Source organism: Pristiophorus japonicus, chromosome 19 (genome assembly GCF_044704955.1).
Source record: "Pristiophorus japonicus isolate sPriJap1 chromosome 19, sPriJap1.hap1, whole genome shotgun sequence".
Classification (NCBI taxonomy): Eukaryota; Metazoa; Chordata; class Chondrichthyes; family Pristiophoridae; genus Pristiophorus; species Pristiophorus japonicus.
Window position 1 is genome coordinate 32,106,182 of NC_091995.1, and position 72,089 is coordinate 32,178,270.

Here is a 72,089-nt window from a genome sequence, read left to right on the forward strand (position 1 = left end):
GTACTTCTGAAGTTGTAATGTAAGAAAAGTAGCAGCCAATTTTCCACATAAGTAAGCTCCCCCAGACTTCAATGTGATAATGACCAGATAATCTGTTTCAGTGATGTTGATTGAGGGATAAATATTGGCCAGAAAACTGAAGATAATGCCCCTTCTCTTCTTCGAAATAGTGTCATGGGATCTTTCACGTCCACCTGAGAGAGCAGACACAGCCTCGGTTTAACGTCTCATCTGAAAGACAGCACCTCCGACAATGCAGCGCCCCCTCAGCACTGCACTGGAGAGTCAGCCTAGATTTTTGTGCTCAAGTTTCTGGAGTGGGACTTGAACCCCACAACCGTCTGACTCAGAAGCGAGTGCGCTGCCCATTGGGCCCCGGCTGACACTGAAAAATAAATTTAAATGTTTTAAAGGGCCAAAAATTAATTTTCCTCATTGCACAGGTTTTGTGGGCTATAAATTGCGTAGCGTCCTATTTGGGACGATAACGTTGGCGGTTGTGCAAAAGTGTCGCCGGGCGCTAGGCGAGGGACTCCGTCGAGAATTTCTGGTTTAGCGCTCCGGGAAGGAAGTGGAGCACTAAATCAAGCTCTGCCACTTCCCTTGGAGCACAAAACCCGGCAGGACAATGTCCCGTGCAGCGCTGCCGGGATTGGAGGCTCCTTCCCTCCCTTAAAGGGAAGGCCCTTTGCCGTAGGCTCTGCATGGAAACCATTTTCCTCCTCGCCGACGGCAAGCAAGCGTGGCAGAACAAAATGGTACCAAAAATTACCTAAGGGCTCAAAATAAACTTTTAACTTATCCAAGCAGCTTTATCTTTAAATATCGCTCCACAAGTGGCCTCCCTCCCTTACAACGCCTCCTGCAGCTGCCGATGTTGACCCTCGTGGGGGTTTGAAATGACCCCATAAGAGGAAAGAGATTAGCGCTAATTATAACCTATCAACGGGAAGGTGACTTGCTTGGATTGGCTGACTGTTTTATACCAGGACCCCATTAAGCTTCCCATTGATTTCAATGGAGAATAAATTTGGGCCGGGTGTAAAGCAAGCAGACGGCACAAACCCACCACGTCCTTGCCTGGTGGGTTAGGTTAAAATTAGCCCTCAGTCCCATAGGAACACAGGAACAATAGTAGGCCATTGAGCCCCCCGAGCCTGTTCCGCCATTCAGTGAGTTCATGCCTGATCTGCGATCTAATTCCATATACCCGCAATTGCCCCATATCCCTTTGGTTAACAGAAAGCTATCATTCCCCGATTTAAAATTAACATTTGGCCGAGCATCAATTGCTGTTTGCAGAAGAGAGTTCCAAACTTCTACACCCTTTGTGTGTAGAAGTGTTTCCTAATTTCACTCCTGAAAGGTCTGTTTCTAATTTTTAGACTCTGCCCCCTAGTCCTAGAATCCCCAAACAGTGCAAATAGTTTCTCTCTGTCTACCCTATCTGTTTCCCTGAACATCCTGAAAACTTCGATAGGATCAACCCTCAACCTTCTAAATTGTCGAGTATACGATACTAATTTGTGTAATCTCTCCTGGTAATGTAACCTTTGAAGTCTAGGTATCATTCTGGTCTTGTTTTGATTGGAGAAACATCCGAGAAAACCCCTGGTGACCTAAGCTGATCATTTCCCGTCATGACAATATCTTAAAAGTAATCTAAAAATCAGTGGAACAGAATCTGAGAGACAAAGGTTCACAAAATGTTCCACACCCTAGCCAAGAATGCTGGGGCGAACTACAATTCCAGCACTTTCCCTTCCGTCTGAAGTTATCTATCTGATTCAGGAAGCTGTGGTAACATTTTCGGGTGCAGGGGAATGGTCTTCACGACGCGAAGACTTTATCGCGGACACATTGCTGACGAATTTTGCCACTGCATTACTGTCAGTGGATGGACAGAGAATCACAGTCAGTACACTGGTGATTTACTGACAAGCTACCCACTGCTGGCCAAGTTCCAGCCCTTGGCACAGAGCCCGGTAACAGCCCGTCCGTGCTCTACAATTCAGCATTGGTTTTACAGCTCAGCGCCGCGCTAGGCGGGGACTGTTTGCTCAGCCACCGGGAATTTCCCTAATCAGATCGGGGGTCATGTTAACCTGACAGGGGGGAAGGGAAGCCTGTGGGATCGGGAGCTGGGACACAACGCTGGCCCTGAGTTTAAAGCGGGTACGGTGCAGGGAGACCCAAAGCCGACACACAGCGGTTATGAAGGAAGCGAGGTCCTGGTGATTTTAACTTCAGGACCACATTTGAATAATAAGACATTGGTGTCCCCGTTGGATGCTGCTGGGAATGCTGTCAAGGCTAGTGGGTGGGAACTGGAATTGAAGTGGGTACCGACCTCGGCACAAAGGAGGTGCTGGACGGTGGGGGGGGGGGGGGGGCGGGGAAGAGGGGTGGTATCCCAAACCGATGCCAGTTTGGGAAAAGACAGGGAGAGCCTGGATAACAAAGGCCCAAGGATTTCTTCCTGCTTCCTGAACAATAAGAAATCATGCTTATGGGAGTCAAGGGTTATGGGGAGCGGGCAGGAAAGTGTTGAGGCCAGGATTAGATCAGCCAGGATCTTATTGAATGGCAGAACAGGCTCGAGGGGCCGTATGGCCTACTCCTGCTCCTAATTCTTATGTTCTTATCTTGGCCTTTTCTGGCCACTCTGCTGAACGATGCCAGGGGTTTCTCTGGTGGCTTTGAAACTGCATGAGCTGAGCTGGTTTGAAAATCACGGTGGCACCATGAACAAATATTTTGTATATGTCTTCATGATAGAAGACACTAAAAGCATCCCAATAATAAGAGATAGTCAAGGGGCTATAGGGAGAGAGGAAATTAAAACAATCTTATCACTAGAGAAAAAGTACCAGGCAAACCAATGGGACTAAAGGTAGACAAGTCCCCTGGACTTGATGGCCTACACCTTAGGGTCTTAAAAGATGCGGCTGCAGAGATAGTGGATGCATTGGTTTTAATCTACCAAAATTTCCTGGATTGTGGAGAGGTCCCAGTGGAGGGAGACAGAAAGCAGGAAACTATAGGCAAGTTAGCCTAACATCTGTCATTGGGAAAATCTGGAATCCATTATTAAGGAAGTAGTAGCAAGACATTTAGAAAATCATAATACAATCAAGCAGGCCCGAGGGGCCATATGGTCTACTCCTGCTCCTATTTCTTTGGTTCTTTTGAGTATGTGACTTCTATGTTTAAAGCAGGCCCTTGCTTGCCTGCAGCGGGAGCCTCAGTCAATGTCAAGGTTGGTGACGGTAAGATGGCACTGGGTGGGATCGGTGGGGCCGCAGGTCAATAAGTGGACTTGGCCTGATTATAATCTCCTCATAAGAACATAAGAATTAGGAACAGGAGTAGGCTATCTAGCCCTTCGAGCCTGCTCCGCCATTCAACAAGATCATGGCTGATCTGGCCGTGGACTCAGCTCCACTTACCCGCCCGCTCCACGTAACCCTTAATTCCCTTATTGGTTAAAAATCTATCTATCCGTGACTTGAATACATTCAATGAGCTAGCCTCAACTGCTTCCTTGGGCAGAGAATTCCACAGATTCACAACCCTCTGGGAGAAGAAATTCCTTCTCAACTCGGTTTTAAATTGTCTCCCCTGTATTTTGAGGCTGTGCCCCCGAGTTCTAGTCTCCCCGACCAGTGGAAACAACCTCTCTGCCTCTATCTTGTCTATCCCTTTCATTATTTTAAATGTTTCTATAAGATCACCCCTCATCCTTCTGAACTCCAACGAGTAAAGACCCAGTCTACTCAATCTATCATCATAAGGTAAACCCCTCATCTCCGGAATCAGCCTAGTGAATCGTCTCTGTACCCTCTCCAAAGCTAGTACATCCTTCCTTAAGTAAGGTGACAAAAACTGCACGCAGTACTCCAGGTGCGGCCTCACCAATACCCTATACAGTTGCAGCAGGACCTCCCTGCTTTTGTACTCCATCCCTCTCGCAATGAAGGCCAACATTCCATTCGCCTTCCTGATTACCTGTTGCACCTGCAAACTAACTTTTTGGGATTCATGCACAAGGACCCCCAGATCCCTCTGCACCGCAGCATGTTGCAATTTCTCCCCATTCAAATAATATTCCCTGTTGCTGTTTTTTTTCCCAAAGTGGATGACCTCACACTTTCCGACATTGTATTCCATCTGCCATACCTTAGCCCATTCGCTTAACCTATCTAAATCTCTTTGCAGCCTCTCTGTGTCCTCTACACAACCCGCTTTCCCACTAATCTTTGTGTCATCTGCAAATTTTGTTGCACTATCCTCGTTATATCCTCGTGTGCACCACTCTCACTGAGCAAGAGGCGGGGGTGGGGGTTAAAATCGATGCTACTGGTTTGCTACCCTGACCCAATCTCATTCTCCATTGAAGTCGGTGGACAGTAATATTGGACCCGCCCCCTCCCCCCTCCCCGTCTTCTCACCCAGTGGGTTAAGTTAAAATTACCCACTCCGGTTTTACACCCCACCCATTGTGACCATCCACTGAATTCAATGGAAAGTAAAATGGAGAGTAAACATTCACTCCCTCCACCACCAGCGTATCGTGGCTACAGTGTGTATGATTGAATGGGGAATAAAGCCAGCTTTGTGCCTGATTCCATCAGTTTCCTGATGAATGTATCGTCCCCAATTTTACACACAACCTGATTTTTTAAAAATTTGTTCCTGGGATGTGGACATCGCAAGCGTCCAACATTTATTGCCCATCCCTAATTGCCCTTGAGAAGGTGGTGGTGAGCCGTCTTCTTGAACCGCTGCAGTCCGTGTGGTGAAGGTACTCCCACAGTGCAGTTAGGGAGGGAGTTCCAGGATTTTGGCCCAGCGACGATGAAGGAACGGCGCTATAGTTACAAGTCAGGATAGTGTGTAACTTGGAGGTGATGGTGTTCTCATGTGCCTGCTGCCTTTGTCCTTCTAGTTGGTAGAGGTCGTGGGTTTGGGAGGTGCTGCCGAAGAAGCCTTGGCGAGTTGCTGCAGTGCATCTTGTAGATGGTACACACTGCAGCCACAGTGTGTTGGTGATGGAGGGAGTGAATGTTTAAGTGATGGATTGAAACATAGAAACATAGAAAAAAGGAGCAGTAGTAGGCCATTCAGCCCTTTGAGCCTGCACCGCCATTCAATTATAATCATGGCTGATCCTCTATCTCAATACCATATTCCCGCTTTTTCCCCATACCCCTTGATGCCTTTTGTGTCCAGAAATCTATCTATCTCCTTCTTAAATATATTCAGTGACTTGGCCTCTACAGCCTTCTGTGGCAGAGAATTCCACAGGTTCACCACCCTCTGAGTGAAAAAATGTCTCCTCGTCTCGGTCCTAAATTTCCTAACCCGTATCCTGAGACTGTGACCCCTTGTTCTAGACTTCCCAGCCAGGGGAAATATCCTTCCCGCATCCAGTCTGTCCAACCCTGTCAGAATGTTATACGTTTCAATGAGATCCCCTCTCATTCTTCTAAACTCTCGTGAATACAGGCCTAGTTGACCCAATCTCTCCTCATACGACAGTCCTGCCATCCCAGGAATCAGTCTGGTGAACCTTTGCTGCACTCCCTCTATGGCTAGTATATCCTTTCTTAGGTAAGGAGACCAAAACTGCACACAATACTCCAGGTGTGGTCTCACCAAGGCCCTGTATAACTGTAGCAAGACATCCTTGCTCCTGTACTCAAACTCTCTTGCAATGAAGGCCAACATACCATTTGCCTTCCTAACTGCTTGCTGCACCTGCATGTTTGCTGTCAATGACTGGTGTACAAGAACTTCCAGGTTCCTATGTACATCAACATTTCCCAAGCTATCACCATTTAAATAATACTTTGTCTTTATGTTTTTCCTACCAAAGTGATTAACTTCACATTTATCCATGTTATACTGCATCTGCCCACTCACTCAACCTATCTAAGTCACCTTGCAACATCTTTGCATCCTGCTCACAACTCACAATCCCACCTAGGTTTGTGTCATCAGCAAACTAGGAAATATTACATTTGGTTCCCTCATCCAAATCATTTCTATATGGAGTGCCGATCAAGCTGGCTGCTTTGTCCTGGATGGTGTCGAGCCTCTTGCATGTTGTTGGAGCTGCACTCATCCAGGCAAGTGGAGAGTATTCCATCACACTCCTGACTTGTGTCTTGGAAATGGTGGAAAGGCTTTGGGGAGTCAGGAGGTGAGTCACTTGCTTCAGAATACCCAGATTCTGACCTGCTCTTGCAGCCACAGTATTTATGTGGCTGGTCCAGTTAAGTTTCTGGTCAATGGTGACCCCCAAGGATGTTGATAGTGGGGGTTTGGCAATGGTAATACCATTGAATGTCAAGGGACGGTGGTTAGGCTCTCACTGGTTGGAGATAGTCATTGCCTGGTGTGAATGTTACTTGCCACTTATCAGCCCAAGCCTGAATGTTGTCCTGGTCTTGCTGCATGCAGGCATGGATTGCTTCATTATCTGAGGAATTATGAATGGCACTGAACACTGTGCAATCATCAGCAAACATACCCATGTCTGAACTTATGATGGTGGGAAGGTCATTGATGAAGCAGCTGAAGATGGTTGGGCCTTAAACACTGCTCTGGCGAACTCCTGCAGGGATGCCCTGGGGCTGAGATGATTGACCTCCAACAACCACAACCTGTAGAAATCCAAGACTTTATTTTTTTCTTTAGATAGCACTTTTTAAAATGATGAGATTATGTTAATGCTGTTGAATTTCTCATCCTTCGAAATTGCTTTCTAATTTAGCAAGTTTGCAAATATTGCAGTCAATTTCCATTGACTTAAAATACTTGTATTAGTATTTACTGTAATGGTAAGTGTGCCAATTTCCCAGCATTATATCTGATGGTTGTAAAAATGTAAGTTTACGCAGAATGTGCTGGGCAGTTGCAGGGTCACTTAAAGGGCATTGATTGCCTCAAACGTTCGAAGAGTTTGTGGCAGTGACACAGTGATGTGATTGCCGTTAATCTCATCACTTTGCTCATTTGGGAGGGCTGACAAGGAAAGGGAATACACATTAAATGGTAGGATACTGAGAAGTGTAGAGGAACAGAGGGACCTGGCAGTGCAGGTCCACAGATCCCTGAAAGTAGCAGACCAGATGGATAAGGTGGTTAAGAAGGCATACTGAATGCTTGCCTTTATTAGCCGAGGCATAGAATACAAGAGCAGTGGGGGTTATGCTTGAAATGTATAAAACACTGGTTAGGCCACAGCTGGAGTACTGCATGCAGTTCTGGTCACCACATTACAGGAAGGATGTGATCGCACTGGAGCGGGTACAGAGGAAATTCAAGAGGATGTTGCCGGGAGTGAAGAATCTAAGCTATGAGGACAGATTAGATAGGCTGGATTTGTTTTCATTGGAACAGAGGAGGCTGAGGGGAAACCTCATTGAGGTGTATAAAATTATGAGGGGTCTAGATATAGTGGATAGAAAGGGCCTATTTCCCTTAGCAGAGGGGTCAACAACCAGGGGGCATAAATTTAAAGTAATTGGTAGAAGGTTTAGAGGGGATTTGAGGGGAAATTTCTTCACCTAGAGGGTTGTGCGGGTCTGGAACTCACTGCCTGAAAGGGTGGTAGAGGCAGAAACCCTCACTACATTTAAAAAGTACTTGGATGTGTACCTGAAGTGCCATAACCTACAGGGCTATGGACCTAGAGCTAGAAAGTGGGATTATGCTAGATAGCCTCTTGTTGGCCGGCATGGACATGATGGGCTGAAATGGCCTCCTTCCGTGCTGTAAACTTCTATGATTCTATAATTCTATGATTAGGTCATCAAATTGCATTTTTAAAATCTTTGGACAGACAGCCAAGTCTGCGGCTAGCATCTTGTTGTTTGCACCAGCTTATCTGTAAATGAAGCCAACTGATCATTTGCACTACATGATAATGGCAGTTTGATGACCAATAACATTCATATAATGTTCAAAGTCCATTAGTCTTCAGTTGGCAAAACCTCACAACTGATCTTCATAGCTGTCTCAGCTGAAATTTCTACAGCGTAATCTGATCCTTGTCACTAACCAATTTCTATTGCCCTCAAGCTGTAATGTGTGTGTGGAAGCTCTTGAAAGCTAATGACATGATATTCAATGGAACTGAAACATGGTACAATAAGCAGCCGATAAAATATGCTTAGAGCTATCCCCCAAGATTAATTTCTACAGAAAAAGGTGATGTATGCCAATAACTCTCATTTCTATTATTTATTTTGGTAGTAAATGTGGAATAATTCAATAAACAGGAACTGACGTTTCGAAATTAGTTGATCTAAGTTCGCTCGCCACCACTGGCACATCCACCGTAGCAACTTAATTAATGTAGACAAAGATCGCAAGGCACCTGGAAGAATGGGGATTGGGAATGAATGCAAAAGTAGAAAGAACACCCCTTAAAATAGTCAGATAACCTATCAATAGTTACTAATACAAAAGCAAAATACTGCGGATGCTGGAGTTTCTCTACTTCCCATGGCAGCTGGCAATTATTCCGCCATTCACACCCTATCTAGGCTCTTCTTTTTCTAACTTCTGCCATTACCATCTCAAGTCGGCCCATGATCCCCCTTTTGCCTCTCAAATCTCTCCTGCCTTCCACCTTATCGCAGACCTTCCCTTTTGTTCTTTCCTCCCCTCCCCCCTTTCAGTGCTCCTCAAGAATCTTTTCATTTCGAACATTCAGAAGGGTCATCGACCTGAAACGTTAACCCTGTTTCTCTTTCTACAGATGCTGCCTAACCAGCTGAGATTTCCAGCATTTTTTGTTTTTATATCAATAATTACTATCTAGACTTGTACATGAGACTTAAAAGATAATGAGGGGGCTCGACAAGGTGGATGCAGAGGGGATATTTCCACTCATCGGGGAAACTAAAACTAGGGGACATAGTCTTAGAATAAGGGGCCGCCCATTTAAAACTGAGATGAGAAGAAATGTCTTCTCTCAGAGGGTTTTACATCTATGGAATTTGCTGCCCCAGAGAGCTGTGGAGTCTGGGTCTTTGAATATATTTAAGGCAGAGATAGACAGATTCTTGAATGATGAGGGAGTCAAGGGTTATGGGGAGCGGGCAGGGAAGTGGAGCTGAGCCCATGATCAGATCAGACATGGAGCACTGTGTGCAGTTCTGGTCATCGCATTACCGGAAGGACGTGATTGCACTGGAGAGGGTACAGAGGAGATTCATGAAGATGTTGCCGGGACTGGAGAATCTAAGCTATGAGGACAGATTAGATAGGCTGCATTTGTTTTCATTGGAACAGAGGAGGCTTCGGAGAGACCTCATTGAGGTGTACAAAATTACGAGGGGCTTAAATATAGTTGTTAGCCATGATCTCATTGAATGGTGGCGTAGGCTCGAGGGGCCAAATGGCCTACTCCTGCTCCTATTTCTTATGTTCTTAGAGCGAATGGCCAGGAGAGGAAAGAAACGATTTGCATTTTATAGCGCCTTTGACAACCCCTGGGCGTGTCACTAGACGTTATCTCCAGGGCACAATCCTTCTCCAATGATTCCAGCAACTCCCACGTAGCCGCTTACTTGACTTCTTCCTGGGGCTGAGCTGGAGTTGAAAGCAGCAACTCCAGCCGCTGCTGACATGGCGTCTGCAAAGCAAATAGGCAAGATGGAAATGGAAGCGACCTGTCCAATCTGTGGGGATTTATACAGGGATCCGGTGACGGTCGACTGCGGCCATAATTTCTGCCGAGCCTGCATTAGCCAGCATTGGGAGGCGATGGGCGGAGTGGCCAGCTGCCCGCAGTGCAGGGAGCAGTTCCCTCAGAGGACGGTCAGGGGCAACCCCTTGGTGTCCAGTCTGGTGCACACCATTCGGGAAATGACGCTCAATCTCAGCAAGGAGAAGGCGACCGACTACTGCGAGAAGCACGACGAGAAAATCAAAATGTTTTGCGAAGATGATCAAAGTGCGATCTGCCTGATTTGCACGACATCCCGCGATCACGCCAATCACACAGTCAGGCCCTTGCAAGAAGCGGCTGAGGTCTGTCAGGTAATTGGCCATTTCTCCAAGCCGATCATTTCGATCTCACCAAAGCTCCGGCCCATTGTAAACCGATAACTGATCAACAAAGTTGATCCATCGCACGACCTGGAACATGCACCATGCTGTGTAACTCTCTTTCCCCTAGCGAATGTTAAAAGGATTCGATAGTGTAAGAAAGACTTGGATTTATATAGCGCCTATTCACGACCACCGGATGTTTCAAAGCTCTTTACAGCCAATGAAGTACATTTGGAGTGTAGTCACTGTTGTAATGTGGGAAACGCAGCAGCCAATGTGCGCACAGCAAGCTCCCACATACAGCAATGTGATAATGACCAGATAATCTGTTTTTGTTATGTTGATTGAGGGATAAATATTTTCCAGGACACTGGGGATAACTCCCCTGCTCGTTTTCGGAATAGTGCCATGGGATCTTTTACATCCACCTGAGAGGGTAGATGGGGTCTCGGTTTAACGTCCCATCCGAAAGACAGTGCAGCACTCCCTGGAGTGGGACTGTGAACCCACAACCTGCTGACTCAAGAGGCGAGAGTGCTACCCACTGAGCCACAGCTGGCACTCTCGTGATACAGCGAAACTATTTATGTTGTTTGAGAATTCGAGGACTCGCAATAAAATTAGGAAACACTTCGACACGTAAAGGGTGGTAGAAGTTTGGAACTCTTTTAGGCAAACGGCAATTGGTGCTAGGCCAATTGTTAATTTTAACTCTGAGATTGATAGCTTTCTGTTAACCAAAGATGTTAAGGGATAAGGGCCAAAGGCTGGTGTAAGGAGTTAGGACGCAGATCAGCCGTGATCTCATTGAATGGGGCAACAGGCCTGAGGGGCTGAATGGCCTACTCCTGTTCCTATGATACAGAGAAACTATTTCCTCAGGTGGGAGAAGCAAGAACGTGGAATGTGGGCGTCGCCGGCACTTATTGCCCATCCCTAATTTCCCTCGAGAAGATGGTGGTAAGTCGCCAACTTGAACCGCTGCAGTCCGTGTGGTGAAGGTGGTCCCACAGTGCTGTTAGGGAGGGAGTTCCAGGATTTTGACCCAGCGACGATGAAGATATATTTCCAAGTCAGGATGGTGTGTGACTTGGGGGGGGTGCGGAGGGGGGGCATTTGCATGTGGTGGTGATGCTCCCATGTGCCTGCTGCCCTTGTCCTTCTAGGTGGTGGAGGTTGAGGGTTTAGGAGGTGCTGCCGAGTTACTGCAGTGCATCTTGTAGATCGTACACCTTAAAATTAGATCCAGGCCATTCAGGAGGGGAATCGGGAAGAAAGTTTTTACGCAAAGGTTGGTGGAAATCTGGAACTCTCTCCACAAAAAGTTGTGGATGCTGGGGGTCGGTTGAAGCTTTCGAGACTGAGATCGATAGATTTTTGTTGGGTATCGAGGGATATGGAGCAGAGGCGGGTAAATGGGTACGAGGTACAGATCAGTCATGATCGAACTGAACTGCGGGGCAGACTCGAGGGGCTGAATGGGCTCCTCCTGTTCCAAATGGCTATGAAAGATGAAACTAACACGATCAATATCGATCAACCATATCGGTACCGTGCTATTGTTTAAATAACCGAAGGTTGCACTGCACCTCCAGTGTATCAGCGCAGCCTTCGGTCACCCGAGGAAGAGAGTGTTTGACGACCAGGACCTCAAATCTGGTACCAAGATTATGGTCTACAGGGCTGTAGTGATACCCGCCCTCCTGTATGGCTCAGAGACGTGGACCGTAAACAGCAGACACCTCAAAGTGCAGGAGAAATGCCACCAGCGCTGCCTCCACAAGATCCTGCAAATCCACTGGGAGGACAGACGCACCAACGTCACTGTTCTCGATCAGGCCAACATCCCCAGCATCGAAGTACTGACCACACTCGACCAGCTCCGTTGGGCGGGCCACATTGTCTGCATGCCCGACACAAGACTCCCAAAGCAAGCGCTCTACTTGGAACTCCTACACAACAAGCGAGCCCCAGGTGGACAGTGGAAACATTTCAAGGGCACCCTCAAAGCTTCCTTCATAAAGTGCAACATCCCCATTGGCAACTAGGAATCACTGGCCTAAGACCGCCCTAAGTGGAGGAAGAGTACTCGGGAAGGTGCTGAGCACCTCGAGTCTCGTCGCCAAGAGCATGCAGAAACCAAGCGCAGACAGCGGAAGGAGCGTGCAGCAAACCAGACTCCCCACCCACCCTTTCCTTCAACCACTGTCTGCCCTACGTATGACAGAGACTGTAATTCCCGTATTGGACTGTTCAGTCACCTGAGAACTCACTTTTAGAGTGGAAGCAAGTCTTCCTCGATTTCGAGGGACTGCCTATGATGATGATTGTTTCCGCGTTTTCTGTGTTTTTTTATATGGGCTACTGGGTTCTGATTGGGTAGGAGAGCACTGGTTGATTTATTCCCCTTCTTAGCACAGGATTGGGTGGTCACAACCGTGGCGTTGAGTGAGTTATCAAGGAGTTGCTCACCATGGGGCAGGGGTTGACCTGGACCGTTGCGGGATTAACTCCTCTCCCGGCCGGATCTCCCAAACAGTGGGACAGCAGTCAGTGCACGCGCTCGATTGATTCAATTCATTTTGTTTCAGGAAAAGCTGAAAGGAGTGAGGGAATCTCTCCAAATACAGCTGGAAGCTCATTCCAAAAGTCAGGGTGAAGACAAAGCAGATCAGGCGAAAGTAAAGGTGAGCTATGTCAATATTCCACATTATCCTGTGTCGCAGCGGCAAGCGCAAGTCAAGCAATCGGCTGTATGGTGTATGAACATTTCAGACTGAGGTCGCAGTTCCAATCCTGTATGGATATGCCTGGGCTCGAGGGGCTGAGTGGCCTACTCCTGTCCTTGTGTCCCCATTGGCTCTCGTATTGGACTGTTCAGCCAGCAAAGAACTCACTTTAGGAGTGGAAGCAAGTCTTCCTCGATTCCAAGAGACTGCCTATGATAATGATGATGTCGTACACACAGATGTATTGCAGAGCAGTTTAGGGGTGTGGCATGCTTGAAAAATAACTTTTCAAACATCACAAGCAACATCAACTAACGTCATCTGCATCCAAATTCGGGCAAGACAGCAGTTATTGCTTGCAGTCTGCTCACTCCCGGAACAGTTGTGAAACTGCAATTGGGTTTTCTGTATTGTTGCTTATCACCAGTTCCATATGATATAATGGCGATATACTGCCTCAGACTGGGACTGCTGTATTGGATTCAGCCAGGTAGAACCTTATGTCTGTTTGTCTAGCTGAATGGAACTCTCCTACCCAGGAGATAGTCCCGCTCATGCTGGCCACACAACAAATACCAGCTTGTATTTGTATAGTGCCATTAACATAGTAATAAGGCCCAAGGCGCTCCACAGGAGCAATTATCAAACACAATTTGACACCCAGTCACATTAGGAGATATGAGGACAGGTGAACAAAATTTTGGTCAACGTGGTAGGTTTTAAGGAGTGCCTTAAAGGAGAAAGAGAGAGGTTGAGAGGCGGAGAGGTTTAGGGAGGGAATTCCTGAGCTTGAGGCCTCAGCAGCTGCCACCAATTGTGGTGCGATGTCAATTGGGGATGCAGGGGTTGTGAGGCTGGAGGAGGTAACCGATATAGGGAGAGGTGAGGCCATGAAGGGGTTTAAACACAAGGATAAGAATTTTAAAATCGAGGCCTTGTTGGACTGGGGGCCAATGTAGGTTAGCGAGCACAGTGGTGCCATGTGTGAACAAAGCTTACCTCCCCTCCTATTTAAAATGTAACATTTTAGAAAGCATGGGCCCCAGATTGATTATGGTTCTAAACCATTGCATCAACAGGGCTCCAAATGCCTTGTGGGGACGTTGTAAACCCTGTTGTGATATATTCACAGAACACAGCACACACAGCTCCTAACATGGCAGGCAGCTCTCTCGGAAGCCTCCGGAATCTGCCTGGTTCTGTTTAATTATTAACTTTGCAGTTGCAGTACACAATACGTCCATATCCACAGTGTGGAGCTACATACATTACAAGCTTACAGACATTACACATCTCCCTCCTTAATGAAGAAGTTATTATAACAAATATCATACATAACTTTCATGTTTATACATAACACAGGATATAAACTTTTTTTTTTCCATATTTACAAATTTAACTTTACCACTTGTTTTCTGTTTCGAAGAGGATACCTTCGCTCTCGAACAGAACCTTCCAAACATGGTGTCGAATCTAAACTCATTCGAGGTTCATCCTGAGGAAAGTTTTCCTCCATGGAATTTCTTGATTTTCATTTGAACTCACTCTAACTTCAGGCTCTTTGTTTTCCTGACTCGGACTTAGACTTTCATTCTGATTCTCTCCTGGATTTATTTCCAGTACATTAGATTTAGGATTTGCTACTGGTGTATCAAAACTATCTGATGAGTCATAAATAACTGAATCATTCCCATCTTCAACTCCTTCCATGTCTGTAGGTAAAATATGATCAATATGAACAAACCTAACATGTCCATTATCAAACATCTTTACCAAATATGTGCGAGGACCACATATCTTCACCACACTTCCTGGTAACCACTTTAACCATTTATGGTGATTGATATGTCCTTACTCTACAGTATAAATGCACACGAGGCCCATACTTGAGAGAAGGTCACTCTGTGACCAATTACCTTTATTACCAAGACCTCAAGTGATGAAGGTGGGTGGAGCTTCCCCTTTTATACCTGAAAGTCCAGGTTAGGAGTGTCTCCCACAAGTTCACCCCCTTGTGGTCAATGTTCTCAAGGTGTACAACTTAGGTCAGCTTATACACGGGTTACAATGATAGTTGAATACATGACATCACCTCCCCCCCAAAGTCTTATTGGGATCACAAGTTAAGCCTCTCTGGTGGTTTACGCTCCCTTGCAGAGTGCCTGAGTTGGGGCTCCTGTTGTTGGGCGCTGGCCTGAGTGTCTGCTGTTTGCGGTGCCTCAGGCCTGTCCGGACTGCCCACAGTGACTGGGCTCTCCTCCATTTGGTTCCGGTGTTCGGTCACCTGTGGTGGAGTAAACTCTACATCGTATTCTTCCTCTTCTTCTTCCAAGGGATTGCTGATCCTCCTTTTAGTTTGATCCACGTGTTTGCGGCAGATTTGGCCACTGGTAAGTTTAACTACCAAAACCCTATTCCCCTCTTTGGCAATCACAGTGCCTGCAAGCCATTTGGGCCTGCAGCATAATTAAGGCAAAAACAGGGTCATTGACATCAATACATCACGCCCTCGCATTCCTGTCATGGTAGTCACATTGTGACTGACGCCTGCTCTCAACAATTTCTTTCATAGTAGGGTGTATAAGGGATAACCTGGTTTTGAGCGTCCTTTTCATTAGCAGCTCTGAGGGTGGAACCCCTGTGAGCAAGTGTGGTCGGGATCTATTGGCCAACAGGAGGCGTGAGAAGCGGCTTTGAAGGGAACCCCCTTGGATTCTGAGCATCCCCTGTTTGATTATCTGCACTGCTCGTTCCGCCTGGCCGTTTGAGGCCGGCTTGAACGGTGCCGTTCTGACATGGTTGATTCCATTGCCTGCCATGAAGTCCTGGAATTCAGTGCTTGTGAAGCATGGGCCATTGTCGCTGATCAAGACATCCGGTAGGCCAAGGGCGGCGAACATTGCCTGTAAACTTTCTACCGTGGCAGAGGATGTGCTTGAATTTAAAATGGCACACTCAATCCATTTGGAGTAGGCGTCTACGACAACCAAACACATTTTTTCCATGAAAGGACCTGTGTAGTCCACATGGATGCGTGATCATGGCTTGGCGGGACAGGACCAGGGGCTAAGGGGGGCTTCACTAGGTGCGTTGCCCAGCTGAGCACACATGTTGCACCTGCGAACACAAAGTTCCAGATCTGCATCTATCGCTAGCCACCAAACATGTGACCTGGCAATTGCCTTCATCATTGCAATGCCCGGGTGCTCATTGTGAAGTTTTCTGATAAACACCTCTCTGCCCCTCTGGGGCATGACTACTCGGTTTCTCCACAGTAGGCAAGCGGCCTGAATCGAGAGTTCATCCTTGCGCCTATGAAACGGTTTAAATTCCTCAGGGCATGCCCCGTACGTGGCTGCCCAGTCCCCATTCAGGACACATTTCTTATCTAAAGACAGTAGCAGGTCTTTATTTGTCCAGACTTTAATCTGACGGGCTGTCACAGGTGAGCCTTCGCTTTCGAAAACTTCAACAGCCATGACCATCTCAGCAGGTTGCTCAGTTGCCCCCTCAGTGGTGGCTAGTGGGAGCCTGCTGAGAGCATCGGCACAGTTTTCAGTGCCTGGTCTGTGCCGAATTGTGTAGTCATCGGCGGCTAACGTGAGTGCCCACCTCTGTATGCGGGCCGATGCATTCGCATTTATGGCCTTGCTGTCGGCCAAAAGGAACGTTAGGGGTTTGTGATCTGTCTCCAGCTCAAATTTCCTGCTAAACAGGTACTGGTGCATTTTTTTTTTATTGCACATACACATGCTACCGTTTCCTTTTCTACCATCCCGTAGCCCCTTTCTCTGGCGCTAGAAGGTCCTTCATCAGGGAGTACGCCCTGGATCCACAAACAGTCAGGAGATGAGCCCTGCATTTGTCGGCCGAATCCTGTCCCAACCATTCCTTAGTGACAAAACTTTGCTGTTGTCTCTCAATAAAGTCGTCCCAATCATCACCAACACAGTACCTCTCTTCTGTGCTGCTAGTGGCCATGCTCGCGTGGTTTAAATCCCAGTTTCTCATTGCCAATGATATGTCCTTATTATACAGTATAAATGCACACGAGGCCGATACTTGAGAGAAGGTCACTCTATGACCAGTTACCTTTATTACCAAGACCTCAAGTGATGAAGGTGGGTGGAGCTTCCCCTTTTATACCTGAAAGTCCAGGTTAGGAGTGTCTCCCACAAGTTCACCCCCTTGTGGTCAATGTTCTCAAGATGTACAACTTAGGTCAGCTTATACATGGGTTACAATGATAGTTGAATACATGACATGATGGTTCTTCACTTTCACCTTCTGGTTTAATTTTACACTTCTCTCTTTTACTCTACCTCTATCATGATTCTCTTTCTGTCTTAATTGTGTCTCTTCTACGGACTGTGCCAAATTTGGTTTTAACAACGAGAATCTGGTTCGTGGCTGTCATTTGAGAAAAAACTTTGCTGGTGTTCTACCAGTAGTTGTATGAGGAGTATTTCGATATGTAATCAAAAAATTAGCCAATTTGTGATCCAATGACAACTGTTGTTTCCTTGGATTTGGATCTAACATTTGTTTTATGAGGGCACGTTTTACAATTTGTACAGTGCGCTCTGCTGCACCATTCGAAGCAGGATGGTATGGTGGAACCTTGGTATGTTTCACACCATTTTTGCTCGTGAATTGTGCAAATTCTTCTGAACAAAATTGTGATCCATTATCCAAAACAATCTCTTCAGGGAGGCCAAATGAAGAAAATCATTTTTGTAAAATGTCCAATGTTTTACTTGTTGTTATTTTCCACATTAAAAACACCTCAACCCACTTCAAATGGCAATCAATCACAATGAACAATTGTCCTTCTAACTCAGCAAAATCAATATGTAGCCTTTGCCACACCCTGGGAGGCCATTTCCATGGCTGTAATGGTACTGTTGGTGGTTGCTTGCTTACCGATTGACATGTCGTACACTGACTCACGATGTATTCTATATCTTTATCAAGACCTGGCCACCATAAATAACTGCGTGCAAAACTCTTGGTCAAGCACATTCCCAGGTGCTGGTCATGGAGGTCTCCTAATAATTTGGACCTGAATTTATTTGGTATAACCACTCTTGCACCCCACATGATACAATCTTTATCGACTGATAATTCATTCCTATGAATGAAGAATGGATGTGTATCTTTGTCTATTACCTGGTTTGGCTATCCATGTGCAATATACTCATACACCTTTGACATCACTGGGTCACGTTTGGTTGCTCTACCAATCTCTTCAGCTGTGACTGGCAGTTCATCAATGTATGAAAAATAAAACACTTCTTCCCTATCGGGTGTAACTTGTGATGGGGAAGGAAATCTAGACATTGCATCAGCATTACTGTGATCAGCTGATCATCTGTATTCAATATCGTATATATATGCTGACAAAATCAAAGCCCACCTCTGCATTCGGGCTGCAGTTAATGTTGGAACTGGGGACTTTGGATGGAGGATTGCTGCTAGGGGCTTATAGTCCGTAATGATGGTAAACTTACGACCATACAAGTATTTGTGAAACTTCTTGACCCCAAAAATTAATGCCAAAGCTTCCCTTTCAATTTGCGCATAATTACTCTCACTGGCACTGAGAGTGCGTGAAGCAAAAGCAATTGGTCTCTTCTCCCCACTACGTGATACATGAGAGATTACTGCCCCAACTCCATATGGAGAGGCATCACATGCTAGCTTAATCTCCTTAGATATGTCACAGTGAACTAACATGGTGCTCTCTACTAATTTGCTTTTACACTCCTTGAAAGCTGTATCGTATTCTTTTGACCACTTCCAATGGACCTGTTTTTTCAAAAGTTCATTCAGTGGATGTAATACTGTAGCCAAATTTGATCGGAACTTCCCATAATAGTTCAAAAGACCCAAGAATGAATGAAGTTCAGTGACATTCCTGGGAGTGGGTGCATTTCTAATTGCATCCAATTTTTCCATGGTCGGATGTAAATCACCTTTGTCTACTTTGTACCCTAAGTACTCCACTGAGTTTTTAAATAACTCACACTTACAAGCAGACACTCGTACTCTGTGTTTCTTGAGCTGTTTGAGACTTCATTCAATATGTTATGAATTTGCCTATTTGGTGCTGAAATTAGTATGTCATCCAAATAACATACTACCCCTTCAAGACCTTGCAAAATCTGGTTCATCACCCCTTGGAATATGGCAGGGGCGGAAGACACTCCAAACGATAGCCTATTAAACTGATATAGGCCTAGATGAGTATTTATAGTTAAACACGACTTGGACTCCTCATCTAGTTCAAGCTGTAAGTAGGCATTCGTAAGATCCAGTTTTGAGAAGATCTGACCACCTGTCAGTGTTGTGAACAAATCTTCTATATTCGGCAATGTATTGGGGACATTACCCTCTAGAACCTGGTTTATAGTTACCTTATAATCACCACACAATCTTACCTTACCATCGGACTTAGGTACAACAATAATGGGTGTAGCCCAATTACATCGATCTATCTTACAAATAATGTTCTCAGTCTCTAGTCTTTTCAGTTTTTGCTCAACTTTCTCCTTAAGTGCATATGGTATGGAAAGTAGCTTGTAGTCAACCGATCTAGCGTCCTTCTGTACCCTGACACTCGCCTTGAAGCCTTGGATCGGACTGCCCATTTCGCAGAACACCTTCGGATAGTTCTTGATAACCGCATCCGTTGATGAAAATCTTGCTTCCACACAGAAAATCTTACTCCAATCCAGCTTCAGTGAGCTGAACCAATTTCTTCCTAGTAAGACAGACTTGTCTCCTTTCACTACTATTAGAGGCAAGTTCTGAAATTGATCTTTAAATTTCACCGGTACGGTGATACGACCTACCACAGGAATTTTCTCTCCCGAGTAGCCTCGCAGCTCTATCTTGGATTTTCTCCAGTTGGAAATCACGTAATTTGTCGTGGTACAGTGACTCCAGTACTACACTGACGGATGCACCTGTGTCAATTTCCATTGGTATCTTGAATCATGCAACATCTGTGTGGATTTTGATGCTTTCCGAATCGCTGTCCGTTAACCTCATGCTCCTGATGACGTGTAACTCTAACATCTCCTTGTCCTGTTGTTGTTCTTACATGCTACATAGTCTCTTGGCATTTCTACTTTTTGAACACTGGACTCATAGCTTTAAAAGCTGGTTTATCCTTCAGTCGGCATGCCTTCGCAAGATGCCCAGTCTTTCTGCAGAAGAAACACTCTGCCTTCTCGTATGGACAACCTTGAGCAATGTGTTGTCCCAGGCACCTATAGCACGACTTCGATGCTCTGTTAGAATTTCCAATTTCTGAGACTTTGGGCCCCCACCATCTTTTACTTTGAATCTGCAGGTGATTTACCTCGGTTGATTGACGACCGTAATTATTATTTAATTCTCGGGAATATTGTTCGGCCATGCCCATAGACCTCGCTGTCTGACAAGCAATCTCAAAAGTCAAGTTATCCGTCGTCAATATCTTCCTTCTGCTCACATCATTTTTCACCCCACAAACAAAACGATCCTATAATGCTCAGTTTTGAAAGTTTCCAAAATTACAGTGCATCGATAGCTTTTTTATGCTTTGATGTAATCACTGAAACTTTCATCAGCCTTTTGATTCCGAATCCCAAAACAATAGTTTTCAGCAATTTCTAACGGTTTGGGGTTATAGTGCTGCTCCAGCTTCGTTAAAATCTCTTGAAGTGTTGTGTCCTTTGGCTCGTCGGGCACAAGCAGATTTACAAGGGTTTCGTACAATGCCGGACCCACCTCTGATAAGAAGATCGCTTTCTTACGTTCCAACACAGCCCGGTTCTGGACTGCATTGTCTCGAACTTCGATTATGTTATTTGCAGTGAAATACATTTCTAGCCAATCCACATTCGCTTAAAAATGTTCCCGGTCGTGTCTATATTCCCCCAAATGTCCGATTACACCTGCCATTTTAATCTCTAGCTGTTCACACGGTGTGCTGTATTTTACCTCGGATTTTGTAGCTTTTTCCAAAGACAGAAACTTCCAAAGTCTCTCTGTCGGCTGGCTGAATCCTTCACCAACAAAATTTAAGCTTTAACTCATCTGAAAAATCCCATCTCATCGCCAAATGTGATATATTCACAGAACACAGCACACACAGCTCCTAATATGGCAGGCAGCTCTCTCGGAAGCCTGGTTCTGTTTAATTATTAACTCTGCAGTTGCAGTACACAATACGTCCACATCCACAGTGTGGAGCTACAAACATTACAAGCTTACAGACATTACACCTGTCTGTTCTGGGACAACTTCTCCGGGGAATTGAGCCAGTTTCTCTCCCTGGAACCCTCAGTAATAATCTCAATTTGGGGAATCCGCAAAGGGAAAACGGACGAACGGATTGTACCTGATGGAGCAGCAAGAGGAATATGTGGGGATACTAAATTTTTCAAAAGCATTGTTTATGTTCAACTAATGGAACACATGGCTGATTTTACAACGCTGAAATGTATTCGGGTTTCTGCCGATCTTCCGGCGAAGTCACGGCGGAAGATCGGGGGAAACATGCAGGCGAATGTCTTTACTGTACTTGGCTTTGATTGCAGGTTATTCTGTTGCAATTGTATATATTTTCTGAATCACTTGGTTGGAGGGATTGCATTTCTGTTGATTCCCATGTGAGATTTCTGCTTATTTACCAGAAACAAATTGAGAATCTGCAGAAGGAGATCGAGACTGAATTTACTAAATTGCACGACTTTCTGAGAGGGGAGGAACGGATTCTCATGATGAAGCTTAAAGAGAAGGAAGAGATCCTTTTACGATTGGAAGAAAATTGGATGAAAAGCTCTGAGGAAAGTGCTTCAATTTGTCGATTAATAGCAAATATCCAGCAGACACTAAAGCTGCAAGCGATCGAATTACTCAAGGTATACTGGCAAACCCGCCATCAAGTAAGAAGCAATACGAAATGGATATGTTAGTTTGCAACACCTAAAGCTCTGATTGGGTCCCCTTGATCAATGCAAAAGTGAACGGGGAAACAATAGGAGCACGTCATTGTGTACCAACTCAGTTGGGGGCAGTAACAGCAGCGAGGTGGGACTTCCTGTGTCAGGTGCAGAACTCTCACCCTGCCAGCTAAAGTGTGTAAAATCTCACGGCCCACCTCCTATCGGGGGCGGGACTGGGGCGCTAACCATGGCGAATTTTCCATGCAACACGGTGCGGAGCGCCGGCGGGAACACAGGGCTCCCCCCCTTCCATTAAAGGGGAGGACCACGCTGCCGACTCTGCAGGAGGGAGAATGGGTCACCAATAGACTACCAGGGAGTCGGGTACCATGACAGCAGCCCTGCACAGAGGCAGAGTGCTGGGCTGCAACGTCGCGGCATGGGCCCCGCGGTATGAAGGTGAGAAGGCCGCCACTAGTAAGTGGTCCGTTTAAAATATTTTCAGCGTCGCACCTCCCCTTAAACTTTCACCCCGCGAGCGGCCTAAAGCCTCACGGGGCCCACCGTATTTTCGTTCTGGGGTGAAAACGGGTCACTGTGCACGGTGATGATGCCACCGGCAGAAGTGGGGCGCTACCAGTTAGTGCCGCTGCTGAGCTCCCACGGAATTTCGCGGGAGTCGGTTGTGGCGCCGGGTCCGGGCGATAATTCGAATATTTCCCCCTCGAGTGCGACCAGCTGAAGTGCTCTTCCAGAGAGCCGGCTCGGATCCATTGAGCCGAAAGGCCTCCTTCTGTGCTGTAACCATTCTGTGATTGTAGTATTCTGTAATATTCCTAGGTCTCCCTAAAGCTTCACAACTAGGGAAGTAATTCGGAAGTGTAGTTACTGCTGCAATAGATAGAAATGGATGGTAGGGATGATAAGTAGGGTAAAGAGGGTAGGTAGGGAGGGTAGAGAGAGTAGGGAGTGTAGGTAGGGTGGAGAGGGTAAGTAGGGAGGGTAGAGAGTGTAGGGAGGGGGGTAGAGAGGGTAGGGAGGGTAGGTAGGGAGGGTAGAGAGGGTAGGGAGGGAGGGTAGAGAGGGTAGGGAGGGTAGGTAGGGAGAGTAGGTAGGGAGGATAGGGAGAGTAGGTAGGGAGGGTAGGTAGGGAGGATAGGGAGAGTAGGTAGGGAGGGTAGGGCGGGTAGGTAGGGAGGATAAGGAGGGTGGCAGGGTAGAGAGGGTAGGTAGGGAGGGTAGGGTGGAGAGGATAAGTAGGAAGGGTAGAGAGTGTAGGGAGGGTAGGGAGGAGGCTAGAGAGGGTAGCGAGGGTCGGAAGGGAGGGTAGGGAGAGTAGAGAGGGAGGGTAGGGAGGGTAGAGAGGGTAGGGATGAAAGGGAGGGTAGGGAGGGTAGGGAGGTTGAGAGGGTAGAGAGGATAGGGAGGGTAGAGAGGGTTGGGAGAGTATGGAGAGTCAAGAGGGTAGATAGGGTAGGGAGGGGGGGTAGACATGAAAGGGAGCGCAGAGAGGGTAGGGAGGGAGGGTGGAGTGGGTAGTGAGGGTAGAGAGTGTAGGGAGGGTAGGGGCGGGTAGGGAGGGTAGAGAGGGAAGGGAGTGTAGGGAGGGAAGGTAGGAAGGGTAGGGAGGGTATGGAGGATAGGGATGGAGGGTATGGAGGGAAGAGAGGATAGGGAGGGTGGGGAGGGTAGAGAGTGTAGGGAGGGTAGAGAGGGTAGTGAGTGTAGAAGGGTAGAAAGGGTAGGGAAAGTAGAGAGGATAGAGAGGGTAGGGAAGATAGAGAGGGTAGGGACAATATAGAGTGCAGGGAGGGTAGGGAAAGTAGAGAGGTTAGGGAGGGTAGGATGAAAGGGAGGGTAGCGAGGGTAGGGAGGGTAGGGATGATAGGGAGAGTAGAGAGGGTGGGGAGGGTAGAGAGAGTAGAGAAAGTAGGGAGGGTAGGGAGGGTAGAGAGGGTAGGGAGGGTAGAGAGGGTAGGGAGGGTAGAGAGGGTGGGGAGGGTAGAGAGGGTAGGGAGGGTAGAGAGGGTAGGGAGGGTAGAGAGGGTAGAGAGGGTGGGGAGGGTAGAGAGGTGGGGAGGGTAGAGAGGGTGGGGAGGGGTAGAGAGGGTAGAGAGGGTAGAGAGGGTAGGGAGGGTAGGGAGGGTAGAGAGGGTAGAGAGAGTAGAGAGGGTGGGGAGGGTAGGGAGGGAAGAGAGGGTAGAGAGAGTAGGGAGGGTAGAGAGGGTGGGGAGGGTAGAGAGGAAGGTTATGGAGGGTAGAGAGGATAGAGAGGGTAGGGAGGGTAGAGAGAGTAGGGAGAATAGAGAGAGTAGGGAGTGTAGAGAGAGTAGGGAGGATAGAGAGGGTAGAGAGGGTACAGAGGGTAGGGAGGGAGGATAGGGAGGGTAGAGATAGTAGGGAGGGTAGAGAGAGTAGGGAGTGTATGGAGGGTAGAGAGGGTGGGGAGGGTAGAGAGAGTAGAGAGGGTAGAGAGAGTAGGGAGGGTATGGAGGGTAGAGAGGGTGGGGAGGGTAGAGAGAGTAGGGAGAGTAGAGAGAGTAGGGAGTGTAGAGAGAGTAGGGAGGATAGAGAGGGTAGAGAGGGTACAGAGGGTAGGGAGGGAGGATAGGGAGGGTAGAGATAGTAGGGAGGGTTGAGAGGGGAGGGAGTGTTGAGAGGGTAGGGAGGGTAGAGAGGGTAGGGATGGATAAATGGATGAATGGATGGATGGATAGAGTTGACTTCACCACAGAGCCACCTAGTGGCCAGATCTTCACATTAAAACACTTCAATAGGAAATGTTAACATAGCAAATGTTCACAGAAAAACTTGATCAAAAGTCCTGAGAAAAGGAAGTAAGTTAAAGGCAGGAAGAGCGCAGCTTACAGAAGATTTTTAGTTATATATACAACGATTCACAAGTTATGTTGATTACATTTCACTTCTTTTAAAGGTTGCCAGATCCGTCATCAACAGGTATGACATTTATTAATATCTTTGTAAATTTATACGCGGAAATTTAAGTAATAAATAATTACAGTTAAATGTAATTTTGTTGAAAATATTTTACTTTACAAAAGTGCAACATTTTTTATTTACAATACGCTAAATATTTGCCTCCACTTGGGGTTCAAAGCTTGCAGGAAGTGCAGTCTTCTTGTTCAACCCAGTTTTTGAGAATTAAGATAATTGCGAAGAATTACACATTTTAATGTACAGCACGGTGCAATTAGATTGATCGCTGTGATGAGAGAGTTGTCCTCTGAAGATTGAGTAGATAAGTTTCGGCCTCAGTTGCTCCTGATTTTTTGGAGCAACTGGTGTAGAACGGAGTATCTTAGAAATTCAAATTCTCGGTATTTACTTTGCTCCAGTTCTAGTCAGTTAGAACAGTTTCACTTTGGAACAAAATTTTTTTTCAAAAGGGGGCGTGTCCGGCCACTTACGCCTGTTTTCAAAATTTCGGCAGTGAAAACTTACTCCAAACTAACTTAGAATGGAGTAAGTGAAGATTTTTGTACGCTCGAAAAAACCTTGTCTACACTTTAGAAAATCAGGCGTAGGTTACAAATCAGGTGTAGGGAATGGGGGGGGGGGGGTTTAAAGGGAAGTTTACAAACATTAAACACTTCAATTTTACAAATAAAGAGCCATCATCAATAATAAATGATAAAAACATCAATAAATCAACCAATAAATCAATCAAAAAAAATTAATAAGAAATAATTTTTTTTTAAATCAATAAATAAAACATTTTCTACTTACCGACTGCAGCACCGGGAGCCCTCCAACAGCGAGCTGGGATGCCCCCACCCCCCCTCCCCCAGTGTGTCTCTGTCAGTGTCTCTATCTCTCTGTCTGTCTGTGTGTGTGTGTCTCTCACTCTCTGTCTGTCAGTGTCTGTGTTTCTGACAGCGAGGGAAGGGGGAGGAGGGGGGTAGAGGGAGAGAGGGGGGTGCAGGGGGAGGGGAGGGAGGGAGGCAGAGGGGGAGGGAGGGAAGGGGGAGGGATGGGGGAGAAGGGGAGGGGGGGAGAGAAGGGGTGGAGAGGGGGTGGAGGAGGAGGAGAAGGGGGGGAGGAGAAGGGGAAGGGGAGGAGGAGAAGGGGGGAGAGGGGAAGGGGAAAGGGGGGAGAGGAGAAGGGGGGAGGAGAAGGGGAAGGGGAGGAGGAGAAAGGGGAAAGGGGGGAGAGGAGAAGGGGAAAGGGGGAGAGGAGAGGGGAAGGGGAAAGGGGAAGGGGAAAGGGGGGAAAGGAGAAGGGGGGGGGAAGGAGAAGGGGGCGGGGGGAGACTGAACGGGCCGGGCTCGGCCAGGCCCAAGACTTCGGGCAGGGCCCGTCCCCAGCACCAGATTTACAGGTAGGTGGCATTGGGTTGGGTCGGGTCGGGTCCGGGGTCGGGAGCGCGGGTCAGGTCAGGGGAAGCGCGGGTCGGGGTTGGGAGCGAGGGTCAGGTCGGGTCGGGTCGGGTCCGGGGGGGGGGGGGGTGCGGTCGGGAGCATGGGTCGGGTTGGGGGGGAGGAGGATGGAGGTCGGGTTGGTTCGGGTCAGGGGTGGGGGAGGGAGGGAGAGCGGGTCAGTTCGTGTCGGGGGCAGGGGGAGGGAGGTCAGGTTGGGTGGAGGGGGGGGGAGCGCGGGTCGGGTCCAGTCCGGGGGGTCGGGTCCGGTCCGGGGGCGGGGGGGAAGCGGGAGTCGAGTCGGGTCGGGAGGATGTAGGAGCTGGGCGTGGGAGGAGCCTTATGCACGCAGCCCCAGTGAGGCCATTCGGCCAGGGCTAGGGACTGCGTGCTTCGGGCCACTCCCACACAGTTTTGGGCGCCTGGAGCTACTGCACATGCGCGCCCACTGTAGCGCGCATGTGCAGAGGTCCCAGCACTGTTTTCAGCGCAGGGACCTAGCTCCGCCCCCTACAGTTCGTGCTGCGCTATGCCCGGCCCAAGAGGACCAGCAGGGAACCGGAGAATCTGGAAGTTTTTTTTAGGCGCACTTTGCGAAAAACAGGCGTCCAAGACGGCGCAGCCCGAAACTTGGGCCCATTGTCTCTAGAGTTTAGAAGAATGAGAGATGCTCTCATTGAAACATGCAAGATTCTGAGTGGGACTGACAGGGTGGATGCTGAGAGGTTATTGCCCCAGGCCGAAGAGTCTAGACCTAGTCTCAGGATAAGGGGTCAGCCATTTAGGACTGAGATGAGGAGGAACTTCTTAACTCAGAGGGTTATGACTCTTTGGAATTTCTACCCTCAAGGGCTGTGAATGCTGAGTCGTTGAGTATACTCAAGGCTGAGACGGCTAGATTTTTGGACTCGAGGGGAAATCAAGGGATATGGGGATATGGCGGGAAAGTGGGGTTGAGGCGGAAGATCAGCCATGATCTCATTGAATGGCTCAAAGTGCCATATGGCTTATTCCTGCTCCTAATTCTTATGTTCTTATGTAGCACAAGACATTCGGCCCAACAAGTCTCTGCTGATCTTCATGCTCCACTCGAGCCTCCTCCCACCCCTCTTTGTCTAACCCTACCAGCATAACCTTCTATTCCTTTCTCCCTCGTGTGTTTATCTAGCTTCCCCTTAAACGCGTAAGAAATGCATTTGGTCGCTATGTGTAACTGCATCTTAAATGTGCTGAAAAATATCTCTGCCCTTTATGGTTCTTGAAGAGCCTAAGCAACATGTTTATGATTTAGCCACAAGTATTCAACAAATTATTTACATGGGGTGGGGAGGGGCGGGTTCTAGCTGGGAGATCCTGATTCCTGCCAGCATACAGTTTGGGGGTGTTGGTTTATAATGTGACCGCAATGTGCCTTACAACAGTCGGGACCAGACAGCATTGGAACCTAACGAAGAACGCACCCAACTGATGTTGGAAAACGATACCGCAGAATACAAGATCGGAAGGACACCTTGCAAATCAAATTAAAGAAATAAAAAAAGGCAACGTGATGTTGCATAAAAGTCTTTAGGAGGAGGGGTTTGCAAGCGGGGAATAATTGAAAGTCGAGCACCCCTGGAGTCATAGGGGCTGATTTTCAGCAACCCACCGCCCGCTGCCGCTGACTGCCGCCCATTGCCACCAACGTTCCTCTGCAAGATCCGCCCAGTGCCACTTTGGAGATGGCCTGCAGCGGGCGGGAGGGGAGAGCCGCTGGGAACCGCCCGCTGATGTCAGCGGACGGCCGAGTGGCGCAACTGAGCTCCCGCCCGCCGAGCTCCCAGATTGATGTAGGCGGGACTCGGCGGCAGAGCGGGGGTGGACCACTGCCAGGAGACTGGTCTGTCCCCGACGGTAAGTCTGAAGAATCTGAAAAAAAGGTAAGTGAACATTGGAAAAAATAAAATTTCCACAGCGACTTATCTGGATGGGGTCTCCTGAAGATCTTCTGATAGATTTTGTATTTTTTACTTAGGATATTTTTTTTTTCAGGTCTTCGACCCTCCGTGGGCCCGACTCCATCCTCGGCGGCACTTGGGCGGCAAGCGCCTCTGCCGCCGAGAATGAGACCTCCCGCCCGCTGCCACCTGAATTGGCGGCGTACGTTGTCCATTTGCCGCCCGCCGACCTTCGAGGGACCTTCTTCATGAATATCCCGCCCAAAGTACCGTCCGGTACCTTGGTGGCCATCGGCGGCACTTTGGGCGGTACTTGGGCAGGCGGAGGCCTTGCTGAAAATCGGCCCCCATCGGATCATAGAATGGTTACAGCACGGAAGAAGGCCATTTGGTCCTTCGAGCCCGTGCCGACTCTCTGCTCATCCCACTCCCCCGCCCTTTCCCCGTAGCCCTGCAATTTTTTTCCCTTCAAATACTTATCCAACTCCCTTTTGAAAAATAAAATTGAATCTGCCTCCACCACCCTTTCAGGCTGTGCATTCCAGATCCTAACCATTCGCTGTGTAAAAATGCTTTTCCTGATGTCACCTTTGGTTCTTCTGCCAATCCCCTTAATCTTTGTCCTCTGGTTCTCAACCCCGCCACCAATGGGAATAGCTTTTCTCTATCTACTCTGTCCAGACTGTTCATGATTTTGAACACCTCTATCAAATCTCCAAGGAGAACAACTCCAACTTCTCCAGTCTATCCACGTAACTGAAGTCCCTCATCCCTGGAAACATTCTCGTAAATCTTTTCTGCACCATCTCTAAGGCCTTCACATCGTTCCTAAAGTGCGGTGCCCAGAATTGGACACAGTACTCAAGTTGGGGCCGAACCGGTGTATTATACAGGTTCACCATAATTTCCACACTTTTGTACTCTATACCTCTATTTATGAAGCCCAGGATCCCGTAAGCCTTTTAACTGCTTTCTCAATCTGCCCTGCCACCTTCAACGATTTACGCAGACTGCAATGTATTTGCTTTAGAAACATAGAAACATAGAAAATAGGTGCAGGAGTAGGCCATTCGGCCCTTCGAGCCTGCACCGCCATTCAATAAGATCATGGCTGATCATTCCCTCAGTACCCCTTTCCTGCTTTCTCTTCATACCCCTTGATCCCCTTAGCCGTAAAGGCCACATCTAACTCCCTCTTGAATATATCCAATGAACTGGCATCAACAACTCTCTGCGGCAGGAAATTCCACAGGTTAACAACTCTCTGAGTGAAGAAGTTTCTCCTCATCTCAGTCCTAAATGGCTTACCACTTACCCTAAGACTATGTCCCCTGGTTCTGGACTTCCCCAATATCGGGAACATTCTTCCCGCATCTAACCTGTCCAGTCCCATCAAAATCTTATACATTTCTACGTGATCCCCTCTCATCCTTCTAAACTACAGTGACTAAAGGCCCAGTTGATCCAGTCTCTCCTCATATGACAGTCCAGCCATCCCTGGAATTAGTCTGGTGAACCTTCGCTGCACTCACTCAATAGCAAGAACGTCCTTCCTCAGATTAGGAGACTAAAACTGAACACAATATTCCAGGTGAGGCCTCACTAAGGCCCTGTACAACTGCAGTAAGACCTCCCTGTTCCTATACTCAAATCCCCTAGCTATGAAGGCCAACATACCATTTGCCTTCTTCATTGCCTGCTGTACCTGCCAACCTTCAACAACTGATGAACCATGACGCCCAGGTCTCATTGCACCTCCCCTTTTCCTAATCTGCCGCCATTCAGATAATATTCTGCCTTCGTGTTTTTGCCTCCAAAATGGATAACCTCACATTTATCCACATTATACTGCATCTGCCATGCATTTGCCCACTCACTTAACCTGTCCAAGTCAACCTGCAGCCTCTTAGCGTCTCCCTCACAGCTCACACCACCACCCAGTTTAGTGTCATCCGCAAACTTGGAGATATTACACTCAATTCCTTCATCCAAATCGTTAATATATATATTGTAAAGAACTGGGGTCCCAGCACTGAGCCCTGCGGCACTCCACTAGTCACTGCCTGCCATTCTGAAAAGGACCCGTTTATCCCGACTCTCTGCTTCCTGTCTGCCAACCAAGAATATCCAACTGTAGATGAAAATGCAGCACCACAGGCTTTATATCCACTAGAATGGAGAAGACTTGACCCCACTGAATTTTCTGGAGTCAAATCTATTTACATATGAAGGTAAAGGAATTGTGTACAGGAGCTGGCTGGGCCACATGGATAGTGTCAGCGAAGTCCTGGACTTTGGGAAATCCTGCCATGCAAAGGAATGCAGTGCTTTCTCCTTCTGCTGCGGGCTGTCCATAGGCAAAGTAACAAAACTGTTTGCCTTGACAAAGAACCCATCAGTCACTTGACTGATGCATCTGTAAACTATAGATTGACTGATTTGCTAATGTTTCTGCAGCAGCTTGGAATGAACTAGAAGCAAAAGTGTTAAGGGCTGTGATGACCTTGATGACAATTGTCTGTTCTGCTCCTTTGGTGGAGATTGGTTGGAGGTCAATTTCTAGCAGATAACACACCCCTGTCACTGCCTCTTGAATGAAGCATAGCCTGAAAAGATTTCCTGTGACATGCCAAGGTAGATGGGCCTCAACCTGTATGGGTCTGTGGTAACAGTGGGTGCAGGCAGTGCATCTCAAATGTAATCTCAGCTGTCCAACATTTCTCCTTTCCTCCTTCCTCCAAATAATAGAGAGACAATGGGATAGCCTATACTGTAAATTATAATTACAGCAACTAAATTATCACAGCCAAAGCTTTTGGCCCACAACTCAAAAATAACCTGGCACAAAAGAGTAGGCAAAATACCCTATAACAAAAATCTTCACATCCATTGCAGATTCAATTTACAACATTCCAAAATCAGATTTGTCCATTTAAATGCTGACTTCCTTTAAATACAAAGTGACTCACCTATATTGGCTACTTCATATAGTTGACAATAATGCACAACACATTCCTGGTGAGAATCACGGGAAATTTCATGTGTGCAGATTTGTGTAATATTAAACTTCAACTTAATATTGTAATAAAGCTTGCCTGTTTCTAATGAGATTCCCCCACCAGTGTTATCATTTTCACCCACCTTCCCCACCACCACCGCACCCCCCGCCCCGCCCCCACCCGGCCTAACCCATTGCTCCCGAGAAGTGCCCGGGCAGCTGGATTCTCCATCCAATTTCAAAACTACCCACCTCCTGTTGTTTCACGAGAAGTTGCAATCATAAAATATTTAATTCTGACAAAACACAACTTATCTATAAAGTCATCAATTCTATACATATACCTTCAAGAAGGTTCTCCCCACACAGGCCTGCCCCATTTTCTGATGTTTGAGTTAGCATTGTATACCCAGCCTTTCACAAGTAAAGATGATTAATCAAATAAAAGACATGCAGAGGTACAAGTGTTACTCTGTCTCATGTGATATGGTTGGACTAGAACGACGATAATGTAAGTTATGGCTGCCACACTTTACTGACATTTTGCTGTGACTGATGTAATGCAGGCTGATATTTTAGTGGGAAAAAACAGCCAGTGATGATGCACATTTCACACTTCTCAAGTAGCTAATGTGTATATTTAATCAGTATAAATAATGAGCATTTTATTATTGGTTTATGGTATTCGAGTGGTTATAGCAGAAGCCTAAAACCCAAAGGTTGTGAATTCAAATCCCACCATTTAAAATTTATTGGAATTTGTGGGCTGCCATCAGAAAATAACCATGAAGCTACCAGATTGTAAAAACCCAACTAGTTCATGAATGTCCTTCAGGGAAGGCAATCTGCCACATGGTCTGGCCGATTTGTAACTCCAGTTCCACACTGAATGGTTAACTCCTAATGCTCTCAGGGCAATTAGGGTAATAAATACTGGCTTGGTACCCACATCCCAAGAACAAAATAAATCCAGCCATAGAAGTGAACTGTGGAGTAGAGACAATGTCAGTGGAAAGGTCAGGGAGGATGAAGAGGAACAGTGGGTAGTCGTATAAAATGCCATTGACCAGTATAGTATTGATACTGTCAGTGAGGCAAAAGCCTAATTGGTGGGCTTCAAACATAGAGTGGTTAGAGAGATGGGATGGTTAGAGAGGTGGGAATAGTTAGAGAGGTGGGAATGGTTAGAGAAACGGGATGGTTATGGGTTCTTTGCTTAAGCATTCATAGCAACACATTGATATTAAGAACTAGTTGGTTTATCAACAAAGGGTTAACAATCAAATACTTTGTATCAGTCTTTACGGTAGAGGACATTAATAATATTCCAACGGTGGATAGTCAAGGGGCTATAGGGGAGGAGGAACTTAACACAATCACAATCACTAAGGAGGTGGTACTAGTAAGATAATGGAACTAAAGACAGATAAATCCCCTGGACCTGATGGCTTGCATCCTAGGGTCTTAAGAGAAGTAGCAGCAGGGATAGTGGATGCATTGGTTGTAATTTACCAAAATTCCCTGGATTCTGTGGAGGTCCCAGCAGATTGGAAAACTGCAAATGTAACGCCCCTTTTTAAAAAAGGAGGCAGACAAAAAGCAGGAAACTATAGACCAGTTGCCCTAACATCTGTGGTTGGGAAGATATTGGAGTCCATTATTACAGAAGCAATAGCAGGACATTTAGAAAAGCAAAATTCGGTCAGGCAGAGTCAGCATGGATTTAGGAAGAGGAAGTCATGTTTGACAAATTTGCTGGAGTTCATCGAGGATGTAATGAACAGGGTGGATAAAGGGGAACCAGTGGACTTCCAGAAGACATTTGACAAGCTGCCACATAAAAGATTACTGCCTAAGATAAAAGTTCACGGGGTTAGGGGTAATATATTAGCATGAATAGAGGATTGGCTAACGAACAAAAAACAGAGAGTCGGGATAAATGGTTCATTCTCGGGTTGGCAATCAGTAACCAGTGGGGTGCTGCAGGGATCAGTGCTGGGACCCCAACTATTTACAATCTATATTAATGACTTGGAAGAAGGGACTGAGTGTAATGTAGCTAAGTTTGCCGACGATGCAAAGATGGGAGGAAAAGCAATGTGTGAGGAGAACACAAAAAATCTGCAAAAGGACATAGACATAGAAACATAGAAAATAGGTGCAGGAGTAGGCCATTCGGCCCTTCTAGCCTGCACCGCCATTCAATGAGTTCATGGCTGAACATGCAACTTCAGTACCCCATTCCTACTTTCTTGCCATACTCCTTGATCCCCTTAGTAGTAAGGACTACATCTAACTCCTTTTTGAATATATTTAGTGAATTGGCCTCAACAACTTTCTGTGGTAGAGAATTCCACAGGTTCACCACTCTCTGGGTGAAGAAGTTTCTCCTCATCTCGGTCTTAAATGGCTTACCCCTTATCCTTAGACTGTGACCCCTGGTTCTGGACTTCCCCAACATTGTGAACATTCTTCCTGCATTCAGACAGGCTAAATGAGTGGGCAAAAATTTGGCAGATTGAGTATAATGTTGGAAAGTGTGAGGTCATGCACTTTGGCAGGAAAAATCAAAGTGCAAGTTATTATTTAAACAGAGAAAGATTGCAAAGTGCTATAGAACAGCAGGACCTGGGGGTACTTGTGCATGAAATACAAAAGGTTAGTATGCAGGTACAGCAAGTGATCAGAAAGGCCAATGGAACCTTGGCCTTTATTGCAAAGGGGATGGAGTATAAAAGTAGGGAAGTCTTGCTACAGTTGTACAGGGTATTGGTGAGGCCACACCTGGAATACTGCGTGCAGTTCTGGTTTCCATATTTACGAAAGGATATACTTGCTTTGGAGGCAGTTCAGAGAAGGTTCACTAGGTTGATTCCGGGGATGAGGGGGTTGACTTATGAGGAAAAGTTGAGTAGGTTGGGCCTCTACTCATTGGAGTTCAGAAGAATGAGAGGTGATCTTATCGAAACGTATAAGATTATGAGGGGGCTTGAAAAGGTGGATGCAGAGAGGATGTTTCCACTGATAGGGGAGACTAGAACTAGAGGGCATGATCTTAGAATTAGGGGCCACCCATTTAAAACTGAGATGAGAAGGAATTTCTTCTCTCAGAGGGTTGTAAATCTGTGGAATTCACTGCCTCAGAGAGCTGTGGAAGCTGGGACATTGAATAAATTTAAGACAGAAATAGACAGTTTCTTAAACGATAAGGGGATAAGGGGTTATGGGGAGCGGGCGGGGAAGTGGAGCTGAGTCCATGATCGGGTCAGCCATGATCGTATTAAATGGCGGAGCAGGCTCGAGGGGCTGTATGGCCTACTCCTGCTCCTATTTCTTATGTTCTTATGTAATCACACTACACATTACCAGTTCATCCACGAGGCTCACAACCGCAATCCTCATCGTGGATGACCTAGACCCAACTGACTGGGGTTTTATTGAGTCTTGTGAACATCACGTGACTGGCTAAGCCACTCACAATGCAACAGCTCTACAAATCTGTGAGCACACTCACGGGTGCATACATTACACACACCTTATTTTTATGTAATACTTTGATTTGATAGTGTCACTTAAAGTGAAATGAGAAAACCGATGGCATGTGAGAAGCAGAGAGGTAGAGCTGGTTGGAACTCAGGAGTTTCTTGTTGTCCAGGTTAAGGAGGTGGACAGGAGGCAGGGAATGGAGAGGAATGGAGTGTCACAGTGCCTTCACTGGCAGGACATTGTAATTACATAAGAAATAGGAGCAGGAGTAGGCCATACGGCCCCTCGAGCCTGCTCCGCCATTCAATAAGATCATGGCTGATCTGATCATGGACTCAGCTCCACTTCCCTGCTCCCCATAACCCCTTATCCCCTTATCATTTATGAAACTGTCTATTTCTGTCTTAAATTTATTCAAAGTCCCAGCTTTCACAGCTCTCTAGGGCAGCAAATTCCACAGATTTACAACCCTCTGACAGAAGAAATTACTCCTCATCTCTGTTTTAAATGAGGGCATCTTATTCTAAGATTGTGCCTTCTATAGTTTTTAAACTGTATTATACCTTTAGCTATATCTTCACCACACAAACTGCAGCAGTTCAAGAAGGCAGCTCACCACCACCTTCTCAAGGGCAATTGGGGATGGGCAATAAATGCTGCTCCCACATCCCATGAACGAATAAAAAAAACATATACAGATTTAGAAAGAAAAGACAGACTTACATTTATACAGCGGGTTTCACGACCTCTGGTCTTCCCAAGTCCCACTCACTGCTCCAATGAATAGGGATGGATTGATAGATCGTGAATTAGATATGTCGATATAAATAGTGGAAATGCATTCCAGATTAGTGAACACGCGCACAAGAAGAATAGATTTGTATTGTGTATGGGACCTTTCTCCAAAACTGGTGTGACAAGTTGTAAGAATATCGGCTTAGGAGGGTATTTAGAGGGACTAGACTCAAAAGGGTTTCATAACTAAAGGTTTGACTGGATTTATCGTTGGAACATAAGAATTAGGAGCAGGAGTAGGCCATTCGGCCCCTCGAGCCTGCTCCGCCATTCAATGAGATCATGGCTGATCTTCTACCTCAAATCCGCTTTCCTGCACTATCCCCATACCCCTTGATTCCTTAATATTCAAAAAGCTAGCGATCTCTGTCTTAAATATGCTCAACGACTGAGCATTCACAGCCCTCTGGGGTAGAGAATTCCAAAGACTCACCACCCTCTGAGTGAAGAAATTTCTCGTCATCTCAGTCCTAAATGGCTGACCCCTTATTCTGAGACTGTGACCCCTGGTTCTAGACTCCACAGCCAGAGGAAACATCCTCCCTGCATCTACCCTGTCAAGCCCTGTACGAATTTTGTATGTTTCAATGAGATACCTCATTATTCTAAACTCTAGGGAATATAGGCCTAGTCTACTCAATCTCTCCTCATAGGACAATCATCCCATCCCAGGAATCAGTCTGATGAACCTTCGTTGCACTCCCTCAATGGCAAGTATATAAGGAGACCAAAACGGTACACAATACTCCAGGGGCTGGATCTTCAGTTCGCTGCTGCCTCTGTTTATGCCCCGGCGGAGCGCTAATGGTGGGTGGGGGGTAGCATTTCCGGGCGGCCAGCTTCCGTGCGGTGCCGGGTCTGCGGGAGCGTGGAGCAGTACCGCCCGGGAGAGGCGAGCCAGTGTGCAACGCCCCGGTTGCGACACCGGCTCGAAATTTCAATCTTGCCTGATCCGTAGCGCCTTGCAGCGCACCCTTGTGTGACCGCCTGTGAAAGCTGGCGGTCTGAACTGTACCGGCCGCAGTGAGGGAAGTCATGTCGACCTGAGGTGAGTGTGATTGTTTCTTAATTTTTTTTATTTTTGCGATTTATGTTGTTGCGGCATCAGTATTGTATTGGGAATATTTTTGGTCGGGGTTTTTTCCACGGAAGCCTCTCTTATGGCGCTCTGAGGCCGGCTGTTTAGCTTGGGATTTTCACTTGCTCAGCCGGCCTAGCGTCCTAAAAGAGGTGTGGAATGCCTCCCTTAGCGCTCCACCCCACACTCAGGGTCCGGCTGGTCAATTTTACGGCTGGAGACGTAAATCATTTAGCGGCGCAAGATTTATCGCTCCACCCGGGTTAACACCGCAACAGAGGCACGACCAAATTTCCACCCCAGGAGCGGTCTCACCAGGGCCCTATATAATTGCAGTCAGACATCTTTACTCTTATACTCAAATCCTCCTGTAATAAAGTCCAACGTACCAATCGCTTTTGTAATTGCTTGCTGAACCTGCACGTTAACTTTCAATGATTCATGTACAAGGACACCCAGGTCCCTCTGAACACCAACATTTCCCAATCTCTCACTGTTTAAAAAATACTCTGCTTTTTCCAACCAAAGTGGGTAAGACTGTTCTTCAAAATAATCTGCTTTTAGGCCTTCGCCTCAATTGGGTGCAGATGGAGGATGAGTGATGGTTGTCATTGCAGAGCTAAGGGAGGTAGGAACAGTTTGAGACATGAAGCCATTCACACAATTATCCCAACAAGAATAACAACAACAACTTTTATTTATGTCGCGCCTTTAACGTAGTAAAACGTCCCAAGGTGCTTCGCAGCAGCGTTATAAGAGAAAACAGATAAATTTGACACCGAGCCACATAAGAAGAAATTACGGCAGATGATCAAAAGGTTGGTCAGAGGTAGGTTTTAAGGAGCATCTTAAAGGAGTAAAGAGAAGTAGAGAGGCGGAGATGTTTAGGGAGGGAGTTCCAGAGCTTAGGGCCCAGGCAGCTGAAGGCACGTCCACTGATGGTTGAGCGATTAAAATCAGGGATGTTCCAGAGGGCAGAATTTGAGGAGCGCAGACATCTCGTGGGGTTGTGAGGCTGAAAGAGATTAGAGATAGGGAGGGGGCGATGTGTATGTTATGTGTATTCGAGAACTCTTGGCTATTTGCTGAAATATAATCAAATATAATCTATCATCATTTTTCAGTATTAAAGTTTTGCGAGGTTGCAGTTGAAAATTCAGTTTGCTAGACTATAGTCTTAATTCTCCTTTATTAGAATTAGTCAAGAGGATGATATTTAATTAAAATTTCTTTACAACTGAATGGATGTTAGTGTCAATGTCTCCATTAATTGCTGAACAAGGGAAGATTGTAGAGAGGCCATCAACAAATATAAGGGAGGCTTGGGCCTTGTCTCTGCCTGGATATATATGTGCCGACCCCATGATTGGGTAGAATGAAGGGTATGGAAGGTACATGATTGGCTGAATAGATTTGGGGTATAATTGTCGGGGCTCGGCCCTTTCTCGGGGTAGTGGATTTTACAGGGGGCACCCTGTTCCCGTTAAACTGGGTGGCTGAGCAGCACTCTGGAGGTCCCGTGCAAGCCGCGCACCAGCTTTTATATGAGAAAGACCCGCACGCGCGAACATTTGAATGGGCCGCATAACCCATTAAAGGGTTCACGCATCGGAAATAAAAAGAGGGAACAGGTAGACGAGGATAAATTGCAGGGGGAACAAAGGCACAACCCTACCCAATGGTCGTAAGAACATAAGAACTTAAGAAATAGGAGCAGGTGTAGGCCATAAGGCCCCTCGAGCCTGCTCCGCCATTCAATAAAATCACGGCTGATCATCGACCTCAACTCCACTTTCCTGCACTATCCCCATATCCCTTGATTCCCCTAGACTCCAAAAATCTATCTATCTCAGCCTTGAATATATTTAGAGACTCAGCATCCACAGCCCTCTGGGGCGGAGAATTCCAGATTCACAACCGCTCAAATACTGGGTGTATTAAGCCTCACTTCTGCTTAAATAAAATTCAGAACTGTTACCAATATGGAGTCAGCTTTGAACTATTAGACACATCTTCTTTCATACAGTAGTAACAAAGCAAATCAAATGTCAATATCTAAGTCAGATATCCAGGCCAAAATTTCCTCTGAGGACTCAATGATGTGCGGCAGGGTCTGATTGGGGGCTCCACAATCGCATGATGGGGATGCTTTAATCTTCCATCTATGGAGAAGATGGCAACATCTACCATGACCGGTTCTGAGGCAGTTGATGGTTGTCCACTGTTTGCGATGAAAGGTTGATCATTCAGGTTGAACTGTAGGTTCCACTTTAAGGCCATGGGGAGAGAGTGGAGCAGTGGGATTAGTTTGTGGATTGATACAGGGTTATGGGGAGAGCACGGGGTAGTGGGATTAGTTTGTGGATTGATGCAGGGCTATGGGGAGAGCACGGGGCAGTGGGATTAGTTTTGGATTGATACACGGCTATGGGGAGAGAGCAGGGTCGTGGGATTAGTTTGGGATTGATACGCGGCTATGGAGAGAGAGCGGGCAGTGTGATTAGTTTGGGATTGATGCAGGGCTATGGGGAGAGAGTGGGCCAGTGTGATTAGTTTGGGTTGATGCAGGGCTATGGGGAGAGAGTGGGCCAGTGTGATTAGTTTGGGTTGATGCAGGGCTATGGGGAGAGAGTGGGCCAATGTGATTAGTTTGGGTTGATGCAGGGCTATGGGGAGAGAGTGGGCCAGTGTGATTAGTTTGGGTTGATGCAGGGCTATGGGGAGAGAGTGGGCCAGTGTGATTAGTTTGGGTTGATGCAGGGCTATGGGGAGAGAGTGGGCCAATGTGATTAGTTTGGTTTGATGCAGGGCTATGGGGAGAGAGTGGGCCAATGTGATTAGTTTGGATTGATGCAGGGCTATGGAGAGAGAGCGGGGTAGTGGGATTGGTTTGGGATTGATACACGGCTATGGGGAGAGAGCGGGGAGTGGGATTAGTTTGGGATTAATACACGGCTATGGGGAGAGAGTGGGCCAGTGTGATTAGTTTGGGTTGATGCAGGGCTATGGGGAGAGAGTGGGCCAGTGTGATTAGTTTGGGTTGATACACAGCTATGGGGAGAGAGCGGGGAGTGGGATTAGTTTGGGTTGATACAGGGCTATGGGGAGAGAGTGGGCCAGTGTGATTAGTTTGGATTGATGCAGGGCTATGGAGAGAGAGCGGGGTAGTGGGATTGGTTTGGGATTGATACAGGCTATGGGGAGAGAGCGGGGTAATGGGATTAGTTTGGGATTGATACAGGGCTATGGGGAGAGAGCGGGGTAGTGGGATTGGTTTGTGATTGATGCAGGGCTATGGAGAGAGAGCAGGGCAGTGGGAATCAGTTTGGGATTGATACAGGCTGTGGGGAGAGTGCGGGGTAATGGGATTAGTTTGGGATTGATACACGGCTATGGGGAGGGAGCAGGGTCGTGGGATTGGTTTGGGATTGATGTAGGGCTATGAGGAGAGAGCAGGGCAGTGGGATTGGTTTGGGATTGATACACAGCTATGGGGAGAGAGCGGGGTAATGGGATTGTTTTGGGATGGATGCAGGGCTATGGGGAGAGAGCGGGGCAGGGGAATTGAATTGGGATAGCTCTAGTAAAAGTTGGCACCAACATGATGGGCCGAATGGCATCATTCTCTACGGTACACACAAGAATGAAGGGACTATAATCTATTGCAAGGTTTAAATAGCTTCTTCATATGACTGACGAAATCAAAGAGGGAAACTCGACGTGCAGAGGCAAACATTTAAATCTGTTTATTAAATTCACAAAAGGAGAGGGTACAATTGTCATCAATGGGATTAAATTACTCTTATTTCATTGCCAGTAAGAAATAAACATGAAGCCCATTATTTGCGCAGGTGTGATATTAGATTCAAGAAACCCCCAAAGGTTTCTATTGACCTGAATCTGGGTGACTTCGTTGGACCGTTGCAGTATATCACATGGAGACGGATGCTAAAGTTCATCAATCCAGGTAAAGCTAAATTGGACGTGTCTGTTCCTACCTGACTTATAATAAGGTATAAGGTGTCTCATCTCCTGACTCCCCAAAGCCTTTCCACCATCTACAAGGCAAAGTCAGGAGTGTGGTGGAATACTCTCCACTTGCCTGGATGAGTGCAGCTCCAACAACACTCGAGAAGCTCAACACCATCCAGGACAAAGCAGCTCACTTGATCTGCACCCCATCCACCACCTTAAACATTCACTCCCTCCACCACCGGCGCACCGTGGCTGCAGTGTGTACAATCTACAAGATGCACCGCAGCAACTCGCCAAGGCTTCTTCGGCAGCACCTCCCAAACCCCCGACCTCTACCCCTTAGAAGGACAAAGACAGCAGGCGCATGGGAACACCACCACCTGCAAGTTTTCCTCCAAGTCACACACCATTCTGACTTGAAAGTATATCGCTGTTCCTGAGTCAAAGTACTGTAACTTCCTACCTAACAGCACTGTGGGAATACCTTCACCACACGGACTGCAGCAGTTCAAGAAGGCGGCTCACCACCACCTTCTCAAGGGCAATTAGGGATGGGCAATAAATGCTGGTCTTGCCAGCGATGCCCACATCCCAGAAACAAATAATTAAAAAAATAAAATACCAAATAGGTGCATTACTGAATAATGCAAAGATAGAAACATAGAAAATAGGTGCAGGAGTAGGCCATTCGGCCCTTCAAGCCTACACCGCCATTCAATGAGTTCATGGCTGAACATGCAACTTCAGTACCCCATTCCTGTTTTCTCGCCATACCCCTTGATTCCCCTAGTAGTAAGGACTACATCTAACTCCTTTTTGAATATATTTAGTGAATTGGCCTCAACAACTTTCTGTGGTAGAGAATTCCACAGGTTCACCACTCTCTGGGTGAAGAATGTTCTCTTCATCTCGGTCCTAAATGGCTTACCCCTTATCCTTAGACTGTGACCCTTAGTTCAGGACTTCCCCAACATTGGGAACATTCTTCCTGCATCTAACCTGTCTAAACCCGTCAGAATTTTAAACATTTCTATGAGATCCCCTCTCATTCGTCTGAACTCCAGTGAATACAAGCCCAGTTGATCCAGTCTTTCTTGATATGTCAGTCCCGCCATCCCAGGAATCAGTCTGGTGAACCTTCGCTGCACTCCCTCATTAGCAAGAATGTCCTTCCTCAATTTAGGAGACGAACACTGTACACAATACTCCAGGTGTGGCCTCACCAAGGCCCTGTACAACTGTAGTAACACCTCCCTGCCCCTGTACTCAAATCCCCTCGCTATGAAGGCCAACATGCCATTTGCTTTCTTAACCGCCTGCTGTACCTGCATGCCAACCTTCAATGACTGATGTACCATGACACCCAGGTCTCTTTGCACCTCCCCTTTTCCTAATCTGTCACCTTTCACATAATAGTCTGTCTCTCTGTTTTTACCACCAAAGTGGATAACCTCACAGCTCACATTAAAGATGCGAGCTGAACAACTATTGACGTTGATGGATTCACGAATCATGGGCAACTATACTAAAGCCATGTCAGCATCAATGACAAACTGGGTTTCTATTACTAGCTTAGCGCAAGTGCCAAGGAATTCCGATTTGTAACAACACTAAACCAGACATGCGATTCAGGCTGCAAGCGAGCTTCAGCTTGACAGCGTTCCTCTTGTGAGCTTGTGCAAAATGACCATTATCGGATAAACATTGTGGTATAAATGTTATCGTTGACTGCAATGGAGGTAAATATTGGGTGCTGCGTATAACAGGTGGCGATGCAATAAACATCCATTTTGTGCTGCTGCCCAAGACAGATTTCTAACGGTTGGAGGACAGCTCTACCCATGTGTGTCTCCATTCATGAGTAGAACTGTCTTAAACGTGATGACAAAAGGTACGATTACACAAGCCAAAGGGGCAGATTTTGATTTTGTGAGATCGTGTAAAACGGGTCACAGCGAACCTGTTTTACACCTCTGTTGATTTTTATTTCCATTGCGACACGCTATCACAGTTACACAAAGTCAAAATCTACCCCAAAGTGGGTAATTGTGACTTTGGTTACTGATGTAAAATGGGCGATATCGACTCAGGCACCCGTTATGCCTCTCTCCAGAGTTTTATTACCATTGAACTCAACCGAAATAAAAATTGGATGTGTTGTATAACAAACGGTTAAATCGATATCCCCCATTTTGCCTTATCACCCAAAGCTAAAATGATCCCCAAACAATAGTATTTTTTTTAAATTTATTCGTTCATGGGATGTGCGCATCGCTGGCAAGTCCGGCATTTATTGCCCATCGCTAATCACCCATGAGAAGGTGGTGGTGTGCCGCATTATACAACTGAGTGGCTTGCTAGGCCGTTTGGCAGTGAAGAGTTATCCACATTGCTGTGGGTCTAGAGCAGGTTATAGGCCAGACCTGGTAAGATCGACAGATTTCCTTCCCTGAAGGACATGAATGAACCAGATGGATTTTTATAACAATCCGGTAGTTTCACGATCACCATTACTGATATGAGCTTTTTATTCCAGATTTATTTAATTAACTGGATTTAAATTCCCCAGCGGCCGTGGTGGGATTTGAACTCGCATCCCTGGAACATTAGTCCAGGCCTCTGGATTACGAGTCCAGGAAAATAACCACTGCGCTACCATACCCAAATCCTCATTGCGTCTATTGGAAGTCAAGCAGTTTAAATGGACTTTGTCCTGTTTTGTGAAATTTCTGTATTTAATAAGAACATAAGCACATAAGAAATAGGAGCAGGAGTACGCCATATGGCCCCTCGAGCCTGCTCCACCATTTAATATGATCCTGGCTGATGCGATCATGGACTCAGATCCATTTTCCTGCCCGCTCCCCATAACCCCTTATTCCCTTATCGGTTAAGAAACTTTCTATCTCTGTCTTAAATTTATTCAATGACCCAGCTTCCACAGCTCTCTGAGGCAGCGAATTCCACCGATTTACAACCGTCTGAGAGAAGAAATTCCTCCTCATCTCAGTTTTAAATGGGCGACTCCTTATTCTAAATTTTTCCCCCTAATTCTAGTCTCCCCTATCAGTGGAAACATCCTCTCTGCATCCACCTTGTCAAGCCCTCTCATAATCTTATACGTTTTGATAAGATCACCTCTCATTCTTCTGAATTCCAATGAGTAGAGGCCCAACTTACTCAACCTTTCCTCATAAGTCAACCCCCTCACCTCCTGAATCAACCGAGTGAGCCTTCTCTGAACTGCCTCCAAAGAAGGTATATCCTTTCTTAAATATGGAAACCAAAACTACATGCAGTATTCCAGGTGTGGCCTCACCAATACTCTGTAGCAAGACTTCCCTGCTCTTATACTCCATCCCTTTGCAATAAAGGCCAAGATTCCATTGGCCTTCCTGTACCTGCATATTAACTGTTATATATACAAACCTATAAATACCTTGTTTATCCACCAGAGGGCTCATCCCCTGGAGTCCCAAGGGATCCCACAATCCCTTGGGAGCACCTGTACATAAGGAGGCCTCACAGGCTGGAGAGGCACTCTGGAGATCTGCAATAAAGGACTACGGTCACACCTTACTTTGAGCTCTCAGTATCCGGTCAGACTCTTTATTCAATACATAACACTAACCTTTTATGTTTTATGCACAGGTACAGTTGAAAATACCTATTTAGATTTTTTATAACAAAGAAACTGGTCCCAAACAGTTTATCTCACAAGTACAACTTTTGATTTTGTTTTTTAGCTCCTGGTTCTCTGACTCTGGATCCGCTAACCGCGCATCCAAGCCTCGAGCTTTCCGATGACATGACTCACGTGAAACGCGGGGCGGTGGCGCAGAGGATTGACGACCACCAGAAGAGATTCAGTAACCGACGTTCCGTCCTGGGGTCCACGGGGTTCACTTCAGGGCGGCACTACTGGGAGGTGAAGGTGGGGAGCAGCACGCTCTGGGTTTTAGGCGTGGTTGGGGAGTCCGTCGCGAGGAAGGAGACGTTCCCCCTGGAACCCAAGGCTGGAGTGTGGGCCATCGGGCTATGGTGGCAGGATGGTTATAAAGCTCTCAGCTCCCCACCTACCCACCTCGCTCTGAGCACGAGACCCAAGCAAGTGGGGATCTACTTGGACTATGAGGCGGGGCAGTTGGCATTTTACAATACGGACGACATGTCCCATCTGTACACTTTCACTGACATGTTCCGTGAGACAGTCTACCCATATTTCAGCACTAGCTGCAAGGCAGATTCACTAAAACTGATCTCCTTACAATTGTAAGGAATATTTCAATTATTAACGAGGAACAGCTTTTATCTGCAACTCACATATGTGGATCAGCCCATTGTTTTAAGAAAGACTTACATATATATAGCGCCTTTCACGACCACCGGAAGTCCCAAAGGGCTTTACAGCCAATGAAGCATTTTTTGAAGTGTAGTCACTGTTGTTATGTGCGAAACACGGCAGCAACTTGCACACAGCAAGCTCCCACAGAGAATGACCAGATAATCCGTTTTTGTTATGTTGATTGAGGGATAAATATTGGCCAAGACACCGGGGATAACTCCCCTGCTCTTCTTCGAAATAGTAGTGTGGGATCTTTTACATCTACCTGAGAGAGCAGACGGGGCCTCGGTTTAATATCGCATCCAAAAGACGGCACTTCCGACAGTGCAGCGCTCCCTCTACACTGCACTGGGAGTGTCAGCCGAGATTTTATATGCTCCAGTCCCATGCAGTGGGACTTGAACCCACAACCTACTGAGTCAGAAGCGAGGGTGCTAACCACTGAGCCACTGGCTGACAATGCCACAATGAAGAACTGTAATAAAGCAGGGCATATAATGGGAGTCCAATTCGCTATTGCCTCTCAAACGCTACCGCCTAAAATTAAAAGTTCCCTCTTAAACATTCTTAAAGGGCCTTGAATCTCCGCCAGGATTCTCCAGATCAGATCTTCCACTGAAGGTAGGGTGGACGATTGGGAGCAACCCTGCAAAATTCTCGGGATGGCTAGCTTGCCCCCTACACCCACAAACATTGGGATAGAAATTCAATTTGGCGGCAGTGCTAAATGGTCGGTCTGGCATTGTCTGCCTGTTCTATGTTCAGCCCTATTGAAATAATCGGAACTGTACATGAAACGGGAAGAATAACGGGTGGCCGATTCGATTCTGTGGAAGGGGCAGGGGAGTGGGACTCGCTGAAGTGCTCTTGCAGAGAGCCGGCACAAGCTCGATAGGCCAAATGGGCTCCTTCCATGCTGTAACTATTCTATGATTCCATCCATTTTGTGAAGAACAATTTCACCCACATAGACTTGAAGGCATAAGATGACCCTTGGAGGTAAAAGGAATTAAATTGTTCTCGGGCAGTACCACAAAGCGGGCGATAGTGAATCAGTAGTCCATCTTGTAGCTTGCCAAGTTTTCTTTTCTACTGAAGACAAGCTCCATAACCGGTGGTCAATGCTCTTTGCTGCATTATGGCTGGATGGTGAGGGAGAAAATTACCTGATTCGTCCATGCAGTTCTCTGTGGCTTCTGAGTATATTGTCAATTGGCATCCATTATAGACATGTGCTGATTTTTTTTAAATTTCCAGAAATGAATGATATATTTCAAACGTAAAGATTTGCACAATTGTAGGGAAAGAGCAGGGGAGTGGAACTAATTGGATAGCTCTTTCAAAGCGCCTGCACGGGCACAATGGGCCAAACGGCCTCCTTCTGTGCTGTATGATTCTATGATAACCTATTAATAAAGCCTGATAATTAAGGCAGTGATGTTATTGATTTGACTCCGAATTAACTTCAATTGCAATAGAAATTGATATTACTGAAGTGGATTTGCATCAGTTTAAATCATCAGCTAAAGATTGTCTTTTCATGTTCTGAATGTGTTCTGCAGACGTAACTTACAACCTTCAAACCTTGCTAAGAAACATGATTGTTGAGATGATATTGTGCAAAGAAAATATTTTGGATGAATTGCCCTCCTTAATCTTCCATTTACTGCCACTGAAATGTTGATTTTGAGTTTTCTGCAGAGCAATAAATACCAAAAGTGTTTTCTGATTGTCAACTGTGTTAAAAGTGCTTTCTGACTTCATCCTTAAGGCCCTGGCTCCAATTTGATGATACCAGAAATGCGAGGGTACACCTATCAGGAAAAGATGAACAGGCTGGGTCTCTTTTCTCTTGAAAAAAAATAGCTGAAGGGGTGACCTAATAGATGCCTTTAAAATTATGAAAAATTTTGATAGAGTGGATACAGAGAGAATGTTTCTATTTGTGGGGAAGAGCATAACTAGAGGCCATCAATATAAGATAGTCACCAAGAAATCCAATAGGGAATTCAGAAGAAACTTCTTTACCCAGAGAGTGGTGAGAATGTAGAACTCGCTGCCACAGGGAGTGGTTGAAATGAATAGTATAGATGGATTTAAGGGGAGGCTAGACAAGCATATGAGGGAGAAGGGAATCGAGGGTTATGCTGATAGATTTAGATGAGGAAAGATGGGAGGAGGCTCGAGTGGAGAATAAACGCCGGCATGGACTAGTTGGGTAGAATGGCCTGTTTCTGTGCCATATATCCTGTGTAATCCTATGTAATTATGCCCATTTCTTCTGGGTTCTCCCACCAGAGGAAATCATTTCTCTGAATCTACCCTATCGAATCCTTTTTATATCATTTTAAGCACCTCGATCAGATCACCTCTCAATCTTCTGTACTCAAAGCAATACAAGACAAGGTTACAGAACTTGAGCTCTAATTTAACTCTCTAAGCCACGGTTTCAATCTGGTCAATCTGCACTGCACCCTCTCCAAGGTGCGGTGCCCAGAACTGAACGCAGTGCTCCAGATGAGGTCTGACCAAGGCTCTGGGCAACTGAAGCACAATTTCCTCTCCTTTCTATTCCAGCCCCCTCGAGCTAAAGGCCAATATTCCAATGACTTTTCTGAATGATTTTTGTACACGTCTACTTGGAATGATCTGTGTACTTGGACTCCCAAATCTCTTCGCTCCTCCACAGTTCATAGTTCACCATTTAGAAAATAGTCCGATATGTCTTTCTTGCATCCAAAGTGGATGGCCGCACACTTGCCCACATGGAACTCCATTTGCTACAATTTTGCCCACTCACTTTATCAATCGGGCGATTAAAATCACCTCCTTTGCGCCTCCCGTTAGCACCTCCAGGGGGCGAGAGCGGGTCGCCACCGGCTGTCGACCGGGCGCGGCAAGAGTACCGACGGCCGCGAGCGTCCCGTGGAGGTTTGCGGTGGCGGTAACCCCGAGTGGCCACCACCTCCTGCGCCCGGACACCGTGACATCATCGTGCTGCGCAGCGCCCCGGTAGCGCCTCAGCCCCGAACTTCGGTTCGGCCCCCTGCGGCATCGCCGGGCGAAAACACCGGCAGCTGCAGGAGGCATTGTTCGGGAGGCCGGGTGCTTCGGGCGTGCTGTTTAAAGGTGGATGATGGTTGCGGGGGTCGGGGGGGGAGAATGTGTCGCCAAGCCTAAGGTTAATTTTTCTTGATTTTCCTGGGCCTCGATCGATCAACCCGACACTCTGCTAGAGTACTTGGGGCTGATCGTGGTGGATCGCGGCTGTTGTCGGCGACGAGGCACCACCTTTCAATGCAATGCAGTGATGGCCTTTCCCTTTAAAGGAGGGAAGGAGCCTCCATTCCCGGCAGCACTGCCCTCAACATTGTGCAGCGCTGCACCACTGCCGCCCTCTCCTTCCAGCTCTAGCGCTCCAAGGGAAGTGGCAGTGCTTGATTTAGTGCTCCACTTCCTTCCTGGAGCACTGAACCGGAAGTTCGCGTCGGAGTCCCTCGCGTAGCACCCGCCGATACTTTTGCGCTACCGCTAAGGTTATGGCCCCAAAACGGGGCGCAACAGAATTTCTCCCCCTATGTCTCTTTGTAACTTCCTGCTCCCATCAGCGCAACTTACTGTGCCTCCCAAATTAGCATCATCTGCGAACTTCGATATACAACTCCCCATTCCTTCATCCAAGTCATTGATAAATATGCTGAAAAGCACAGAACCCTGGGGAACACCACTAATCACATTCCTGCCAATCAGAGTGCGTTTTTACACTGATTCACTTAAACTTTTTGCAGTTCTGTTTTTTTATTCGTTCCTGGGATGTGGGCATCACCTGCAGGAGGGCCAGTAACCAGAGGACACAGATTTAAGACGATTGGCAAAAGAACCAGGAGGGAGAGGTGAGAATTTGTTTTTTAAGCAGCAAGTTGTTGTAATCTGGAATGCACCGCCTGAAAGAAAGCAGATTTAGTAGTAATTTTCCCCCAAAAAATATAGAATAAATACTTGAAGGGGAAAAATTTCTGGGCTATGGGGAAAAAGTTGGGGCAATTGGATAGCTCTTTCAAAGAGCCGGCACAGGCACGATGGGCCGAATGGCCTCCTGCTGTGCGATAAGGCTTTATGATTCTAACTGGGCTTTTGCTGATGTCTTGCTCAAGTTACTCCAGGAGGTCGGTAGAACCACAGCAGAATTTCAGAGTCATCATGATTTATTAAAGAGATTACACACTGAATGCTGATCACAAGCTGTTGTATAAGTAACACCTAGAGATGCAGGAACAGGAGGCTGATAACGACTTTATTTTGAGAGCAGGGGGCGTCATTTTACTTATTTATGAGCCAAGCTTCATCGGACAGAGAAACTAATTGGTAAATTTATATTTTAGCTCACATCTGCATAAATTAGCTTTGCACTTGCCAAAAAAATTAGCATTTGCACATACATCGAGGCACCTTTGCTGCCTACCTATAGGCAGCACCTGCCCCATTCTCCGCCCTCACCGTCATTCCCACTCAGCGCGGAGGCTAATCTCACCAATCTCCTCATGGAGCTCAACCCACCCATCACTGCCCCTTGGACTCTTCCAACGGATCAACATTTCCCGTCCCTTTCCATCTTTCCCCTCAGAAAGGCCATTCAATTGTGAACAAGGCCCTTGCCACCCATGACCCTATTTCGCATTGACATCCTGGCCTTGATCTAAACTTAGCTCATGAATGATGACACATTGACCCATAATCCCCAGTAAAATTCTCCCAGCCTGGTTGTTCCTCTTGATACAACAACAACTTGTATTTACATAACGCATTTAACTTAGAGAAACATTCCAAGGTGCTTCACAGGAGTATTTTGCGCTAAAAATTTGACACCAAGCCGCAGAAGTGGAAATTAGGGCAGGTTTTTGGTCAAAGAGGTAGGTTTTAAGGAGCGTCCCGAAGGAGGAAACAGAGGTAGAGAGGCGGAGAGGTTTAGGCAGGGAGTTCCAGAGCTTGGGGTCCAGGCAACAGAAGGCTCAGCCACCGATGGTTTAGCAATTGCAAACAGGGACACTCAGGGGGGGCAGATTTAGAGGAGTGCAGACATCTCGTGGGGTTGTGAGGCTAGGGGAGATTACAGAGATAGGAAGGGGGCGAGGCCATGGAGGAATTTGAAAATAAGGATGAGAATTTTGAAATCGAGGCATTGCTTAAACGAAAGCCAATGTAGGTCAGCGAGCACAGGGGTGATGCGTGAGCGGGACGTGGTATGAGTTAGGACACGGGCAGCCAAGTTTTGGATCATCTCTAGTTTACGTAGGGTAGAATGTGGGAGGCCAGCCAGGAGTGCGTTGGAATAGACAAGTCTAGAGGTAACAAAGGCATGGATGAGGGCTTCAGCAGTGGACGAGCTGAGGCAGGGGCAGAGACGGGCGATGTTACGGAGGTGGAAATAGGCGGTCTTAGTTATGCTGCGGATATGTGGTCGAAAGCTCATTTCAGGGTCAAATATGACACCAAGATTCCCATTTTCACTCCCTCAAGTCGAAGGGGCACAGAATTGAGTGTATCTGGTGCAGAACTTGCTTAGCCATCTATGCGCAGACTTGAGTATATCTGAAAAAAAGAAAGACTTACATTAATACAGCGCCTTTCATGACCACCGGACGTCTCAAAACACTTTGTAGCCAATGAAATACTTTTGAAGTATAGTCAGTGTTGTAATGTGGGAAATGCGGCAGCCAATTTGCACACAGCAAGCTCTCACACACAGCGATGTGATAATGACCAGATATTGGGGGGAAAATTGCAGTCAGAGGCTTCCTTCGTATGAATGCCTCTGACCCGAAAAAAATCTACGAAACTACCTGTTGGTCCCGGAGAAACGTAGGATTCCGGTCTGACGCCTTCATTCATTGCACAGCGTACAGGGAGCTGTATGGATCACGTCCAGACATCTATGTTGCAATCACGTGGGCCTGCACCACCAATTTGTACAAGTTCCTATTACTATCAATGAGAATAACGCCCTAAAACAAAAAACACCAGCACAATAAATTTTAAAAAACACCTCACATTTAAAATTAATTGAAATTAAATATAATTAAATGTTTTAGAAAAAAAAATATTTTGGCAAATTTTTTTTAATGTGTTTTAATCAAGTTATAAATAAACTTGTCTTACTGGACAGGGTTTTTAAACATAAAAATGAATGATTAACGTAATGTTTCTATGTTTTAAAACTCTTATGCTAGCAAAAGTAAGCTATGCGCTTGCTTTTACCAGACGTAAAAGTTTGAAGGACATTCGCTGGGTATGAGTTGGCCAAATAGCCCAATCTCTCCCGTGTGAATGTTCTTCCTGCGGGGATGTGTAGAATCTGTCTGAAGACATTTTGACAGATCGGAAAAGCCAGTTTTCGGCGCATGCACATCGCGCCCCGAGAACTGGCTTTTGCAAGGCCTTGCCGAGTCCGTGCACACTTCGTACTCACTCGGGGAGGCCGGAATTTTTGGCCCAATCTGTTTTTGTTCTGTTGATTGCGGGATAAAATATTGGCCAGAACACCAGGGATAACTCCCCTGCTCTTCTTCGAAATAGTGCCATGGGATCTTTTATGTCCATCTGAGAGAGCAGATGGGACCTCAGTTTCACATTTTATCTGAAAGACGGCACCTCCGACAGTGCAGCGCTCCCTCAGCACTGCACTGGAGTGCTCAAGTCCTTGGAGTGGGACTTGAACCCACAACCTTCTGACTCAGAGGCAAGAGTGCTACCCACTTTTAAAAAAATTAATATTTATTGAACAAAAAAACATTTACAACATTGTGATCATTCCATTGTATCATACAAATCCATTCCGCCCCTCTGCACAGCCGTTCCTCCAACACATATTAACATCAAAACCTGAAGTTTAATTTGTCTCCTATAACATATAATAATCTATTGTACTTTACAAATTGATTACAAAATGCAATCTTTAAATTCTTTTATGAATTAAACATCCACAGTGCCTTATAATAATCTTTTAGTTTATATTTCAAATATTCTTTTAGGTTTATTCTCCTCCCCTTAAAAAACAGAGCATTCCTTGTTTGCACAATCACAAATCTAGCCAAACTGAACATTAAATTAATTGCTGCTCCGCTAGACTTGGGCAGACTCTCCTGCAATCCCCATCTCAAAATTGTGTCCCACGGGATTCCCATTCTTGCTCTTCAGACCTCACCCAGCAAGAAAACCTCACACAACTGTCGAACATAGTACTTAAAATCCTTTAACTGTGGACATAACACCAGCAAGTGGGACAGAATCTCATCCCGCATCCCACAAACTGGGCACATTGCCACCTTTACTCGCCAATGATTTTTGGGAAGTCAGGTCCCCTCAGTACTTCGCTCTCGATGCGCACGATTGAAAGACTACTAAAGTCGATCTTGTCCCATTTGGTTCCTGACCTCATCCTTGATGTGTTTTAGTTTGGAGAAGGACCGCTCACCACTGCAATTTGATACCATCATCGACAGATATATCCAAAGCTATTTCAATGTTAGAAAAGGTTTAGATGGGGCGTGTATATGGAGGAATTGGTACTTTCTCAGCTATGCTGATTTAGTTTGTTTGACACAAATTTAGTTTGTTTGACACAAATTGAGGTTTGGAGCTCTGTTGAGGATGCCACCAAGCTAGAAAATTGGATGAATTCACTTTCAATCATAGGTTCCAGATCTTTGGGATAGGAGCGGGCAAGACTTGCTGTGGCTTGCTTGATCTCATGAGTCGAGAGAGTGGCTAGCTTGGACACGTATCCAAACTTACAGTTGAGTTCCTTTTATGCTTCAAGGCGGCGTTTCAAGGTACTGATTAGTTGATCAATGATGACAAGGAACACTTCAGTTTAGAATTTCTCCTTGGGTGACTGTGTTTTCAGCATCTCCATCGTCATAGCAGCAGTTGTGTACCCGGATGCACTTCTGAGCTAAATTGTACTCATTGTGGCCACACAGCTTAATCCGTAGCTTTGAAGTCTTCAAACTCTGTCCACTGGGTCTTGACAAAATCGACAAGGGACTCGAGTAAGGACACCATGACATTCAGATTCAAGCCGGTCTCTTGAAGCGAGAGATTGGTCAGGTGAAAGCACTTCAAGAATGTGTTCCAAATAAAAATGCGAATAGCTGAATCCAGTTCATCCAGTTTGTCAATGATCAACTAAACTTTATTTTGGCATTCAACTTTCTGTTCCATGTCAGTTGCCAGGGATTCCAACACTTTGCATATGGGAGTGTAACCTTTGAGCAGGGCTGACACTGTTTCATACCTTGCTGACCATCGAGTAGCAGAAACCTGTTTGAAGACAGACAGCCCTAAAGACATTTTTAAAGCAGTCGTCAGCGATACGTCGATGCAAAGAGAAAAGTACAACTTTTGTACAATGTCAAAAAAATCTGATGATCACTGGGCTGCATTAGGCATTGTTTCTCCCCACATGGTTGAGTGAGTGCGCTGTGCATGGTATAAATGTCGCATATGGGCATTGCTCTTTGATAATAGTTTGCACACCAATGTATTTCCCACTCATATTTGAAGTATTATCATAAGATTGTCCATGACAATTTTCTATGTCGATCCCATTCTCATCGAGAAAGGCCAGTATTATTTCTGCTTTTTCTTGTCCAGTACAACCAATTATCGGCAAGAACTTTAGGCACCTTTCCTCAGGACCAGTCAGTAGAACACAGCAGACGACAAATTTCTTCTCTCAGAGGGTTGTAAATCTGTGGAATTCACTGCCTCAGAGAGCTGTGGAAGTCGGGACATTGAATAAATGTAAGACAGAAATAGACAGTTTCTTAAACGATAAGGGGATAAGGGGTTATGGAAGCAGGCGGGGAAGTGGAGCTGAGTCCATGATCAGATCAGCCATGATCATAGTAAATAGCGGAGCAGGCTCGAGGGGCCATATGGCCTACTCCTGTTCCTATTTCTTATGTTCTTATGTTCTTAGAGAATGTGGGAGGCCAGCCAGGAGTGCGTCGGATTAGTCAAGTCTAGAGGTAACAAAGGCATGGATGAGGGTTTCAGCAGTGGAGGAGCTGACGCAAGCGTGGAGACGGGCGATGTTATGGAGGTAGAAATAGGCGCTCTCATTTATGCTGTGGATATGTGGCTGAAAGCTCATTTCAGGGTCAAATATGACACCAAGATCCCCATTTTCGCTCCCTCAAGTCCAAGGGGCGCAGAATTGAGTGTATTTGGCCACCGATAGTTGAGCGATTATAATCAGGGATGCTCAAGGGGGCAGAATGTGAGGAGCGCAGACATCTTGAGGGGGTCGTGGGGCTGGAGGAAATTACAGAGATAGGGAGAGTTTGACCTAACTCTCCCGATGTGATTCCCACTGGATTGGATAGAACACCGGATTTACACCCTGCACTATATTGCTCTCAATTGACTTCAACATGTGTCGCACCCCATCCCATCAGTTTGGCAAAGTGTGGGTTAGGTTCCAATTGCCTACTCTCAGATCATTCCATTACTATAATCAATGCACAATTGCCATTTCTGAATAGAAGCACATCGTTTGGCAATTTAATATATTCTGAATTGTGTTTTAAAGGATACACTGGAATCTTCGATTATAAGGCTGGAAAAGATGGTTGCAGAGTTTGCAACAATTTGCATGTCCCAGGGAGAGAAGATTTCTAATCTGTTGGTGAGTTTCTGAAGAGTGCATTTATTTGTTGTACACAGCGACATCGAGCAGCTATTTATTTCCCATTGCACCATGTAATTATTTCTGATTCTTTATTTAAAGTGAAGTAAAAAAAACAGAGGTAGAAATTCATCTTGTGGAGGTGGGGGGGGAAGAGCAAATCCTAAGAACATGAGAATTAGGAGCAGGAGTAGGCTATCCGGCCCCTCGAACCTGCTCCGCCATTCAATAAGATCATGGCTGATCTTCAACCTCGGCTCCACTTTCCAGCCTGATCTCCATATACCTTGATTCCTCATGAGTCCAGCCTTGAATATACTCAACGACTGAGCCTTCACAGCCCTCTAGGGCAGAGAATTCCAAAGATTCACAACCCTCTGAGTGAAGAAATTCCTCCTCATCTCTGTCTTCAATGGCCGACTCCTTAACCTGAGACTATGCCCCTAGTTCTCCACTCTCCAGCCAGGGGAAACATCCTCTCAGCATCTACCCTGTCAATCCCCCTCAGAATCTTATATATTTCAATTAGATCATCTCTCATTCTTCTAAACTCCAGAGAGTATAGGCTCAATCTCTCCTCATAGGACAACCCTCTCATCCCAGCGAACAATCTAGGCATTTATGTCCTTTCTCAGATAAGGAGGCCAAAAGGTGTGGTCTCACTAAAGCCCTGTACAATTGTTGCAAGGCTTCCTTACTCCAACCCACTTTGCAATAAAGGACAACATGCCATTTTCCTTCCTAATTGCTTGCTGTACCTGCATGCTGGCTTTCTATGTTTCCTGTACTAGGGCACCTAAGTCTCTCTGAACAACAACATTTCTCACCATTTAAATAAATATTCTCTTTTTCTATTCTTCCTAGCAAAGAGAAGAGCCTCACATTATACTCCACCTTCCACCTTACTGCTTTCTCACTTAACTGTCTGTATCCCTTTTCTCCTTGTGTCCCCTTCACAGCTCTCTGTCCCACCTCTCTTTGTATCGTCAGCAGACTTGGATAAATTGGACACTATTGTTATGCGACCAGTCCAATGTTCTGTTCCATTTAAGCCAATGGGTGCACCCAGCTCATTGACTTAAATGGAATGGGATATTGGGATGGGGAGTGGGGTGGGGAGTAGGACCAGCGGTGGATTCAATACTGATGAATTAAAGGTGAATTCCTGCCTTGTAAATTCTATCTAACACTCTCTACGGGTGAAATTCAACATCAGGACTGGCACAAAACCGGCAACAGTGGATCCACCGGTTGTTACACACCCCGCCCGATGTTACGTTCTGTTGTCCTCAGTGATAAGCAAAACCGACCAAGCTATATAACGGGCTGCCAATCTTTGATCGCCTGTTTTGTACCCCACCAAAGTTGAATTTCACCTCACTCTCTTTTTCTTTCTATTTAAAGTGAAGGAAAAAAAACGCAGAGGTAGAATTTCATCCATCCGTGGCTAACTATTGAATACCTGTTAACTTCCTGATCAATATCTCAACCCAACCCTACAGACTTTTAATCCCAATAATTCCAACAGTGAACCGGTTCATTCTTGACGGTTAGTCGTGACATATCTGGTAAAATAGAATATTGATAAATTAGCAAGTGAATTCGAGCAGTTTGTTTAAGAGTCTGCAGCATTATCACCCCGGCTGGCTGCTTGAGGAGCGATATTTAAAGGCAGCGGTGGTCAAGTTGGGAAAAATGTATTTATCTTGGCATTCTGGTGCCTCCTGATTTCTTTTGTCCCTGTGATCGCCCTGCCCTGCACTCTCTTAGACTGCTTGGGGCTGTTATGCACGTAGCGCAGGTGCCGTGGCCCAACAGACACAGCCTGAAGATTCATTCAACCAGCATTGGACCTTCCCTTTAAGCAAGATAAGGAACCTCTAAAGTCAGCAACACCGCCCCAAACATTACTCAAAGCTCTGCCACTACTGCCCCTCTCACTCCCTTCAGCACTCTCAGGGAAGTGGTAGCGCTTGATTTACGCTTTCCACTTCCCGCTTGGAGAGCTGCAGCGGAAGTTTCCGGCACCAGCAAATCCTTTTCGCCCGGCGATACTTTTGCGCTCCTGGAAAAGTTATCACCCCAGTAGGGGAGCTACGCAATTTCTGGCCCAAAGGGTTGTAGAAATTGGGAACTCTCTCCCCCAAAAGGCTGTGGTTGTTGGGGGACAGTTGGAGCTTTATGTGCATTAGATGAGCGATTGAAATTGAACGTCACCATATTTGGAGTGCAGTTATAGTAACAGTTTGTACTTGCCCAGTGTACATTGTGCTAATCCAGTCAGTAAAAGCATAATTTCAAACAATCATGCTACCAATCTTCAACAAATGAAATCAGAACAGAAAATGCTGGAAATACTCAGCAAGTCAGGCAGCATCTGTGGAGACAGAAACAGAGTTAACGTTTCAGGTCGATGACCTTTTATCAGAAACGAGGAAAGAGATGTGGCTGTGAAAGCGAGTTTTGATAGATACTTGATCAAACACAAGAAGGGAAACAAAAAACAAAGAAGATGAACAAGGTAGAAGAGACAAACGGAAATCCCGTCTGAGGGAAGAGCAGATCTTTTTCATTCCTAGAAAAGAAGTGGCAGTGAATTAAACACTAATACAAAATCAAAATACTGCGATGCTGGAATCTGAAATAAAAACAGAAAATACTGGAAATACTCAGCAGGTCAGGCAGCAGCTGTAGAGAGAGAAACAGAGTTAATGTTTCAGGACAATACACTTCAGATAAACGTCAATATTACTTAAAATAATTAATAATTTCTATGACAATGATGATGCTGCTATGAACACTCTATACTTCTGTTATAGGATACGACAGAACGTCTGCGAGAAGATATAGGAGAACAATTTGAGGTGCTGCATTCTTTCCTCAATGAAAAAGAACGCGCACTCATACAAAAACTTGCGGATGAAGAAGAACATGTTGTGAAGATGTTGGAAAAGAACGTTGTGTTGCTTACAAGAGAATGTGATGTGATGGAAGCAATAATACGAGAAATACGCACGGTCGTAAATTTGGAGGACCGTTATACGTTACTTAAGGTGAGTTAGTCTTCAGCGTTTGCAATGGAGATGTCCTGACTTAAAAACCTGGGAGTTGAATTATACAGATTATCCAGTCACTCTGAAAGAAATGAGCAGGTAACAATAATTAAATATTTGTTCTTTCTTTCTCAGCAATATGGCAGTCTTTAACAGAGGTACATATAATCCATGCATTTATATTGAACACTGTCAAAACTTGCTGGGCTTACATTTCCACATAGATTCTGATCGTCTGCCCTAACTATGCTGACAGAGTCATGGAAACCACAGAAAAGTGGATCAAACAGCTAAGCCGGCCATTCATGCCTTTTGTCCAGGATTTTCGCTGAAGTTGCAGCAGAGGTTCAGGGAAGCATTCAGCTGAAATTCTATCCCGTAAATCATTTCCTTTACTCATACAGATAGAGCGTTCGAAATCAGGAAACCCCAGGATCGAGACCGTTCCGGATTGCGGGTATTTCTGGATTTCGGAACATGTTTCCGACATCCCGAATCCAGAACCGCTCGGGAAAAATCGGTGTTGCAGCCATTGGGACAGCGAGGTAGGTATGAAGACCTGCAAAAAAGTTAAGTTCAAGTTTTTATTTTTAAATTCTTTTGCAGTGATTCGCTTGTGAATGTTTTGTGATTTTTTTATTTTTTTGAATTTTTTTGGGGGGGAGGGGTTTCCCTCCTCCCTAGGCCCAACTCGCAGCGGTAAGCGGCCTCAGACTAAAGCTGGCGAGGATCGTTGAGCATTTTAAAAATAAAGGAGAGTTTAGCGGTATTTTTGGCAAAATAATACCGCTATCGCCATTTTAACAAATGTCTGGATTTCGGAACATTTTCTGGATTTCGGAACTCCAGATTTCGGACACTCAACTTGTACTTTCCATTTAATGCAACTTTTGAAATGCGTCTTACTTCAAATATCCAATTTATTTACTCAACTTACATAAGAAATAGGAGCAGGAGTAGGCCATACGGCCCCTCGAGCCTGCTCCACCACTTAATGAGGTTATGGCTGATCTTCGAGCCCAACTCCACTTTCCTGTACTGTCTTCATATCTCCGAGAGTCCAAAAATCTATTGAGTCAGTTTTGAATATACTCAACGACTGAGCCTCCTCAGTCCTCTGGAGTAGAGAATTCCACCTCTGAGTGAAGAAATTTCTCCTTTTCTCAGCCCTAAATGATTCTGAGACTGTGACTGCAATGTATGGAGAGAGTCAGACTGAACACTGTGAGCTCAAAGTAAAGTGTGACCTTAGTCTTTTATTGCAGGTCTCCAGAGTGCCTCTCCAACCTATGAGGCCATCCTTGTGCTCACAAGCGATTATGGGATCCCTTGGGATTCCAGGGGATGAGCCCCCTGATGGTTGTACAGAGTAAATACAAGTCCACATATATAACAACATTCCCCTCCAAAGTCAATAGTGTAACTCTTTACAATGTGAGTCGATCTGGGGCCCTTCTTGCCCTGGTTGATCGTCTCGGTGTGAAAGCTGGTGTTGTTGGATCATTTGTTGGGCCCTCGCTGGGCTGCTGTGCAGCTGGCCTTGCTGGGCTGCCTGGTATGGTGAGACCTGCTGGGCTGCTGCGGGTGATGGATTCTGCTTCGTGGCCAACCGTGGTGCCGGTTGCCACTGGTGTGTATGTTGGGGGATCAAAAAAGGTAGGGTCCAAGGTGGGTTGCTCAGGGTAGTTCGTGAATCTGAGTTTGATTTGGTCCAAGCGTTTCCGGTGAATGAGTCCATTTGAAAGTTTGACTCGAAACACCCTGCTTCCCTCTTTGGCCACGACGGTGCCAGGAAGCCACTTGGGATCTTGTCCATAATTCAATACAAATACAGGATCATTCATTTCAATCTCATGTGACACATTTGCGCTATCATGGTATGTACTTTGTTGAAGCCGCCTGCTCTCTACTTGTTCATGTAGATCAGGGTGAACTAACGAGAGCCTTGTCTTAAGTGCTCTTTTCGTGAGCAGTTCAGCAGGTGGGATCCCAGTGAGCGAGTGGGGTCTTGGCGGTAGCTAAGCAGGACTCGGGATAGGCAAGTCTGCAGTGAGCCTTCAGTTACCCTCTTTAAGCCTTGCTTGATGGTTTGCACTGCTCTCTCTGCCTGACCATTGTACGCTGGTTTGAACGGGGCAGATGTGACATGTTTGATCCCGTTGCGGGTCGTGAATTCTTTGAACTCAGCACTGGTAAAACATGGCCCATTGTCGCTCACCAGGACATCGGGTAGGTCATGTGTGGCAAACATGGCCCGCAGGCTTTCAGTAGTGGCAGCGGACGTGCTAGCTGACATTATCTCACATTCAATCCACTTGGCTTACGCATCTACAACCACAAGGAACATTTTACCCAAGAACGGGCCTGCATAGTCGACATGTACCCTAGACCACGGTTTGGAGGGCCAAGACCATAAATTTAGCCGCGCCTCCCTGGGTACATTGCTTAACTGCGAGCATGTATTACATCTGTGAACGCAGCACTCTAAGTCCGCATCGATACCGGGCCACCACACGTGGGATCTGGCTATCGCTTTCATCATTACGATGCCTGGGTAGATACTGTGGAGGTCATTGATGAAGGTGTCTCTGTCCTTCTTGGGAACCTCTACTCGATTGTCCCACAGAAGGCAGTCTGCCTGTATGGACATTTCACCTTTGCACCATTGAAACAGCTTTATCTCTTCCTGCATTTCCACTGGGACACTGGACCAGCTCCCGTGAAGCACATAGCTTTTGACTAGGGATAATAAGGGGTCCTGGCTTGTCCAGGTTTTGATCTGCCTGACAGTGACGGGTGATTGCTCACTCTCAAATGCTTCCATAGCCATGGCTAAATCTGCGGGCTGTGCCATTTCCACCCCCGTGGTGGGAAATGGCAGTCTACTGAGAGCATCGGTACAGTTTTCTGTGCCTGGTCTGTGGCGGATGGCATAGTTGTATGTGGATAACGTGAGTGCTCATCTCTGGATGCAGGCCGATGCGTTGTTATTTATCCCTTTACTCTCAGAAAACAAGGATATGAGTGGCTTATGGTCAGTTTCCAATTTGAATTTTAGCCCAAACAGGTATTGATGCATTTTCTTTACCCCATAGACACACGCTAACGCTTCTTTCTCAATCATGCTGTAGACTGTCTCAGCTTTAGACAGACTCCTGGATGCATAAGCAACCGGTTGCAGTTTCCCAGATTCATTAGCTTGTTGCTATAGACACCCAACTCCATTTGACGACGCATCACATGCTGGTACCAAACGCTTACATGGATCATACAACACAAGCAATTTGTTTGAGCATAACAATTTTCTTGCTTTTACAAAGGCATTTTCTTGGCTTTTGCCGCAAACCCATTCACCCCCTTTTCGTAGTAAGACATGTAGTGGCTCTAACAGTGTGCTGAGACCCGGTAAGAAGTTACCAAAGTAGTTCAAGAGTCCAAGAAACGACCACAGCTCCGTCACATTCTGTGGTCTCAGTGCATTCTCGATTGCCTCCGCATTGGTGGATCTAATGCCGTCCGCCGCAATCCTCCTTCCCAAGAACTCCAGTTCAGGTGCCAGGAAAATGCACTTCGAGCGTTTTAACCTGAGCCCCACGCGGTTGAGTCGACTAAGAACCTCCTCCAGGTTCTGCAGATGCTCGACTGTGTTCCGACCTGTGACCAAGATGTCGTCCTGGAAGATCACGGTGTGCAGGACCGACTTCAGTAAGCTTTCCATGTTTCTCTGGAATATCGCCGCCGCTGATCGAATTCCAAATGGGCATCTATTATAAATAAAATGACCTTTGTGCGTGTTGATGCAGGTGAGGGCCTTCGATGATTCCTCCAGTTTCTGCGAATGTAGGCTGAAGTCAGATCCAGCTTCGTGAACATTTTCCTCCCGCCAGCGTTGCAAAGAGGTCGTCGGCCTTTGGAAGTGGGTATTGGTCTTGCAGGGAGAAACGATTGATAGTTACTTTGCAATCACAGATTCTGACAGTGCCATCTCCCTTGAGGACAGGAACGATCGGGCTGGCCCACTCGTTGAACTCCAGTGGTGAAATGATGCCCTCTCGTTGCAGCCAGTCTAGCTCGGTCTCTACCCTTTCATCATGTACGGTACTGCTCTCGCCTTGTGATGGATGGGTCATGCCCCCGGAATTAGGTGGATCTTCACTTTTGCTCCTTGGAATTTCCCGATGTCTGGTTCGAACAGCGAAGGGAACTTGTTTAAGACCTGGGCACACGAAGTGTCGTCAGCGGGCGATAGTGCTCGGATGTCATCCCAGTTCCAGTGTATCTTTCCCAGCCAGCTCCTGCCAAGCAGCGTGGGACCATCGCCCGGTACCACCCAGAGTGGTAGCTTGTGCATCGCTCCATCGTAGGAGACCTTTACGGTAGCACTGCCGATTACAGGAGTCAGTTCTTTCGTGTAAGTTCTTAGTTTCGTACGAATAGGAGTTAAGACTGGCCTTGAGGCCTTGTTGCACCACAATCTTTCGAAAGTCTTTTTGCCCATGATGGACTGGCTCGCACCCGTGGTGAATGTGTGCACCCCATGTACCTCTGCCTCCTCAGTCTGAGACTCTGGTTCGTCGTGATCCTCCGTGGATCTGTCCTCCTCTGCAACATGGTGGTTTGCAGGTTTAACAGGATTAGCAGCTTGCCTGCACATACGTTGGAGGTGTCCCATTGTTCCACAGCCTTTGCAAACATACCCTTTGAATTGGCATGAATGGAAACAATGATCACCCCCGCAGCGCCAACAAGGTGTTAATGGCCTTCCTTGCATTCATCACCCTTGATGGTGGACTCTGAGACATCTGTGGACGTGCAGCTGCAGGCATGTGTGACCTGCCTTGTATGTTGCGATTCGAAAACAACATCACTTTGTTCACAGTACTTGTAGCAGCACTTGCGTGCTGAAAGATTTGCTTAGTATTGTCACTGGTGGCAATAAACGCCTGGGCTATTGCTATGGCTTTACTCAAGGTTGGGGTTTCTACAGTCAAAAGTTTGCGAAGTATGGTTTCATGGCCAATGCCAAGTACAAAAAAGTCTCTGAGCATGTGCTCCAAATGTCCTTCAAATTCACAATGTCCTGCAAGGCGTTTTAGCTCGATGACATAACTTGCCACTCCCTAACCTTCAGACCTTTTGTAGGTGTCGAACCGGTACCTCGCCATCAGAACACTTTCTTTTGGGTTCAAATGCTCTCAGACCAGTGTGCACAAATCATCATCTGATTTCTCCGTGGGTTTCGCTGGAGTGAGCAGATTCATCATGAGGTCATATGTTGGTGCCCCACAACGGTGAGGAGGATCGCCCTTCGTTTGGCAGCGTTCTCTTCCCCATCTAGCTCATTGGCCACGAAGTATTGGTCGAGTCGCGCCACAAAAGTTTCCCAATCATCTCCCTCCGAGAATTTCTCCAGGATGCCCACTGTTCTCTGCATCTTTGAGTTCGCTATCTGTATCTCGTCGCCAGTTGTTATATATGGAGAAAGAGTCAGACTGAACACTGTGAGCTCAAAGCAAAGTGTGACCTTAGTCTTTTATTGCAGATCTCCAGAGTGCTTCTCTAACCTGTGAGGTCTCCTTAAATACCTATGCTCCCAAGGGATTATGGGATCCCTTGGGACTCCAGGGGATGAGCCCTCTGGTGGCTGTACAGAGTAAATACAAGTTTACATATATAACAGTGACCCCTCGATCTGGACTCACCAGCTAGAAGAAACAGCCTCTCAGCAATCCCTTGTCCTCTCTTGGTGTGCTATATTTTTTTATCAGCATCAATCTAAATTTTCCTACGCTATTGTGAAATTCCAGGATTGGCTGATCCCTGGAGTGGATCGATTCCTATTATCTGAAAAATGTTTTCTTTTTCACTATTCTAATTTACTCGGTGGCCTTGTTACAATCAATGCAGCATCATTCACATTACTGTACAAGTATGTTGTTTAATTGTAAAAAAAAAATCACATTGTTTAAATAATGCCTTTAACTTGTTAATTGATGGGGTGGTGTGATTATTGCATCTATTCTTTAAATTGGCAGAGCTTGCCAGGGTCCTGCATCATCATCATCATCATAGGCAGTCCCTCGAAATCGAGGAAGATTTGCTTCCACTCTTAAAGTGAGTTCTCGGGTGACTGAACAGTCCAATATGGGAATTAGTCTGTCACAGGTGGGACAGACAGTAGTTGAAGGAAAGGATAGGTGGGAAGTCTGGTTTGCCGCACGCTCCTTCTGCTGCCTGCACTTGCTTTCTTCATGCTCTCGGTGATGAGACTCGAGGTGCTCAGCGCCCTCCCGGATGCTCTTCCTCCACTTAGGGCAGTCTTTGGCCAGAGATTGTCGGTGAAGATGTTGCACTTTATCAAAACATCAGCGGGACCTCCGAAACCACGGGGCAGCTTTTCAGAATTCGCGGGTGGCTTTTCTTCCATTTTGTGCCTACAAACAACAGGGGACGCGTGATTCCCTGAGAGGACATCTGCTGCTCACAAGGTCCTGTTGATGCCAAGGGTGCGCAGAGCTCTCCTATTTCATAGGCACTTTGCTTGCCATGAGCACATCCAAATTCTATCGTATTAATTATACCTGCGGACTTAGAAGTCAATACCAGAGAAAATCGACCGAGGCACATAATGAGTGGCCAATTTGATATCACCCATTTTACACTGTCGTCCAAATTTGAATTTACTCCCTTAGAACTCAAATTGCCATGACGTTCATACAATAGAATAGAATCATAATGGAATGGTTGCAGCATGAAAGGAGCCCTTCTGGCCTGTTGAGCCCATGCCGGCTCTCTGCAAGAGCAGTTCAGCTAGTCGCACTACCCACTACTTCAGCAAGTCCTCCTCCCATGTCCTTTCCCCACAGCCCTACATTTTTTTTTCTTTCAGGTACTTATCCAATTTCCTTTTGAAAGCCATGATTGAATCTGCCTCCACCATGCTTACAGGCAGTGCATTCCGGACCTAACCACTCACTGCGTAAAACAAGTTTTTCCTCACGTCGCCTTTGGTTCTTTTGCCAATCACAAATCTGTGTCCTCTGGTTCTCGACCCTTCTGCCAATGGGAACAGTTTATCTCTATCGACTCTGTCCAGACCCCTCATGATTTTGAACACCTCTGTCAAATCTCCTCTCAACCTTCTCCAGTCTATCCACGTAACTTAAGTTCCTCATCCCCCGGAATCATTCTTGTAAATCTTTTCTGCATCCTCTCTGATGTCGTGCTTTCCCCAATTTTCTTTCCTGTACTTGTGAATGGATTGGCTCCTGGCTGGTTTCGATTCGCCTGGAGTCAGTTGCCCACTCTACCTCAAGTTGGGTGCCTAATGCAGTGGAAATATGCCATCGACAATTTCCTGTCTCCTGCAGGGGGTAGGGGTAGTGAGAAGCCTCACTCATAGCACAGATGCCACAAGTGACCACCAACTCTCACTGAAATGTCCACAATAAGAGATTTGAGATGGGCAGTGTTGAAGCAAACTAGCAGTGCAGTACGGCCCTGTAATTTCAGGGTCCAAAGTCTTCAACAAACAAAAGTAACATAGGGAGAAGTTTAGTTGGGAAATACAGTGGTGCATGCTACTGCTTCTCTCGAAAGAATTCAACTCAGTCATGTCTGTCTACTACAAATCTGAAGCAGTGTATATCATCTAGTTTTGCTTCACCTAACTTGCAATTTGCATGAATTTTCTGGTCCGCTACAGTATGGAACCTGGAAAGAGATAAAGAATATCATCAAAACAGGTAAATCTAACGTGATAATTTCTCTTTCCCTCCATTATAGGCGCTTGATTGCGTTTGGTGCAAAGTTTGTTCGTGGGACATGTTTCTGAGTTTTCGTCTTCATTAGTTCACTCAGGATGTAAACGAATGTGAAATTGGACACGGGCAGGACACAAAACAGGTGGCGAAACGTGCACCGTCCCATATTCAGCTCCACTGACTCGAGCACCAAATATCATGTGCGTTGTATAATGCGCAGCAAAAGCGACTCAATTTGTTTTGCATCCCTCCATGCCCAATTTCACCCCCTGCATTGCCCGTGACTTTTTTCTGACACTAACCTCAAATGGTGGGAAATGGCCCACTGGTGTTGGGGGCAGGGGGGCGGGGGGCTTCTTAGAAAATTCCAACTGAGCAGTTGCTGATAAATATCTTCTGCCAGCTCTTTCAACAGACTAAACAGAATCTCAAAGAGCAAAAATATATGTCTCCTGTTATTTATGAAATCCTTGGTAGCGAGCTTTCAGAGAAAGACATGGTGGGTTTCCATTGCGAGATATTGAGGGTGAAATTGGACATGGCCGGGACGTATAACTGACAGTGTTGCCTTGGTCAGCCGTTATATGCGACACCAGATATTAATGCCCACAGATCACAACTCATTGCTCAAAAAAATTCTCAGCTTCCACTGATTCTTTTGCCAATTATCTTAAATCTGTGTCCTCAGATTACTGACCCTCCTTCCAATGAAAATAGTTTCTCCCTATTTACTCTATCAAACCCCTCATAATAATGAACACCTCAATTAAATCTCCCCTTAAGCTTCTCTGCTCTAAGGAGAACAATCACAGTTTCTCTAGTATCTCCACATGACTGAATTCCCTCACCACCAAATTAAACCATTGCAAAAAGCGACTTTAAAAAACCCCATCATTGATATCATTAAAATGTGAGTCTTGAAGGTAGAATGTAGCCTCTACAATCAGTCTAAACACACTGGCTCGGATTTTGCGGTGGAAATAATAGTGACGCCATCAGTGCTCACTATTATTAAAGTGTAAATCGGACAGCAACTTCCGACGAGTGCACATGCGCAGTTAAACATGGAAATCAAAAAGTTACAGTCCGAGTTGACCTGCTCCTCCAGAAGCTTCACTATAATGGTATTTCACCGAGATACTCAGTATTTGAACACGTGGCAGGGCGTGAAGTTAGGGTACTTGCCTGATAGATACCCACTAAATACGCCGCACACAGTTAGGGCTTGTCCATTCCAGTGTAAGTGAATGTCTAATGGTGCAACAAGCCTAAATTCTCTAAAGTTTAGAAGAATGAGAGGTGATCTCATTGAAACATACAAAATTCTTACAGGTCTTGACAGGGTGGATGCAGGGAGGGTGTTTCCTCTGGCTGGGGAGTCTAGAACCAGGGGTCAGTCTCAGAATAAGAGGTCGGCCATTTAGAACTGAGATGAGAAATTTCTTCCCTCAGAGGCTGGTGAATATTTGGAATTCGCTACCTCAGAGGGCTGTGGATTTTCAGTCGTTGAGTACATTCAAGGCTGAGATAGATAGATTTTTGATCATTAAGGGAATCAAGGGATATGGGGATAGTGCTGGCAAGTGGAGTTGAGGTAGAAGATCAGTCATGATCTTATTGAATGGCGGAGCAGGCTCGAGGGGCAAATAGGCCTAATCCTGCTCCTATTTTTTAATGTTCTAATTATGCCTTAATTGCTGGCAAGCAACTTCTCTGGCACTGAAAATTAACTTTTACAAGAGTGGAGACTCATTCCTTCAGATTTTAGTTATTGTTGGAGATTTAAAAGCATTAACACATTCAAATAATGTTTTTATAACTTTTTCTTTGTCTCTTTTATCTCTCTTAATCCCATCTTTCTGTCCCATGCTTTATTTTGCTTTCTGTATATGATTTGACATTGAATTAGATATTCTAACTGACACTTCCTGGTTCAGACTCTGCGTGGCTCAGTATGGATTCTTCAATCTGATTGATTAAGAAGACACACAGTTGCTTGTTCTGTCTGCACAGGTCCCAGATCTCCTGTAGAGAGCGCCATGCTGAAATGGTTTTCTAATCACCGCAAGTTCCAGTGCAAAACTGCATAGAAAGTCTGTGGGCAAATGTAACAGCGAGTGTCGTTTGTTTGCCGCTGTCCACAGAACCCGGGCCATTGGTTCAGAAATTCTAGACACTGAAACTGGAGTTGATCTCCTTAGAGCAGAGAGGGTTAAGAGGAGATTTGATAGAGGTGTTCAAAATCATTAAGAGATTTGATAGAGTAAATAAGGAGAAACGGTTTCTAGTTGCATAGGGGTTGGCAACCAGAGGGCACAGATTTAAGGAGATTGGTAAAAGAACAGGGGTGACATGAGGAATGAAACATTCACACAGCGAGTTGGAATGTACTGCCTGAAAGAGTGGTGGAAGCAGATTCAATAATAACATACAAAAGGGAATTGGATAAATACCTGAAGGGGAAACATTTGCAGGGCTACGGGGAAAGACATAAGAAATAGCAGGAATAGGCCATTCAATAAGATCATGGCTGATCCTGGCCTCAACTCCACTTCCCTGCCTGCTCCCCATAACCCTTGACTCCATTATCATTCAAAAATCTGTCTATCTCCACCATAAATATATTCAAGGATCCAGCCTCGTCAGCTTCCTGGGGTAGAGAATTCCAAAGATTCATGTTCCACTGAGAGAAGAAATTCCTCATTCCTGTCTTAAATGGGCGATCCCTTATTCTAAAACTATGCCCCCTAGTTCGAGATTCCCTCATGAGAGGAAACATCCTCTCTGCATCTACCCTGTCAAGACCCCTCATAATCTTATATGTTTCAATAAGATCACATCTCATTCTTCTAAACTCCAATGAGTATAGGCCCAACCTGCTTAACTTTTCTTCAGATGACAATCCCTTCATCTCACGAATCTACCTTGTCAACCTTCTCTGAACTGCCTCCAATGCAAATGTATCTTTCCTCAAATAAGAAGACCAATACTGTAACGCCCTGTACAATTGGAGCAGGACTTCCCTATTATATTCCCACTTGTAATAAAGGCCAACATTCCATTGTCTTCCTGATTACTTGCTGTACCTGCATGCGAACATTTTATAGTTCATGTACAAGAACCCCCATATCCCTCTGTACTACAGCATTTTGTAATCTCTCCCCGTTTAAATAGTAATTTGTTTTTTTATTTTTCCTACCAAAGTGGATAACCTCACATTTTCCCACATTATACTTCATCTGCCAAATTTTTGCCCACACACTAAACCTATCTATATTCCTTTGTAACTTATTTGCGTACTCCTCACAACTTGCTTTCCCACCTATCTTTGTATCATCAGAAAATTTGGCTATGTTACACTTGGTCCATTCATCCAAGTCAGTAATATAAATTATAAATAGTTGAGGCCCCAGCACTGATCCCTGTGGCACTCCACTAGTTACAGTGTGCCAAACTGAAAATGACCCATTTATCCCGACCTACAGGGGTATCTGACGATTCGGAAAGATAGACAAGAAGGGAAAGGAGGTGGGGTAGCTCTGTTAATAAAGGATGATATCAGGGCAGTTGTGAGAGACGATATTGGCTCTTGTGAAAAAAATGTTGAATCATTGTGGGTGGAGATTAGAGATAGTAAGGGGAAAAAGTCACTGGTGGGCGTAGTTTATAGGCCACCAAATAATAACTTCATGGTGGGGTGGGCAATAATCAAGGGAATAATGGAGGCATGTGAAAAAGGAACGGCAGTAATCATGGGGGATTTTCACCTACATATCGATTGGTCAAATCAAATCACACGGGGTAGCCTGGAGGAGGAATTCATAGAATGCAAATGGGATTGTTTCTTACAACAGTATGTTACAGAACCTACAAGGGAGCAAGCTATCTTAGATCTGGTCCTGTGAAATGAGACAGGAATAATAAACGATCTCCGAGTAAAGATCCTCGCGGAATGAGTGATCACAGTATGGTTGAATTTGTAATACAGATTGAGGGTGAGGAAGTAGTGTCTCAAACGAGCGTACTATGCTTAAACAAAGGGGACTACAGTGGGATGAGGGCAGAGTTGGCTAAAGTAGACTGGAAATACAGACTAAATGGTGGCACAATTGAGGAACAGTGGAGGACTTTTAAGGAGCTCTTTCATAGTGCTCAACAAAAATATATTCCAGTGAAAAAGAAGGGCGGTAAGAGAAGGAATAACCAGCCGTGGATAACCAAGGAAATAAAGGAGAATATCAAATTAAAAACCAATGCGTATAAGGTGGTCAAGGTTAGTGGGAAACTAGAAGATTGGGAAAATTTTAAACGACAGCAAAGAATGACTAAGAAAGCAATAAAGAAAAGAAAGATAGATTATGAAGGTAAACTTGCGCAAAAGATAAAAACAGATAGTAAAAGGTTTTACAGATATATAAAACGGACAAGAGTGACTAAAGTAAATGTTGGTCCCTTAGAAGATGAGAAGGGGGATTTAATAATGGGAAATGTGGAAATGGCTGAGACCTTAAACAATTATTTTGCTTCGGTCTTCACAGTGGAAAACACAGAAACCATGCCAGAAATTGCTGGTCACAGGAATGTGGGAAGGGAGGACCTTGAGACAATCACGATCACTAGGGGGGTAGTGCTGGACAGGCTAATGGGACTCAAGGTAGACAAGTCCCCATGTCCTGATGAAATGCATCCCAGGGTATTAAAAGAGATGGCGGAAGTTATAGCAGATGCATTCGTTATAATCTACCAAAATTCTCTGGACTCTGGGGAGGTACCAGCGGATTGGAAAGCAGCTAATATAATGCCTCTGTTTAAAAAAGGGGGCAGACAAAAGGCAGGTAACTATAGGCCGGTTAGTTTTACATCTGTAGTGGGGAAAATGCTTGAAACTATCATTAAGGAAGAAATAGCGGGACATCTAGACAGGAATAGTGCAATCAAGCAGACGCAGCATGGATTCATGAAGGGGAAATCATGTTTAACTAATTTACTGGAATTCTTTGAGGATATAACGAGCATGGTGGATAGAGGTGTACCGATGGATGTGGTGTATTTAGATTTTCAAAAGGCATTCGATAAGGTGCTACACAAAAGGTTACTGCAGAAGATAAAGGTAGCGGAGTCAGTGGAAATGTATTAGCATGGATAGAGAATTGGCTGGCTAACAGAAAGCAGAGAGTCGGGATAAATGGGTCCTTTCGGGTTGGAAATCGGTGGTTAGTGGTGTGCCACAGGGATCGGTGCTGGGACCACAACTGTTTACAATATACATAGATGACCTGGAAGAGGGGACAGAGTGTAGTGTAACAAAATTTGCAGATGACACAAAGATTAGCGGGAAAGCGGGTTGTGTAGAGTACACAGCGAGGCTGCAAAGAGATTTAGATAGGTTAAGCGAATGGGCTAAGGTTTGGCAGATGGAATACAATGTCGGAAAATGTGAGGTCATCCACCTTGGCGAAAAAAACAGTAAAAGGGAATATTATTTGAATGGGGAGAAATTACAACATGCTGCGGTGCAGATGGACCTGGGGGTCCTTGTGCATGAAACTCTTTTTGGAGTTCACCTGCAAAACATAAAACATTAAACGGTGCCACCCGACCTGGGTGACACTCCTGACATTTACAAGGCCCTTTTTTTCCCCCCCTTTTTTTTTTGTGTTTTTCTTTTTTTTTTTTTTTCCTTTGGGCACTAAAATCACAATTTTTCCCCAGTGCCCCCTATAAAAGGGAAGGGGACACTAAAAGCACCGGCAATTAAAACAAATTAACTTTAAAACGTAAAATCAAATTAAAATTTGGTTGCCGGGCGTGATGATGCACTCCAGTCCCTCCGGTGCCCACCTCTCGCGGAAGGCCGCGAGCGTACCGGTGGACACCGCGTGCTCCATCTCCAAGGACACCCTGGACCGGATGTAAGAGCGGAAGAGAGGCAGGCAGTCAGGTTGAACGACCCCCTCGACCGCCCGCTGCCTGGACCGGCTGATGGCACCCTTGGCCGTGCCCAGGAGCAGTCCTACGAGGAGGCCTTCGGACCTACCCGCTCCCCTCCGCACAGGGTGCCCAAAGATCAGGAGAGTGGGACTGAAGTGCAGCCAGAATTTCAGGAGCAGCCCTCATGAATCCCAAAAAGTTACTTTGCAGGTGCAGCAGGTAATCAGGAAGGCGAATGGAATGTTGGCCTTCATTGCAAGAGGGATGAAGTACAAAAGCAGGAAGGTCCTGCTGCAACTGTATAGGGTATTAGTGAGGCCGCACCTGGAGTACTACGTGCAGTTTTGGTCACCTTACTTAAGGAAGGATATACTAGCTTTGGAGGGGGTACAGAGATGATTCACTAGGCTGATTCCGGAAATGAGGGGGTTACATTATAATGATAGATTGAGTAGACTGGATCTTTACTCGTTGGAGTTCAGAAGGATGAGGGATGATCTTATAGAAACATTTAAAATAATGAAAGGGATAGACAAGATAGAGGCAGAGAGGTTGTTTCCACTGGTCGGGGAGACTAGAACTAGGGGGAGCCAATTTAAAACCGAGTTGAGAAGGAATTTCTTCTGCCAGAGGGTTGTGAATCTGTGGAATTCTCTGCCCAAGGAAGAAGTTGAGGCTAGCTCATTGAATGTATTCAAATCACAGATAGATAGATTTTTAACCAATAAGGGAATTAAGGGTTATGGGGAGCGGGCGGGTAAGTAGAACTGAGTCCATGGCCAGATCAGCCATGATCTTGTTGAGTGGCGGAGCAGGCTCAAAGGGCTAGATGGCCTACTCCTGTTCCTAATTCTTATGTTCTTATTTATCAGGTCACTCAGGCTCCTCTTTTCTAGAGAAGAGTCCCAGCCTGTTCAGGCTTTCCTGGTAG

The 72,089-nt window shown here is 46.0% G+C and overlaps 1 protein-coding gene across 1 annotated transcript; it reads left to right on the top strand.

Moving 5' to 3' along the window:
• The first annotated feature begins 9,642 nt into the window (after window positions 1-9,642).
• LOC139230424 (zinc-binding protein A33-like) lies at window positions 9,643-44,654 on the top strand. The gene is made up of 6 exons (XM_070862260.1): window positions 9,643-10,056; window positions 12,660-12,755; window positions 21,482-21,709; window positions 24,669-24,691; window positions 40,255-40,370; window positions 44,125-44,654. Exons 1-6 carry the CDS (start codon window positions 9,643-9,645, stop codon window positions 44,652-44,654), a joined length of 1,407 nt encoding a protein of 468 aa, XP_070718361.1.
• Window positions 44,655-72,089: the final 27,435 nt, after the last annotated feature.

Bases quoted from the DNA above. Each gene is read 5' to 3' on its own strand.
- LOC139230424 (XM_070862260.1), top strand. From the start codon at position 9,643: ATGGCGTCTGCAAAGCAAATAGGCAAGATGGAAATGGAAGCGACCTGT. The intron at 24,692-40,254 runs GTATGACATTTA...TTATTTGCGCAG, and splicing joins GCCAGATCCGTCATCAACAG to GTGTGATATTAGATTCAAGA. The intron at 40,371-44,124 runs GTAAAGCTAAAT...TTTGTTTTTTAG, and splicing joins GCTAAAGTTCATCAATCCAG to CTCCTGGTTCTCTGACTCTG.